Raw genomic sequence first — 72,089 nt, forward strand, 5'->3', positions numbered from 1 at the left:
ATGTAAGAATCGTTATAACATTTTTACAAATGAATGATGATTGAGGTATTGCGAATCATCGACATCCGTTCGAAACATCAAGTAATTTGTCAGGGTCAAGTGTTTTGAAAATAAATGTATACGCAAACGAGAAAAGTGGTGCGCATTTCAAGCGAGAAGCCCTGCGCGTATATTTTTTGTATCTCTCAAGCCCGTTCCTCGGCGGGTTTGAATTCGTCGCTCGGAGCAGAATCGTACGGAGCGAGTCGAGATCGCGTAAGGTCAATTCAACGAAGTCTTTTCTCACGGGCTGACCAGTGTCCATCTTCGTGGATCCTCGCATCCCTCCGGATCAGAAAACCAGAATTAAACCCCTTCCGATTTTTCGAAGATGACGCGTTTCCCTCGAGAGCATCCCCTACGTGGCACGGCTGCATCCCGCGGGAACAGAAACAGCCCGGGAGCTTGACCGTTGTCCATCGCCCCTGCGGCACCAGTGTAGCAGCATCTCTCGCTGTACCGGCCCGTGAGAATTAAAACGCGCCCAGAAACTGGTCCAGCGAAAGTGAATGAAAAATTTATACGCCCAGAGTGGAAAAGAGGAGGGGAGATACTTGCGGCGTGTGTACAAGAAGACGCGAATCAAAATTCTTCGTTTCACTTCGTACTCATCTTCTTTTGAATTCAGTTCTCACTTTGCAGAGACGTCTCGATTTTCATTCATCGGCGTATCGACACAGACGCGATTCGTGCCGTTAAATAGTCCTACTTTTCGCGTCTACGAAGTTTGCCGGTGGTTTCGCATTTACATCTTTTTAGAAAAGTTTATATCCGCTTGACGCTTTACAAGTTTTTCATCGAACAATTTCTACTTTATCTTTTTATTTTCAACTGTTTACTTCTTTTTTTCCAGCTTGTTTATTTTTATTTTCCACCGTTTCGAAACTTTTCACTCTACGATCGTTTCAGTTTTTGCATAATACCGTATAAGCCCTTGTGACGTGATGTTCAATGGTGTGTGAACCGGCTTAAAACTGCATCAGTGACGCTGCGAACTTTCGAACATTGTCCAAGTGACGAGGATCGGAGCTAAACATCATACCGGATATTTTTCCAACAGTTAAAATTTACGTATACCTTTCTAATTCTCTATCGTATATAAAGTATGGCTTAGAAACATGTATATCGATATCGATATCGATATTTAGACTGACTTTATTCTTTTGTGTATCAAAAAAAAAAAAAAACAGCAAAGATTAGTCAAAATTTTTAAAAAATTCCACACCTGTCGATAGCGGTTTTAATTTGTTCCGTGACCAAATATTTATTCCTTCTAGGGTTTCGCGTTCAAAGGATTAGAAATTGTTCAAATCAGCGTAACAACGCTCACGATATTCATCTGGTTCGAAAAAGCTTACAAAGTATGATCTGACTCTCCACCATTCAGAATTTAGCTACGCAATACTAACGTACAGTGGAACAAGTACCGGTTTCCAAAAATCGTCAACACGTACACATTCCATTAAACTTCTTAAGGTGGACTAATTTTTTAGGGTTTTTATCAGCTTTTGCACGTAGGTGGCGCGGCGCAAGTGCTTGAAAGGGCGGTAAAGTGTTGTCCGTGTAAGTGTTTCAGGTTTAGCAAACCCGTTGATCTCGGTCCGGGACGTCGCAGAAGCCCCCCACGTCGGCGTCGGCTCGTCGGCTCGTCGGCTCGTCGGAGTGCGCGTGTGGCGGTTGAAGGAAGACCCGGCAGCGACGGGATTGTTCAGGAGCCGCCGCGACCGCGAACCGGAAGTTTCAGTTTCCACGGAAGAAGCCAAGAAGCTTTTAATCTACTCAGCGTTGGACCGGAGCCAGGCACCTACCCAGTTCTGATCCACTTGCCTCTAACGACGCCCCGGGATTTCACTAGACGTCTATATAGCGGAGGATTGGTGAGAAATTTCGCTTTGATGTTGCTAGCTTTTCCGATCGTTCTACGCAGGCACTTTGAATGACGTGTGAAGAAGCGGGGTAATCAGAATCACAAGATGATTAGAAGGCTACTTTTGCTAACCGGTTCGTTTCATCTTTCACGAGGGCTCTAGGAGACTACGAAACCGTACGTTTTACGGCTTTGTGCAAACTGCGGGGAAAAATACGACGTGCGGAAACTCGTGAGTTCAGTTACGGTAAAATCTGTAACGAAAGATTTCCATTGTGTCACGATTGATGACATCGTAAAATGTTCGCAACGAATTCCGCAAAGAATTTCACAATTTCTGGGCCAATTAGTTTTCGAAAGTCGAAATGGATGAAAATAAACGAAAAATCGTCACATTTGCAGGTTTTAATGAGATAACGGATCGCCATTTGTGGCTGAAAGTTGTCATGTCTTCGGCTAAACCCGTTAGCATCGTGATCGTCAAACTGACTATGTTATATTCCCGGTACTTTTTGAGACATTCTACGTAACAAGGACTGAAATAACACAGCTGTTTGGAAATATAAATGGCGTTGTGGGATTATGATTTAGTACCAATATGTCCCAAGATTCCGGTATACATTTTCTGAATATACATTCTATCCGATACACCTTTCATTTCCAACGAAATATAAGACAGGCAGACAAAGCATATAGGAATGAAGAATCCATGATTTAAATTAGTGAAAAATGAAAAAGAAACGGAATAGCATAACCGTGAATAATGTGCACCATAATTTGCTCGAAACCACTTTTTCCACGATTTAATGCATCGAGCATGACTCGACTCGTGTTCAGGTAATGTATCTAATTTTTCATCCGAATTACACCGAAACATCTAAACATTTGCCTTTCAACTTTTCTTTCCATCTTTATTCAGTTCAATATTATTTTGGCACCCGCGAGAGGTTTCGGTGAACGAATAATGAACCCGTATAATTCGTTGCACTCGATGAGTAGTCTGATACAGCGTGAAAATCTAGGAAATTTTGATTTCAAAGGATTTCATGGCAACAACCTCGAGAAACTAATTGAAAATTTATTACCTCGCTTTTTATTTTCGTTCCAAATTATTGTCTCGTCATATCGAATACGCATTTGGCCTTGGTTTCAATCCCACAGCGGTAGAATTTAACGAGTAGTCATGAACCCTCGCACGTGTATTTCCATTACAGTATCACGTGACGATATGATCTCCGGGCTGAGCGGGGTGGAATCGAGGTATAAAACCAGTGCGGTAAATAAGGGTGACCGCGAGCGGGCACCGCCTAGTTTTTCGCTGAATGATTTAGCCGGTTATTTGACCCGCGGGGCTGCGAGGCTTCGTTGAAACTCGAGGTGCGCGCGCTGCCTGAGCTTCTGTTGCGGAGAAGAGGTATCAAAAAATCGCCAAGCCATGTCGCACCTGTTGATTGTTATTTTATTTGCCACTTTTTAACTGTCGAAACGTGCGGATATACGTGACAGGAAATTTGCAATTCGTCCAGCAATCTACGAATTCGAATAATCCTCTAGGAGATTCGTACGGATTGACACAGCCGAACCGAGGCTGAATCTCAACAATAACCTGGAATTGTAGGTGGAATAAGAACAGCTTAAATTATTCAGAGCTGAATCTATGAGAACAAGTCTCATTCACACTTTTTTCGCCTCAATTAAAAATTAAACACAGTATAGATACGGAGTCTAAGGCGATTCCGAATCTGCCTGGTCTCGACTGAAATTCATAAAATTTTTTAAACAATGTGAATATATTCTGAAATTTCACTAAAGTCTTGGACATTTTTCAAAAAAGGAAATACCAATTATCACGCCCTTGAATAATGGTCAATTTTCACCGCGCACAGGTTCTTAGAATGACTCGTGTATTAGACTGAAACAATCTTGATCCGATTCTCCCCGCAAACAAAAATATTACGCTTCAGACGAGACAATTTCGGTCACACTGCGGTGGAATTACGAATAATAACTTTTTTCTCAGTCAAACATAAATTATACCGTCACAAAGTTGAGCAATATTGCAAAAATCCAGTGAAAACTGTGTGCGCGTAGAGAAACACGCGTAGAATATGCACGAGATGAAAAACTTGACTCGCGAGAATCTTCGCCGAGTGGTTTTACGGTCAGGGAATCGAGTTGTCGTAAAATCCCAAAGCCGACCGGGCCCGATTAGCCAGAAGCTGTTTCAGCCGGACTAAAATCGTTGTTTTCTTTACCTCCGTTAGTCGGGTTCGACACAGAGACGCGCCGGAATACCTACACCGCATTTCGTTGTACCAACACGACACACGGGAGGCGAAAGGCGGGCGGGCCTAATGGCTACATTTGCTGCCACCAAAGTTGTCCGCGACACAATGGGTGGTGCTGGGTCGCCGGGTCGCCGCGCGGGTCACCGGGCCCCGAACGGAGGTGGGACTGGGACTCGGGCCCATCCGGCAGGTAGCCGGCGGGCCGCGTCGGTGCGTCGCTGGTCCGTCTCCTTACGGGAGCTTTAAGAGTCGTGCAAGGTGCGGGCAGCCGGATTTGAACCCACATCGCTGCCGCCTCCGGCTCTCGACGCGCTCGGGACTTCCCCTTTCCATTCCCCTTCCGGCGACCGCGGTTACTCTCTGAATTAGCCGTAATAAACCCTGTCCTCCCGCTTACCCCGGCGGTGGAAAGTTTGCCGGCCGGATGAAAACCCGCGCCAGGCGGAGCGGAGAGAGCTATCCAATATTGGCGACTTGCCGATTAATTTAAAAAATCTCATTACCCCGGACGGGTTCCCGCCGGTAAACATCTCCCCGGCTGTGTACGTGCGTCCAACTCGCTACCCGATTTATATCTCAGTCCTGAATTACCGATAAAAACTCCAATCAAATCTCGTGCCGGTTCTCCGACAGGCGGACGAGGCGATCAATTAGTTCCGATGACGCGGCGAGGCCCGGTTTCCAAATCTCTGGACCACGGGTATTCGGTAACAGATATTCTTCCATCTCGCTCGTTGGCTGCATTACGGTCCCGTGAGCATCCCCGGAAAATTTCACTGCAAGCTGTGTTGAGTGGATTGTATATTAATAATTATTCGGGTACGATTGAAAGCTTGAAACGGATGGACGGACGGGTTTACGGTTGAGTCAAAATTTTCTTCTAGCAAATACTCGGCGTTTGGAACTCCGTCAATACTGAAATGATGACGAACTGAAACAATGTTTCGAAGTGAAGTAGGCGTGTAACAACAATGTCGAATTTACACCATTGTTTAATTTTGATCGTCAAGTACGAATTTAATAACAATTTCGTAGCCGGCAGAGACGTGCGTTATGTCTCACGCTCAACGTTACGATCTAATGAAAATTCGTTTCCACCATCCATAGATAATTTTTATTGATTTTCTTGATCACGAATATTACGGAAAGCCGAATCTTGTTCAGGCTGTTCTCAGAGGAAATCACATCAATTCACGATCCATGGATCAATTTTGATCCATAAATTTGCTCAGAGACAAATGTACCGTAATTAAAAACCCTTTATACAAGGTTCATCGGTTGTGGCAAGAAAAATGTTTGATTTTCAGCCGGAGACAAGTCACAAGTCGTATTTCAATGCTAATTACGGTCTACCGACCGACCTTTCAAAATCCCCACAATAAGCGCATCCTGCCACAAGTAGGTATTCCAAAAACTCAGCACCACCATCCGCAAGGCGCACGTACCGTTCGATTCGACAAAGAGAGTCGACCCACGCAGAGCGATCAAAGGCGACGAGCCGCATAAATTGATCCCGTAGCGGTAACTAGCGGCGTTCGGTAGTCCAAAGTCTGCGGCAGGATATACCGTCGAATTATACTCACCGCCAAACGCGTCCCGCTCACCCAGAGCGATCGGGCCAACAAGCGCAACACAGCCCACGTAACGCTGCGGAGACAAACACCGCCGGAATTGATGGGGTCGATTGTCGAAGGGGGTACACACGATGTACGCACGTGTACGTCACGCACGCTGCCCGTAGCTCGTAGGTACATTAACGCACACAGTCCGCCGGCCTGCGGTGCCGCATGAAGTACCGGTTTCCTGCCGGGCGGCAGGGTGGGGGCAGGGAGACGCGGCATGTGTGCCGGAGTTTAATAATTCCGGGCCCTCCGGCCGAGCCAGCGGGGGACCGACGGGCCCCGAGCCTCGTGCCGGGCGTTACGGGGCACCGGCCCCCCACCGCGTTAAGCCCGGCTTCGTCGCACCCGTGGGTTCTTGCCTGTGTGTGCGTTGGTCGAGGGCGACGGGCGCCGAGGGTTTTTGGAAATTTCTGTTAGTCCGTGGAAGGACGGAACGACCCAAGAGCAACGGCGACGAGCTTTGCCAGCGCTCGATGGACGCTATCCACTTCTCTCTCTCTCTCTCTCTCTCTCTCTCCCCTCCTCTCCTCTCCGCGTACCCGCGCGGGTTAACGGAATTTCCGGACGGCTAAAGTCACCGTCCACCGCTCGCTTGCTCGCCTCGTTGCTCTTTTGTTTATCGTCTAACCGACGCTACGAACTGGTGGTCTTGAAACTTCTACGTTCACGACGGGAAGCGGAATATGTTTGGACTCCCCCTCCTCCCCCTCCTCCTCCGCCATTCCGCCGCTACCCTCGAAACGTATCCCGGAATAACGCCTCACTCTTATGTAGGTAGTGCTTGCGCTCACGATCGCTAGGGTTTTACCTATACGTGCTACTGCGCGTGTTTGTAAGGTTGAACGATGTTTTGCTTCCAAACTAGTTTCGTTTTCACTATTCTTTGACTAATTGTGCATTGTACTGCGATCAGGTATTATAACTGTACCTGTAACATTCGTCTCGTCGCCACCTTGCCTCTAAATTTATTTTTATACTCATTCCGTGGTATAATGTAGGCAATATGGGTAGTTCGCGTGGATGTTCCTGTCTTAATTTTGTCTTTTGAGACGGTTAAGCATTTATTTGTTTCTCGGAGGCCGGAGGGATGAGTAATTTTTATACTTTTCATTTTCATTACTCTTATTCTGAATACGTGTAACAAATATACTCGTTGACACAATTTTATACGGCTTATTTTTTAAAGGTATATTATACAAACCTAAAAATTCATCCAAAAATTGACTTCGCGTGGACGCATGCGGTACTAGGCATAGCTTGCAATCATTCAATAGCTAGTTAAAAATACGGAAAAATAAATTTTTCGAGAAGAACATGAAATTTTTCTCTTCGCGAGTGGTATAAGTTACGGTTTGAACGATGGAAATTCTTTGAAGAAGTCAATGATTATAAAGCTTTATTGTCAGAGGAACAAAAATTTAATTCCATTTTATGTACGAGTTGATCTATTTCGAGTGAGATGTAGGAAAACATATCGATTGCCCGCCTTCGAAATGGCTGTTTTGCGCCCTATATCAGAGAAATTGTATGGTTTCGCTATACTTACTGATACTAAATCAATCCCACTTAGAATTATGAATTAACGACGCAAACCACGCGTTGCAAAATTTACAGATTCGAGAGATTCCAAAAGAGTCGTTCAGAAAGGATTAGTAACAGACGGATACATATATTATGAATCGTGTGAGATCCTTTTTGGACATCGAACAAATCTGTCTGTTTAGAGAGATAGCGATAGATCCGGATCAATGACGCAGCCGCGAATCAGTGATAAATGACTGTCGCAATGAAGCGGGATGATGAATAAGACAGACGATAATTAAATAACAACGAAGGATACTTTACTTGAGTAAGGTGAGGCGATTCGATGAGTACCGCAAGAGATCTGTGTAACAACTGAGATTTGATCTCGGATTTGACAAAGGTGAGAGAATATATTTATGATACCTATAGGAGCTATCTGATACTGTATATACCTGAGACAGTGAGTAGATAATACCTGAAATACACAGCCGGACTGTTTCGGCCGGATTCTAGGTAGAGACAGGCAGATAAACACTGCGCGCGAGTGTGCGTACGTATGTATGAGGACAACTCGAAATGCCGATTGACATTAAAAGACATAAAGTTAGAAACTCAACAGCTTATCCGTTTCTCTCGCTTTTTTCATTTCCCTTTCTTTCTCCTAAGTCGTTCACGGGACTGTCTCTTCGACGCTTCCCGTTGAGTGGGGGAAAACCGATAGTCACCTTGGCAGTGTGGCTAGTTGGTTTAGGAGCGACACCAACGCGTCAGACCAATCACTGAAGTTCAATTAAAATTAGAAACATTACGAACCGGTGGAAATGTGTTCGGATATTGTGGGAATATTCGATTTCTAACGCTGCAGTCTAACCGCCCGGCAAAAAAAGATGCGAATTATTTTTCGTTCTATCGATTAACTTTAACATCGATGTAAATAAGGAAAATAAATCGTCTGCTGTGCTATGCTCGTCATTTTTCTCCTCTGCGAAGAACAGAAGTTCACGTCACCGTTTCAGTCTAGAGCATATCACCCTGCGATTCCATTGTGTCATCTATTCAAATGGAAATCAAAATTTGACAATAATCTTCGATATGCTGATCCGGGACTAGATCATTTAATCGGATTTGATCACGGCAGAACCAGGCTGTCAAGTCGATTCTCAAGATCAGATTATACAGTTATGTCAATTTCAGTGATGAGTTGAGAAATGAAAGTACGCTGTGAAAGTATAAACGATCCAAAAAACTAGTTCATTTTCGACCGTGCTATCTGTTTCATAAATCGGATCCTTTCACACAATATTGAATAAATTTTCATAAACAAGCACTTACAACTTGGTTCACGTTTATCGGAGCTCTGCAAATATCATCAGATGTGAGTATTACGATTCCATAGAAATTTGCAAGATTCAGTGTAGTGAGTAGATTTTTATAAACCGCGGTTTCGTTTCAAAGGAATTTCGAATTTCGTATCAACCCTCCAAGGGCCATGTAGTTTTTTATGGACGTTGCCGGCCAACACGGACGATCTCGTCCTTGACTCTTTTTCCCCCACTTATGGCATTTCAACAATTTCCAAAAAATTCTGGTAATCAGTTTCAGGTGCCTACTTGATATTCCGGTATCTTGCATTACGAAATTACCAATCAGTTTATTAGTAGAAATGGTTAACCAATGTAAAAATTCCCGGTACACCGATAAGCGAGAAAGTCAGGGTGGACGATTCTTCCATTCGTTTTCCTCTATCTGTACAATTCATCATTCCACGATGATACAATAATTACGGAACGTTCACGACGGCTGAACATCGATCGAGAAGACAAGAAAGAAAAAAAAAAGAAATATCGAAAAAAAATCACGACAGCGGATAATAAATCTTCGGATCGTTTCCCGCGGTCCGAAAAGCGTCGATCCAAGTGAAATTCACCCGCACTCGGGCACTCGTAATCAAAGTTCGTTTTTATTCACCCGCTGCCAAAGACGTACGTACGCGGGACACCTCTCTCCCTCTCCGTCTCTCTCTCCCTCGACTCGGAGCTCTTTGAAAGGCAGGCTCCGGTGGCAGGCAGAGCCCGAGATATTACGCTACCGCCGGGCGGCATGGGAGCGGTTGCAGCCTCGTCGGGGCAGAGGGTGGGGGGAGAGCCGATACTCTCCGGCTCTCCGGCTCTCTCGGTGCAGCAACGTGAGCGCCGACGGTGTCCCGTCGCCTCCGTCGCCGCTCGGCCCGACTCGGTTGCGCTCAGCGGCTGGCATAGTGGCGGCGTAGAGAGAGCCGCCCACCTCCCGCCTCCGCCTCCAGCCGCCGCCGCCGCTATCCATGCGCCAGTGTCCCACCGCGCGCCGAACAGTTTGCACTCAGAAGCGATCGACGCCCGCGCCGCTCTCCTTCTCTCTCTCAGCCTCTCTCGCTCTCTCGCTCTCTCCCGAGCGGTGAGCGCCGCCGCCTCGGGACGTACGGAACGCGTACGCCTCCGTCCCAGTCACTCGCGGCACTTTTGAAACGTGTTCACCGGCGCTGTCACCTGATCAGACGACTCACGCGGCTCCCTCGCGCCGCGTCGCAGCTCGAGAGTTCCCGTCTACCTCAGCGGGTTTCTTGGCTCCTCGGTTCGTCTCGGCTCTACCGGGTGCGGGATTTTCTACCATCGCTTGGCGGCAGCCGGGGTGTTGATACCGCTTTTTTCTCCGACCGCTACGAAACCTCGTAGCATTCGCGGTGTGTGAACTGTGTTGATTGGAAATTAAAAACAGAAAGTGCAGCTCGATACGTGCGCGAATAGTTGGTTGTGTGAACGTACCTTGTATCGCAGTGCCAAGCTGCGGGATAAGAAATACCGACGAACGCACGACCATGCAGAGTTTCCTTGGATTACGTACGCGACGCAGCATTACCGGAACTGCAGTTGTTGTATAGGTAATAATCCAATTTCAATTGTCAGGCATGCGAATAGCGAGATGAAGCCAGCCGGTGCCTGTTCATTTTTTCACTGTCCGCACTTTCTGCTCCAACTGTAAAAAACCACTGCATCCCCAAGCGTTAAATTGATCCTGAGACTCTCCGATAGCTCGATCTTCGGCAGTGGTCGTTAATCCCACCCAACGGATCCTTCGACGCCCTCTTCATCGAGCATTGAGATCGCAACGAGAAACGTCGTAATTGGTCTCTTCTTTTCCAAATACACGCGTATGTTCCTCGCATGTTTCACCTGCAGCAGCTCCCGGATATGCAGTACCCACGGCGACTCGGAGAGGCGAGGAGCTGGAGCTTGTTAGCAGGCCGCTAAACGGCTGGCGGATCATTAAAAATAGGCGAGTCGCGCCGTCTGGGGTTTGGGTAAGGCGCGAGAGCTCGTAGGAAATCCGGGGGATCGGGAATCGCTAACGGTCGTCGCGGAGGCCCAGGTCGCCGTGGGTCGTCGGGGTTCGCCACACCCGCCCGTTCGGGAATTCAGCTCACCGCGGGCAACGAATGCCGCCGGGATTCCTCGAAGCGTGCGAGATACCGAGTGCCGCGTCCTTTGTTCGAGACGGCCGCTTCCGACAAGCTTCTCTTTCGACTCCGCCGCCTTTTCCGCGTCTCTGTTTTGCCGAAATTTCCATATCCCCGATCGGATTTCGCCCCCGTAATTTCGAGCCACGTACAGGAATTCGGTCGGATTTTTTTTTTGGCACGTTATAACGCGCGCATCGAACGAGCTCGTTTTGTCGCGATGAGAATTCGAGGGTTAATTAAGACCTCTGGTCGCGCGTGGTTAGTGTCCGAGATCGGACGGCGTTCCCCAACTCGGCTGCTTGTTCATCTGTTTATATGTTTATCTATTCTGGCCAATCGCCTCGAGTCGGACCCTCGTTTCGTCCGGATTCAACTCGGACTGACGACGGCCTGGCGGCGAACACGAGCAGCGCAATAAACTCTACTTTCAAACGGTGGCAAACCGAGCTTGGTGTAATTACTGGTATATAGATGTATATAGGTGCGCGTACATACCGCGTTGCGCCGTCGAGAGAGACGAAGAGAGCGAGAGAGAGAGAGAAAGAGCGAGCGGCCCGTCGAGGAGTAATTGGGGGATAAGCGCGATTGGCCCAAGTGCAAGGGGTGCTGGGCAATTGGTCGTTCGGCGGGTATGCCATGTATATAGGGAGAGGGGGAGAGAAACGATCGGCCGGGTCAAATGCACCACGAATTAATCAAACCTTGGTGAAATTGGATGAGAGAAAAAAAAAAACAAAAAAAATAAAATAAACTAGCTTCACATACGTTTGTAGTTATAGTTCTTAGTTTTCAATTATTGTTAAAACCGACATGACATTCGTTTCCGTGCGAATGGAATAAACAAATTTGTAGGTATTTACTCAATTATGAAAGAAATATTCTCATCTCACGATATTTATAACAAACATTAGTTTGATTATACGAATGTAAATTTTACTCGGAGAACGAATACGTATGTAACGGTAGTGCCTACGGACGATTAACGATCAAGTCAATAAGAATAATTTATTCCTTTTTCGAAATATTTTCTTGATCAGAACCTTGACAATTTCTGAATCTATATGCAATTCGAACGATTCTCGAATTGAAATAACGGCTACGTTATAAACCTGATTTCGTAACTACGACCGATTACATGGAAGACAGGAAAAGAAGGGGTGACAAATGATTAACTATTCCGACTTTCTGGCCGTCGCAGTGGCTTCCGAACTGTGCCGTGCACATACGTTATCTCAGTAAGCACCTACATACATACGCAACGATACATGAGTCGCGAAAGTGTGCAGCACGGATTTGGCAATGCACACGTTATACGTATACCCGGGATGTGCGAACATTGCGGAACACGCGCCTGCACGTCGTATATTCCGTATCACTTACGCTACTCGGTGATCAATACTTTTGCTGTTTTCGTCACGTATAATGCTATACGCTCTGTTGTGTGGGCACAGCAGCAACGTGCGTATGCGTACCCAGGTACACACAGAACTACGCTGACTTTAATTTTTGTATATACGTATACCGGCAGCCCTCGCGGCACCGCCCGCAAATATTTTCAAATGCTTCTTGTGGCAAAACTATTAGACATAGCCATACGCTCTCGGGGACTTTTTTCCAGAGCTTATCGACACCTTGAAAACTCATAACCATACATACCTTTCCTCTATACGTAAGAGTTCGGTCAGCGTTCGGTTAAATGTCCGATCCCGTTACGATTTGGTTTAAAAATATCGTTATATCTTCAAAACCGTCGATCTGGATGTAACGAAATACATCCTAAAACCTGACCAGACATTATAGATATTCGTAGAATAAAATAGAATCAAAATCGGTTCGGTAGTCCCGGAGATATAAGCGAACGTACTGACAGACGGACAAAGAGAGAGAGAGAGAGAGAGAGAGAGAGATAGACGTCGAGTTTTATACCTATAGGTATATGGTATGCGGAGAGGATAAGATGCGTATGACGTACATATGTAGATACGCAAGCCGTATAACGTGGCCGGCGCGCAACACATGCGATTGCTTGGTTCCGGACGACCGTCCGTGACGGTCGCGTAGCAGCTTCAGTTTTCGTGCCCGAGTGATCAGCGGCGGAGAATTCCTCCTCGGATCCATCCGCGAACACGGTACAGAGCCTATAGCCGTTTCAGCGCGAAACAAAGAGCCAGCCGCCATCTGCGGACAAATAACACTTGAGCGGCGCGGCGCCCGTCTGTAATATTATAGCCTGTACAGCGACGCGTAGCCGCAAGATCCGTGGAACGGAGGCATAGAACGTCTATCCGAGCCGTCGTCGCGAAACCTGCACGACGACGATCAAGGAGGAGGAACGGGAATTATTTCTCCGACTCGCGCTGCCCGCTTCTTCACCTACGGAACAGGCGCGGCACGGCGCGGCACGGCGCGGCGGCTAACGAGGACGACGGCTCGGTATCCTGCGAGTGAAATTCAAGACCTCGCGCACCTCCAAATTAGTCCCGGGCTTCCTTATCGCGTCCGACCGCTGCGCTCGGCTCGGTCTTCGCCTCGCTCACTCGACCTCCTTAATTCTCCGGTCGACCTCACGCTTCGTGCTCCTCCTGCTGCATCGCATCTAGCGCCGAGCCGATGCGACGCGCCGTCCGTTAAGGGGGGCACCAACACACACGCGCACACAAACGCACGAGTCTCTTACGGCGTCGTAAATAACGCCGAATATAAACGAGAGAGAGAGGGATGATCGGTTCTTCGAGGATTCAGCGACTTTCGTTGCAACTTCCGTTAATCTGCGGACGCAGTGTTCCCCTCCCAATAGTTGGTAAAATGTGGAAAAGCAATAAAATTCACCGTAGGTGTAAACGTCCGGGTAATTTAAATGTGGAGTAATAAGTAGTCTGAATTTATTTCTACAAATTCAAAATTTATTTAAAATTTCACAAATTTACGTGGCCGAATATCAACTCTTAAGCCGGTGAAGAATCCAAGTCAAATTGTTAATTGGTGTAAAAACCGCAATTATCACACAATTATTACTTACCGATTTGTAATTTTTCAGAGTTACGTTCCACTCGTATTCAACTCGCATTTTACGGATCAGGATATTGCATCAATGTTTTCAATTCCCGGTGTGATGCAATCGACTATGCAACTGAAGCTGGCAATGAGAACATGTTACACTTGTGCATATTTTGAACGATCCTGTAAATTCTGCCGTACACGATGTTATAACACGAAGCGAAGAGATTGTGTCGAGACAATTGGGAATATCCGCATATGACAATAAAAAATGCCAGCACAAACGTTTACGTTTGATCATTAAGATTATAGCACTTGATTAAACAAAGAGAAAAAGATACGACGATTTGTTCAATAATTTGCCTCGTACTTTTGAATCGGCATCAATTACATTTCATTCGACTAAAGAGTATTTCCAACTGGCCGATACTGCAAGAAAATCCTCCCTTATCCTGAGAAGTGAAGTAAAAACGTTTCAAATCCAGCGCCATTCTTGCAAACGCGAGAAACGGGGTAGCACTTTCCCATCTCCTGTAACAACGAGACTGAAGCTCCGTACCTCAATTCCGTATACGTATACGTACATTGTACGTTATACGTCGTATACGTATCGGCGCAGCGATTATCGGCCGCTGCTCTCCCAGTCGGAGTCCCTCCGGGTGGTTTTGCGCCAGAGAGCCGGGAGCGGTATTTAAACGCGGAGAGATTCCCCCCTCGCACCCCCGGTTCGATACCCACGCTGCACGAGGAGGCGACCCGCGATTACGTATTGCGGACACGCGCCCCGGCCTCTCCGTGCCGACGAGGGCAGCCGACAGGAAGCGCCTAGCGTGACAGTGGCCGCGCAATGTGTCCCGTCCTCGTCCCGTGCGGGAAGAGAGTAGGAGGAGGTCGTGTATGCAATGCGCGAGATAGTAAGAAGCGTGTGGGCGAGCAGTGGAGCACCGCCGTCTGCGCCGCGACGCTGCGGAGTTACTCGAGTCCTTTTAGGTGTGTGGGTGCAGCGCGGTAGGTTGGACGGTTGCTCGGTTAGTCGGTGTTACGTGACTCTGGCTCGGCTTCCCCGGCGCCCCCGCCGCCTCCGCCGGCTGGAAAGGTCGCCTATTTAATGACTCGGGAACTCCGGCGCGACCGTGCATCAGAGCGCGAACTGCGCACCGGTCGTCCTTACGAGCGCACGCTGCGCTATATACACGGAGTGACGGGCGTATGCCTGCCGTAACGTACGCTGCATCCTCCGAGGAATAAACAACTAGGTATCTCCGCAGGCCTGACGAACTAGTGACGATGAGAATAGAGAAATAGCCGTCAAGGAGAGGTCGCTTTGACGATGGACGCCTGGGAGTGGAAAACGGAGAGATTATACCTTCAAGGGAGGTTTCACGCGCTCCGCGCGCCTTGACCGTAAGCACATACGTGCGAGAGAGGAAGGTTCATTTTTATGTCGTTATATTTCATTACCTTCTTCGGCACTGCTGACTTCGCCTCCCTTCACACGACGTACCAGGCCTCGTCCTTTCGTTCGGGTTTTCGGCGGTCGTCAACGTGGGGGGTCAAATGACGCGTGACTCCTCGGGTTGCCGCTTGCGCGCACCCTGCGTTCTTCGAACTCTGTGTCGTTGCATGGGGACGAGGCGGGGTAAAGGACCCCAATTTGTGACCCGGCAGAATCCGTTTCCCGATTTTCTACACTTCGAGCCCCAAACTTTTCCCGCAGAGAAGAGTATCTGGGTGTCACACTCGGAATTGCACTTATTCAGCTGATACGAATTTTGCCCTTTGCTTTCGACGAACTTGTCGCGACTTCTTTGCTGGATTCCAAGGTGGCAGATGTTGAATGGTTCGTGATCAGCACGTGCCTCAGGGCTTGCATTTGCGGTAGAAGATCATTATATAGATAGGCAGGTATCTGTTTTTGTGACACCTTTCTCTCGGAGCTACGGAAAACAGAAGATCTGCGTTTCTAATTTATTGACGAAATTGACGTTCACGTAAGAAAACATCGAAACAAAAATATCGATATTTTGCAGTTGTGTGATGACTTTTCACCTGGTGTTGAGTTTCCAGAACATGCAGTGTATTGCTCAATTATGGTTTAACGAAATTTCAGACAACCTCAAAGTGGAACCGTAAACTAGCGTTTCTCGAGAGAAAACATTTTTCAACCTACAACCACATCTCAAAAGTCTCAATTCTTAGGACTTTGTCAATGAATAGATGGATTTCTTGACCAATCGGCCATCGTAAACAAGAACAACCACAAATCAAACTATGACCGTTTCGGTCGGAGTTTTAAACGAAAATTGGATGGGGTCCGACAGACAGACCTCTGAGTGGCAAGTACGTCTCGAAAAATAGGTATTGCATGCGATTTGAATACTTGATGATACCGGAGAATCAAAGAAAGAAGAAACCTGCGAGAAACTGGAACTCGTTTCGTATCATACCTATGCCTTTGTGCAATGCTCTAGCGTATGCAATCAGCAGTACTGTACATGCACCGCATTGCGTGTGGTACACCCGCAAACTCTACCGTCGCGACACCTCCTCGCGACGCTATTATCGTCGTTATCGGTTTTTGTTTGCGCGATTCTGTCGTCAGGAAAACGCCAAAGCCTTCGTGCGCGGCCTTATCTCGCGACCGTATCGACTCGGGCCGCCGCAACGCCAGTGTAAGTATCGGCAGGCGAGAACGGCCGTCACGGTTGACTAGCGGACCGAAATCTAGTTCGCGGTACAAGTTTAGACTATTTTCCCCCCCCGTGACCAAAAATCCGTAGTTCGCTCCCGAAAGCTACACGTTGCCGAAACACTTTGCCCGTATTCACGGAACCATACGCCGCTCGAGTGAACCAGTCACCGATCTTCAACCTTTTTCCCATTATGTTTCAGACTCCGAGATCGGAAAGGCGAGGAACGCGAGGCTATTCCTTCTGACATTACGAAGCTGCAACCTGATTCTATCGTCAGTGATTCAACGCGACGCTCTACGATGGCTTCGGTGATGATGGGTCTGCGACGAAGAGTGCCCGTGAACAACGGTTGCTCGACAACGAACGGCGGCATATCCTCGGCCTCAACATCCTCCAACAAGCGCTCGAGGACGGAGAACAACAACAGTCCGTCCCATGGGAATCTGAACTCGTTAACGGGCGGGCAGGGCGAACCTCCGGCGAAGAAGTCGCGCTCGACGGGTTCCGGATCGACGAGGAACTCTGCTCCCGGGGCCTCCGAGGCCTTGGGGACCAAGAGCCGTGGCGGCTCGGGGCGTGGAGGGTCCGTCTCGAAGAGCGAGGGCCCCTCGAAGGCCGCGGGCCAATCGGGCCCCGCGAATTGGCCCGTGCCCAGATCGAGCTTCTCGTCTGTAGCGGCGCTGCCTCTGGCCACGGGACAGCCGACGATGAGCGGCGGCGGTAATTCCTCCTCGTCTTCTCTCGGCGCCGGAAGCGCCATTCCGTACATGACACCGTCGGTGACGCCGTCCGTTGCTACGTTCGTTGGCAACGCGACGAATTTGAACAAAAACACCGCAGTGTCGTATCTCGATATCTCGAACATGACGAGCGCCGGCGGTGGCAGCATCGGATCAACGGCCAACGCGGCATTCGCCAGTCCAAACAACGCTCACTCGCCGGCCAAGAACGCGAGCGGCATATTCAGGGTCGGTATAGGCAAGGAAGGGCCCGCTAAGAAGTTCCAGAACGATACCATGTTCAACGCCTATCAGCCTTGGGTCATCAAGACCTACGGCGATCTCGCAAAGACCAAAACTATCACGATTAAAAAGTACGCCAGGATTCTTCGCACTCTCAGAGGCGAGGAGGCCAACAGCGCGGAAAACAGCAAGTTCAGGTTCTGGGTCAAGAGCAAGGGCTTTCACATCGGACAGCCCGATGGATACGATGCCAAACCTGCCGACAGGATCGTTGGCAGACACGCCGTCACCAGTCCGGGACTTGATCCACCTCTCTACGTTCCCACCCAGCCACCTCATAACAAGGTAAGTTTCATCTTTTTGCGTCAAGCCTTAAGCGCACGTTTTTGTAGACGTACGTCAAGTTTTCATCGATTACTCGTCAAACTTCCGATCTCGAAGAAATAGTTCACTCTGATTTTTAGCCGTAGTTTCACCACTTGGTGCTGTTCGTCAATTTTTGGAAGTTGGTATCGGTGGAAACTCGAGTATTTGCGATTGAGCCTGATGAAAGATGAAAACCTTAGACACACAATTTGCAATCACTCTAGGTAGGTGAATTACAGGAAGAAATTGTGATCAGTTTATCTGCAATTTCGTTCCGTTCGGAAGAATGACCCGATGGAACAGGTTTGACCGTCGCCTCAAACTGCTCTTCAGGTACCGCTCGATGTATTTTAAGCGTTAAATTTTATTCCAGCTGAATTGAAAGTGAACGATAATTGATAATATTAAATTAATTTTACGAACACTCGGAAGTGAAGGAAAACTGTTTCAGACCACTTTAGTACCTCTTTTAGCGAAGCGTTTTGGGTAATTGTACGTCAGTGGAATACTCTCTGTATTATCCACTTCACTTTTGCATCATCCTTAAGAATTGACAAACATGTTGTCGAACAACTGTTCAACAACTTTGCCTTCGCGATTCCGAATCCGTACTTCCCACATCGAGTCCGAATTTGCAAATTTCCATTTCGCCGACACACCTCGCAAACCGTCGCTCCATATCCACGAGGAGACGATGTTCCAGGGCTTGGGGATATAAAATATTTTCGGCTACCCGATACTCATTTTTCACGGTTGACCGTTGCGCAACGGGGATGCGAGGAGATAACGACGCGCCGCTCGCATTCTGCTGCCGTTGCCGCTGATACGCGTTGGTTAAAAAAGCCCCGCGGCATATTGCTCTCTTCGTTTCTCTCACTGGGTGGCAGCCAGAAGCGTGGGGTCTGGGGCTAGTCATTAGTCACTTGCCGAAGCAGAGGCACAGACAGGCTCCGCCGATGCTCGTCTTCCTTCCTTCTCCTCTCTCTCTCTCTCTCTCTCTCTCTCTCTCTCTCTCTCTCTCTCTCTCTCTCTCTCTCTCTCTAGCTCTCTTCTCCCTCCCGCTGCACGGAAATTCTACCGATCGTGTTCGCCTCTCTCGGCGCTAAGCCTCTCGCCCGTCTATCTTGATTGAGAGGGAGTTCTCCGGACGGGCCCGGTGAGTATGGAGAGAAACGAACCGACGCCAGGGCCTCCGGCCCGACAGAGACCGACTCTGGTTGTCATTGATCGTCCGCCGACTGCAACTCGCCGCTAAAGGTCCCGTGCAGGCCGTCGACGCCTCTGCCACGTCGCCTCGTTCCTCCGAGCTGCTTTTCCACTCGGTCCCTCGGTCCGTGCTTCGACTGAGATATATATTATCGCTGCTCATCGTCAGAGTTTTCTTAGATCGTAAACGCGGGAGTCTAATTGCGTAGGACTCAATTCCGATAAGACCGCATTATTTTTTAGCCGATTCGTGACGTGCCTGCAGAAATTGTTGAGAAAAAATAAACGATCCACGGCTGTTCCGTAATTGAAAAACTTGTTTGTCGAAACTAATTCGGACTCGAGTTCGTGTACGTATTACGTAACATTCGACATTGTTATAGATATTTTCACTTGTGGTGTAATTGTGTTTTGTACAATATTTACGGAAAGTTTGAAGAATAAACTCCACAGTAGAGAAACAGCAGCTTATGCAATAATAATGTCAAGTGAATTTTAGAAGTCGTACGACACAAGCATTTTTTTCTCAAAGTATCACATCTCATGATTGTCGTTCAGAAATTTTGTCAAAAATGAAAAAACCTTTGAAAATCAAAAATTTGCATTTTGTTTCGTTGCGAAGGTCATTTTTGATAAATTTTATCTTCGCGATTTCTTTGAAACATTTCAATCAATTTTGTGGTGGCAAAATTTCACTGTCAAAGTATTACTACGAAGAGTAAAAGAATACCTAAATTTTAACCCAACTCAAGCTAATGCAATCTAATCTGACCTAATTTTCAACTTACTTGTTTCATTCCTTATACCGGATACAGTAGATTTCTAGTAATCTTATTTCGCCTCTAGAGTTCCCCTTTTTGAAACTAATTCCGGCCCGCAACCGAACCATGGAGCTGAACGAATAACCGATGAAACTGTATTTTTATAATTTTATTTTCTTGTTTTATAAACATTTTTCGATTCATACTTCGGTGTTAACGATCAGCGCATACTCGATACGTCGACAAATAAAGGAAGTACATAATGAAAAAAATGCGGTTAGCTGCAGAGAGAACGAATCCTCACAGCGCAATTTCCGTTCGACATCGAATCGAACTCCGACCTAACCAGCGACTGACAGGCAGACAAGCCTCAGCCAGACAGACGGACCTTTCTTCCGCGTAATTGTGAATAATTAGGAAAAATCTAATTACAACTGCAGCGGCAACTCGTCAACCAGACTCTCGATGGGAGGCAAAGTAATTACGAAATAATTGCGGGAATCTGGGACACAAGAATTCGCTCGGGTTGCAGACACCCGGCTGGCCTCAGCTTCGCTCGCTTTAACTTTTAACTTCATTCAATATACATCTGCAACGCCTCGGAGTTTCGCGGTATCCCGTTGCGCAGGCTTGCAGCCAACCTCTGCAGGTATAACATATTTAGGTTTTGAATTTAGTCCGTACCTAATTCTTATTGCATATTTTATACTGGAAAAAATGATTACAAAAATATAATTTAACAGCGCAGCTCATCTCGCCGCTGATATAACAGTCATACCTTCAGGTTCGTTACGAGCAGGAGAAACCGGAAAGGGTCTCGGAATTTTATTGAAAACCGCGGTTTATATCAGATGGAGTGTAAGTCAAATTGTAAACAAGGTTCTGACAATCGCCGCGCATGGGGGAATATTCACTCTCTCGTTCGAACAAAGTGTGGGACTTGGACTTTTTATTTATGTATTTTTCAACTAATCACCAATTTCAAGTTAGTAACGTTAATGTACCTTATGAAAGATTGGACGAATAATGAGGTATAATTTTGTAACTTTAAGCGTAACTTTGACGGAGTCGAGTTTTTCTTTGCAAAATATGCAGATGTATGTTTGCCGAATTTTAGAACAATTCTGCTGTTGCAAAATAACGAGCTTTTTTTGAAATTTGCACAGTTACGAGGTTTTACATTTATTACTGTACTTCGACTCCGTGGCGAGAGATGAGAATGTAAGAATTCGCAAGTATCCGAAGTACGAATCTACTCTAAATGTTCAAATCTGGTTGAGGCCGCGTTTTGAGTCGGCCGGAGTCGATCCTCTCGGTGGGAAGACGGGTTGTAGGAGCGTACGTTTGTCGGAGAGTGGGCTCCGAGTCTTTCGAGGCTTGGTCGCTAACCGTCGCTAACCATCGCTAACCCCAATATCCGCGTCGAAGGGACCCTTCGGTTCCCGCACTTCTCTCTCTCTCTCTCTCTCTCTCTCTTGGTTCTCCCGCCCCACGCCCTCGATGATTATCGCCAGGCCGCCCCGATAATGAAAGCACACGCGTTTGCTGGTGTTGGTTTCGCCCGGGGTGAGGAGGCCAGAGCTACGGAAAAAAAGGAAAGAGCTGGGGTGGCGATACACGGGTTTTCAGCTCGGCTGAGTCACGCACTCAACGGAGAGCCCGGGACTCCGCAGGGGGAGAAAAATAGAGACCGAGGATTTCGAGCCGCGGTAATTCGAGCGAGACACACATGTGCGTACGAACCGGGCTGTCGGCTCTGCCTTCATTACATGCCTGCTGCACAGCCAGGAATCGCGAGTCTGGCTGAGATTTTGAATACAGAAAAAAGTCCCGTGTTTCCATTCGATTTTTTATCGACCGCGTATAGCGAAATTTCAACGCACTTTTCACCGATGTTCTCGCCGATGTCTCTCGTTACAAGCTCTATTCATCGCGGGGCTTTCCATGGGACAGGATCCCGAGAAATAGTATACCTTCGGTACCTTGATTGGTCGGTTTCATACCGAGCATCGTGGGCGAAACTTTGTCTGGTCCTTCGGTCGCGACATTCAAGGGGTACGGAGCTTTGAAGCTCAACAATATACGAAGAGCTGCCCTTTAACGAGCTGCCTCTCGCAACGCAGGTATCCAATTAGTCAACGTTACCGGCGTCACGTTCTTCAGTTTGCTTACCGTCGGTATTATGTTATAAGCCGAGGTCATCCAAACCGATCGTCCGCAGTAATCGCCGTGAAATCTGTCGCTCGTATATCTTCGTCTATTTTAAACAAGGGAGGTTGGAAAATTTCACCCGCATAATTTTTCCACAACTTTGATAAAAATCAATCCATTTTGCAGGGTCGATGGCTCTTGATAATTAAACGATAGAATACAACGAGGAAAGGGTTTTCAGGAAAGACGATGGAAGGCATTTTTATACTGTCGTCTGTCCGTCTCTTTCGCAAGTACATTCCGGAACAACTGGACCGACTTACGCCCGGTTTCTTTTCAACGACTTGAAATAATTTTCTCCTTCCCGCAAAGGTTTTAGTTCAGGTTTCATGACGCTACGACTTCCTGGAGCGGAGTAATGGACCTTCAAGCTGACCGGAGCGAGGCGCGTAGCCTGCCGGGGCGTAGCCCCGTATTCTATTAATATTCTCAAAACCGTCAGACTCTACTACCTCTCAACCCAACCTCGGATACGCGATTTACGCATAGCGAGTATACGTACAAATTTTTTTTTTCGAGACTATACAGTTTTTTGAAAATAACCTTTGGGACTTGTTCGAGTGTATCCTCAAATTACGTTCCTGTAACGTAACGGAAAATCGACGTATAATTATTACAACGCATTTCAACGAATGGTCGAGATACTTTGATAGGTATAAAATCATCCCGAGCAATCTCAAATTGTAAATTGTGATTTATTTAAATAATTCTAATTCATTTCTTAAAACTTGCAGTTCGAAATTCGAACACACCAGTGCGGCGAAAACCGTTCCGCAATCTCTTTAACCCTTTCCAATCGCGCCGCACAGCTGTGCTGTAGATAAAACCGCAATGTATCACAACACCGGGATACGTACGTTTAGATACACGCTTGCACCGCGTCCTGCAGCCGGAGCTTTTCCGAAACGGGTACGATCCGAAAGTTTGAATTGTGAGTGTAACTCGCACCTGCACTAGCTTTAAATTTATTCCTGTATAGAGTTTCCGCCTTCTCCATAATTAGGATGATGTATTTGAAACGATTATTTATCCAGCTACCAATTATCCATGAGTCACTTTCTACTACAGTTACTGGTTTGCTTGAATTCTTCGGTTAATAGTTACCTAAAAGCGAATCTCGAGGATTTGAGCCTGCGGGGACTCTAACGCGATTATACGCGAAATTTGCAACCCGTGCCGGGGGTGGCGTGTAATTGCACCTTGGCCTTCGCTAATTAAAAATCCGTTTAACCGGTCATAACTAAACTTCGGCGGTCCGGAATGCGCGAGGAAATTGCGGCGAGGTTGAGAGGCGGAGAAGATCGCCTATCCTTGTACCAGGAGTCAACGAGAGGAGATAAGCCTTGCTCCTTCGCTCTGCCTCAACTCGCTATCCAATAGCACTTCTCTTTTCCTTTCTCTTCCTCCTTTTTCATCCTATTATTTGCAGTATTTTTGTTTGTTTGTCTTTTACGAACAACGGCTTGTACCTCTCTAAATACTCCGTTATACGACGTAACGTGGAAGAAGAAAGTACATATATAAAAACCAAATCTTTTTACACAATTTCTCGTATATTCAAGTCGCTGCATATCGAATAACGAGTCACGTGAAGGTTGAAAAATTAATTGCAGTACATTTTTTTGTTCCGTTAAACACACGTGAAAGATTATATATGATAATGATCGATTTTTGTTACAAAATCATTTGCGAATTACGAAAAACTTTTGGTACCTAACTGTTACGATAATTACTTCGCGTGAGCAAAGGTGATGATAATATTTGTAACAATAAGCAACGACGAGCACCGCTTGTTAGTTGAAGTCGTATAACTCGATCGAAGAAGGCGCACCGTGCAACTTGATCTCCGTTCATTATCGTACCGTGCTGGAAAACTGCCAGGGATTGATTGATTCAAGATAAGATATTAAAGTGTGTATTGCGATACTCTCGGCCGAGAAATCCTTTCGTTCTACCGCGATGCTTTGCCACTCGTTATACGTGGCGGGGAATGAGACGACGGTTATCGAATGATTATTCGCGATCATAAGAACCCCTGCTGCTTTATCTGAGATCGAAAAAATCATCACTTACAGAGCGATTACTGTATAGCCGCATCACCGCGCAAATTTTCTCACAATTAAAGTATTGTCATTTTATACGATTATCATGTTGCCTTTTGTACTTGAATTCGAAATCATCTTTCACCAGAAGTACGGATAAATCTTGATTTCATTTGCAAAAAAATAATAAAGCACTGGATTTTTGAGTGATGAAATACAAGAATTCCTTTTCTGCCAAATTCAGTTTCAAACTTAATCAAAATGAATTTTTATCACCGCTTAAATTGGGACGCATTTCAAAAAACGATGCAACGGGTAGTCAGTATTAATTGATAATATAATTGGGTAAATTTATACCGTAAGTTATAATCATACGATAACAAAGTCTGCAAGATTAATCGCTGTTCAAGTTTCAAAAAATTTACAGAACAATTGTAAAATATATTTGAAACGATCTTTCCGCATAGGCCTCAGTTTAGGGTAGGGAATTGCGGTTAATCGATTAATCGGTTCGTCAATCCTTTCGATAAATCGTTTTCTTCGATTAATCAATTAACCGCGCAGCCCTACTTTAGGGCAATCCTATATTTCCATACTCGAGGCAAGACTAAGAGGAAATCATGCTACACTAGTTCTCCAAATAGTATTTCTTTTTACCGACAACGGTAATTGGACATAGCTGCCGCCAATTTTCTCTCCCCTTTTCGCCGGTCGTGGACCAACGACGGTATTTCGAGAGCGTCCCGGACACGGGCATTAATTCCTTGAAAATTCGAGGGCGGGTACGGTCTCACGCACATCGGAGTGTCCCGCGGGGTTTCGCGCGGGATCGAGGCCGGGACCGGGACCGGGACCTCTCATCATCGTCCGTCCCTCTCGCCCCGCGTTTCCGAAAGAGGCGTGCGTGCGCTCGGCTCGTCGGCCCGAGGGCAATTAGTATTTTGCCGCCAAGGGAGAAGCGACCGGGGGAAAGAGGAGAGCCGGCTCCCAGCTCCGGCTTCGGCTCCGGGCCCCCGACCCGTCACCCTCGGCTTTGGCAGCGCTCGGAGCGCGCGCGCGTGTATAAAAAGCGCCTCGGAGAGTGGCAGCGAAACGGACCGAGACGGAGCGGGATAAAGAGGGCGAGAGCGAGAGAGAGAAAACCGGGACTTTTTGTCCTGCGGCCGCGGCCGCCGACGACCGACAAAAATAGACGCCCCCTCGCCCTCTCGAGTCCCCTTCCTTCCGCCTCCTTCTCCTCCTCTCCCCCAACAAGTTTCATCTCTCTTTGCATCTTCTCGGCGGCGACGTTCACCGTCCCGTACGAGCTGGTTGTTAGAGGGTGGATGAAGGGAGAGATAAGTCCGATAGCGCACGCCCTGCCCGACGATCTCTATCTCTCGGCGTATGTGTGCGGCCTACGGGAAAGGTGTAGCTAGCTAGTAAAGGGTATGCGGGGTTCTCGCCTGCATCTTTCTCCGGTTATGTATTATGATGGAGCGGGACGGATTCTTCTCGGTGGCCTTAGAAAACCTTCTGTACCTTATTTATACTTTACGGTGCATGCGGCCAGGTGCGGGCTACCAATATCGAACGATTCGTTCCGCGGAGGCTGGGCTCGATCAGGTTAGGAAAATAGGATTGGCGATACAAGATGATGACAAACGAATAAGTAAAGACGATCGGTTAGTAAAAAGTAAAGAAAACTATGTACGGGCAGCAGACTTACGAGGGCGAGATTTTGGGGTATAGCTGAAGAGAGAGAGGAAAGAATGGTAAAAAAACAAAAACAACTTGACTAAAAGTTAATTACTCTATCGATTTTGCGGTGGTTTTGATAAACTCGTTGCGGAAGAGCCAGGAGAAGAAATTACTTGTGGCACCCGGCAACACCATCTGTCTCCACCATTTTCACCGAGCTGAGTTAAGTCCTGTTCCGGCTGTCTGTGTAATACCGGTCTCAAATCATTCCCGATAGACTTGTAGAAAGAGCAAACGATTCAGTTTAACTGAACTGAGATTCTGAGAAAACTTTTGCATGCTTACGGTTATGCAGTTGTGGTGCAGGTGCAATGGCGAGAATATTTGCAATTTTTTACGCCTTCGATAAATTAACATCAATTTTTCACTCGCGTACATCTTTTGTGGCAGTGCAGCTGGATTAAACGACATTTCAAAAATTACTTTATAGAGAGTCCTTTTCAAATATCGTAATTCGGACTGAGACCGTCGTATATATGACTGATCCACGAATCTTCTTGGCCAGTTTTTTAGGGTAACAATTTTTATTCGGCTGATATTTCGATGTGTGTGGTGTATACCAAAGATATGTAAATCCTCCAATTTTTGGGTCACCCTTTATATTGTTCGAGACATTCGTTGATCTTTTTCGAATTGCACTTTTGACTTCGAATTTTCAGCACTTTCTGCCGCCGATTTCCTAACATGAAACCCATTTGGGGTAGATCCTCCAGAAGCGACAAAAAAAAACCTTTTTTTTTATTTCTTGAGTCAGGTAAGCGATAGCCCAGGAAATATTTTGTTTTAATTTGTTCGCGGATCAATACATATACTCGTATATATATATTCTAAGGTAAACAAAGTTTTTGGCAGTGATTTTGGTAACCCATATACGTTTTGCTAAAAAAACCTATGCTTTTCAACGTACAAGCGCGACTTGACAGAGAAATGCTGTAAGTTAATTGGAATACAATAATCCGGTGATACTTCGATCTAAAGTCTGGTTAAAATTCATCGATGCCGGTGATAAACGTAGCAAGGAAATGAAAACTGGTAAATCGCCAGTCCCGCAACTCCTAAAGAAGTCAGGCGAAGTCGATTTCGAAGTTTGAGTGGGTGCCGGCCCTCGAATTCCGTAAACACGAAAATTTCGTTCCGGCAAGGGCAAAGCTGCAGAGGTTGAAGCGAAGCGAAGCGGGGGTCGCGCACGGAGGCGGTAATCAGATTACGGTGGGCGGATAGCGTCTGCGTCATAGAGTGAAAATTTATCGGTTGCATCGTAGATAAAGCGAGCGCGAGACAGAGTCCCGCGCAGCGGCAGAGAACCGGCCCCGAGCGAACACGTGCTCCCGTATATCCCGACGTGAAAACACAGGTGCCCATCGCCCCCGTTGCAGCGACCAGCTGCCTTGCATCCGGGGTCACCGTTACTGGGGCGGCGATCGCGAGGCCCGCGCCGGTCGGTCGGGCGGTCGTTTAGCGGCGACCGCAGCAGCCGCTCGCGAATGCCGCCTAATGAGCGACGCACACACGCGACGCCAGCGCCGGTCGGCTGCTGCCCGCCTGCCCGAGCCTGGGGACACGACACTCGGCCCACTCAGCGCCCCTGGCCGACACAGCTGCAGGCGGGTGAGTCGGTGAGCGAGACCTCGCGTGGCCTCTCGGCCCGCCACCGCCGGCTATCGATGAGTCGAATTACCACATGCCCCTGGCCTCTCGCCACGTTCGTCGGCCCGACGCCTGCCTCCCTCCCATCCTCTCACTCTCGCTCCCTCTCTCTCTCTCTCTTCGTTCTATCTCCCTCTCGCCGTTCGCCTCGCGGAGCCGCGTCTTTCAGGCTATGTGCCGAGGCCGCCTTCGGCGGCCGATCGAGTGGCTGTGGATAATATAACGCGGCACGTCGATCGCGGCTACGTGACGACACTGTGCGTCGCGACGCCGCTTATTGCTTTATTTGTGAATTATGGATGTGGGTGTATGTGTTTTACCACGTTCGGGTGCGTCGAATTTGCCCGGACGGAATGATTAGCCGAAATCGAACGGTGGACAAAGTTTCCACATCGTTATGGAAATGACCATTTTTTTAATATTCTCAACTTCTTGAATATCCTGTGAAATATTGAGTTGTGACTCTGTGGGACTTGATCTTAGGTAGTGTGTGAATGTGTCTTCGGACTTTTTGTTCTGAAATAATGACGTGCAATCGCTACGCGATGCAAAAAGATTTTTCGGGATCTTAACGACGTTACATAATTACCACATATCCGTAGTTTCAGTTCGTACGTAAAGTTTTTAAGAATAACCTCAATTTTTTGGTGAAAACCATGTATGCATGCCACCCCTTAGAATAGCCCCTAGAATTTTGGTATGTAACCAATTCTTTTGATACTGTAAAGTATGTATGTTCCGTTGTGTTATTGAGAAACGATTCGACGATCCATCGTCTAAATCTCGCGTTTGTCGTTACCCTTGGTTATGAAAAAGTGACTCACCCTGTAGCCGAGAGGCGAGAAAGTAGAAAATCTGTCGTTGATTAGTAATTTCCTGTTCTTCCGGAATCGGTGGATGCAGGCTATATCGTTTCTACGCCAGTTTGCCTCTGCGGATTTCTGGTCCGAAATTTCTGAAAATTGGAATATCGAGAGGTAACGTTACGGTGCATTTAGAGAAATTGGAAGATCCGATGATAAAATCTGTGATTTGGAATGCAGTTTTTACATCGTTTGCGTTATTTTTAGTAATCGCTCGTAACTACCGTATGTATTACATGTGTGAAATTTCGGTTTTGCCGTTGCAATGGCGTTTCTGCTTTAGATTTAATTTACTTTCTGATTAATTCAGATCACCTTACCATACGTTTACCCTGAACGTTATCAATTGTAAGACAGAATTTTATTTCCGATGAGAATTGCAAAATCGTGAAACGTAAGTAGCGGGCACTGGTTGGAAGTTCTGTACGAAAAGTTGCTAAGATTCGAAAATAACGGTCTTTAAAAAGCCTGATTCCGTACCCTCGCCTCTCAGTCTAGGATGACGCAGCGTTGTAAACCTAGACACGCTCTCTTTGAACACAGTCGGCGGCTTTGAAATGCTCCGCGATTACGAAACTCGCGGAAGCCGTGCGGGCGCTGCATCTCTTGACTCCTATTTATCCCTCTCTCTCTATCTCTCTCTCTCCCTCTCCAACTCTCTCTGTTTCGCGTCCGTACTTGTACTCGGTTAATTTTCAGCAGTGAAAAAGGAAGAGATAGCCAAAGAGTGAGAGAGAGAGGGGGGGAAAGTGAGAACGGAGCGACCGGGTCGCAGCGCCACCATCGAACGCAAAAGAGAGAAGCGAAGAGGCAAAGAGGGAGCGAAACTGAGAGTACCAGCGTGTAGCGAGGGGATGAATCCAATTACACGCAAACCTCGCACCTACGGCCCATTACGTCGCGCTATCCGCGTCTCTCTCGGATCCGTAACGACGCGAGCGTCGGCCTCCGTTTCACTTGTGGATTTGCGGTGAACGCGGCTCTCTCAGCCGGCTCGCTGGCTCGCCTTCTTCCGTCTCGCTCGCGGCGCGCCGTCTCCGTCCCTCCGATACCGGGTCGGCGGCGTCGCGTCTGTGTGACCGCGCACACAGAGATCAGAGCCGTCGGGTTGCTGCCGCGGCTATATTTCAGCCGGTCGGAGCGGCCGCGGGAGCCTCGCGACCCTTCAATTACGGCTGAAAGTTTAGGTCCGCCTCCGTTTTTAGATCTAAAAGGCATGCGCGCGCCTTTCGACGCTCCGTATACAACGACCCGCGCGGACCGAGAGCCTCTGGAAGCGAGGAGAGCAACCGCGACGCCGCCACCAACGCGCTTGCCTCTCGGTTAATAATAATAATGATGGTGTGTGTGTCTGCGACTAGCGGAACACCCGGCAGGCGAGGCGACACATTGAGATAACGGTAACGAGCACCGAGAGTCGGCGTCTACGGTACCGCGGTGACGGAAACGAAGAAGAAAGTCTAATTCGACGAAGAGATGGCAAATTCGCTGCGTCGAGGTAGGCTATCGGCGCCGCTTTCTGGTCCCTGCTTTTTCACTCCCGGCCGACTACGTCGAGAATGTACGCGAGCCCACCCAGAGAGATCCGAAATCGCGGGCGCTCACGCCTCACGCCTCGCGCCTCACGCCTCGCGCCTCCTTTCCCTAATTCTCCCCCTCGTTTTTGATCTCTTTTCATCACCCCCGTCGATCGATACGCGGGGAAATCCTGATTCGGGACAGCCACGTGCACCGGTGGTTCATGGAACGCGAACAACGGCTGCCGCTTCATTGTCCTCGGGCCCCCGCCGACCTCTGGGATCAATGGAAATCCTCCTGCAGACTCCCGCCGCGCGACGAGCCGCCGACGTATTCACCAATCCTGCTTGACTCACCGACGGGACCATCAGACCCCGGAAAACGCGCTCTGCGCCCTCTGCGTCGCCTCCCAAATGGCCCGCATCCGCATGGCCGTGCAACGCCGACACCTCACAATAAGCACCTCGTGCTAATGTTCCCGGCCTTTCCCTCCTTTCGATCGACGCCCTGTCGGTCCCGAGACAAACCCGGCTCGCCTTGGCTCCGGCCGACGACGAGTGTCACCGTAGTTTGTCGCTCTTTCCTTCTCTCCGCGATCTGGTGAGACTTTCTGACCGTGACGAAATTCTGCACACTCGCTCAGATTGGAGAGCTCGAAAACGGTCCGTTATTGGTTATCTCTTACTTCATCTGTATCTTTGATATTTTTTACTTCCATCTGCGCGTCAAGTTCAACCAAGGATGGTCGGTCATGCTCCGACCGAAACTTTTTGATAAAGTATTAATATTTTTGGCAATTGACCGTCACACCCAAGAATTCTTTCTTTCAAAGTTAATTACCTATGTGAGATATTTATACGTGTGTATAACTCACGCTATGATCAAGGGAGATAATAACAGGATATTTTTCGGAGACTATGCAGTGGTTATTTTATATTATGTTACGTGCATTAATCGTTATCGATAAGCCTCTATCCTGCAGGCTGCGGATACCATCGACTATCGTATGTAAATATTAAATTCAGAACAGGGAAACGTTAAAATGAGTCAGAAAGAGAAAGTCGTCTACTAGACTTCCAGATGTCGTTTCGTTGTTTGTGAAGTTTTTCCGCAACACCCACCATCCACCCCAATAAACGCATCGGAAAAACTAACTGATGTGAGAAAACAGGATTACAGCTCACGACACGCCTTGACTCCGTCAATTTTACGAATGTCATCACCATCTGAGGAGAATCAAACTGCACATTCAAATTCGACTTCAGCCTAGCTAAGTGATTATAATAAAGTCTGCGACGAAAGTACCCAGTTTTCCACGTCCACCGTCTGCGTCACCGGCGTTGCGTCAAGTAAACTGAAATCTGACGTGCCTGTACACCGACTAGGGTAGTCGAGCATGCCGAACGACGGAGGCCCCTTTCCATCCCCTTTTTCCCCTGCAGGCTGACTGTGACCTGCCATCAACGGCGGGTGGAAACCCGAGACGCGCTACATAACAGAAACTTCTTTGAGCCTGAGGGTGAGCAGGCAAGATGCACCAGCGTCATCTCAAAACCTTCGAAGGACTCGGAGTCGCGGTCCTCGCGCAGTGTGTGGCACCTGGCTAAATATGCAGAGGTATGCGCGTCCTGGAGGCCGCGATTCGCTCGGTCGATGTGAAATTTCTAACCCTTTCGTGAAAGTCGACTCGGTATGTGACGAGAATCGAACACGGTATGAAGTAACCGTTTCTAGGTTAATTTTCAGACGAGTTTGCGATTTAAAAATTTCATACTACACGTGACTTTTTCAAATTTTATAAGGAAAACCATCGAATTGGCTAAGATATCGATTAAATGTAATTTTTTCATACATGATGCCGGAAAATGAATCACTCGCGGGTCTGTTTTTGTGTCAATTCTAATTTTTCAGGCATCGGCTAAACCTCTCTGTCCCTCTGTCACACTTTGTCATGTTTTTGAGACGGACAATCTTTGCAAAAGACGATGCAAGTAGACGTTATACGCGAAACATGCCCCTTCCACGTAAACTGACAATGAGTGTTCGAATTTCACTTAATACAAAACTTTTCACACCAGAATATTAATGACTATAATTAATTTCACTAAATTCTACGTTCCTGAGATAGACGTAAAGAACAGTAAACGAGCGTAGCAGATGCAAAAGATGCATGCATAACCGTTATAAGCAGACCAACTTTTCATCCGAGAACAAAGCGGAAGTCCTAATGCTGTGCAAGAACCGTCCTTCGTTAGGAATATTTTTCAGATCCCTCTTCCTGCTTTATAAATTTCCGGTGTCCTTGGTGGAAAGTAGCTAAACGTTGTTCAAAAGGAATGCTAAAAAAGAATGAGAGAGTAAGAATGTATATCAAGTTCGTCAATTCTTTGATAAAACTCCGCAAATCGATCCTCGAGGAATGTGAGGTAGAATCGCGAGACTGCACAGCATGCCGGCCGGATATACGCAGCACGTACCGCCGAAGCACAGCCGACGCTACGCGGCGCATGTAGCAACCCAGAGTCCGTGCGACCTTCCTTTTTCCGAGAAAGCCCACCACTCCGACCAACGTCGTCGCCCACGGATATTTTATCCCCCGGAAATTCGAAGCTCCTCGTCGGTTGTAACAGGGGGTCGGCGTCGCGTCGCGACTATCTCTGCTCCTTCCAACCCCCGCGATCATGCATAGGCATATATACCGTGGTGGTGCGATACCATCCGTATATGTATATACGCATATCCAGGCAGAACCCGAAGCCCGCGGTGATCGTCCGACCGCCAGCTGCCTTCCGAGGAACCAACGAGGCTTGGCACCGGCTGAGCTCTCCCTCTCCCTCTCCCTCTCCCTCCCCCCCGTTCCTCCCTCGGAGTCCGACCGCGCCATGCGTGGAATCTCTCCGAGAGATTCTCTCGCTCCCTCTGCCTCCCTGCCGTCCCACCGCCGACGAGCCGGATGCCGAAGTCTTGTCAAAGGTGTAATGACGCCGGGACAATTATTGTCCCACTCGACGCCGGCTGTCCCGGCCCGCTTCGGCTCGAGTCGACTCGAGTCGGTTCGCCGCCTCGCCGCAGGCCGTGAGTGTCCCGTACGGGACTCAAGGCGACGAAGCCGCCCGTGAACGGACTAGTCGAGTCAGATATGAATCTTCTGCGGCAGCCCGGTCACGCCGAGACGATGGCGGGGATACAGAGAGCGGGATGCGCGCCGACGATAATTTATTCAGTTTGGGCCTCGCGCTCGTCCGCGGCGCATCACTTGAGACCCGGGTTTCCGGGCTCGAGGATACGCGCCTCACTCGACATCGAAATCGTATTCGTCGCGGATAACGGACGAAATACTTGCAGCGAAATGATGCATCGAGCGCCTTTGCCTTATGCCAGAGTGGCGATCGAATTACTCACGCTGGATGAAAATAAGGCACGCTCGCGTTATTGGAAAAATATGTCGGCCAGAGTGGAAAACTCGAGACTGACAACTTTTTTTTTTTTTTAGGTCTTCGGTAAACGAGAGGATTTTATATTCCTAGGGTTGTTTATCAGGTTTTTAGATTCTTAATTTCAGGCTTCAATCAGTCGATATGTATTCTAAAGAGCTAGACACGGGACTTGATTGTATCTCAGGCGGATATTTGAAACACTGCAGTTAGTACTCTGTATTTGACCAATGTTTCAATAATCTTGACAATTGATCACTGTGCAGTCTTACATGAAGAATTTATTTTGAAGATCGTAAAACTGATCGAGCCGAAGTTCTTCTGTCAAAAACGAATAAAACACGAAGTCTGACCTCACTTTTCGGTGAAAGGAAACGTAGTAAAAAGTGGAAATCCAGGAGGGAGAGAAGAAGAAATGGTGAAGGTGCAGAAGGAAAAGAAAAAGGCGAGAAATTGATGCAAAAAACTGTCGCAACCGTCTCTCCTGCGGAGAGTTATAATCGACTTCAGTTATTGCCGATCACTTTGAAGGCCCATTTTATTGGCTCCTCGAGAAAAGAGATCGATATGTCCGACGGTATCCCGTCTATGTATCTATAACTTGCCGCGAGAAGGCTTTAAACAATAAACATTGGAATCTTGGATCGATAAAATTGTTGATTCAGATAACATCGCATAAACAAACGAGGCTGGCTGTGAGGTTAGGGTACGGCTTATGATTGCTCACGGACTGCATTTCACTTGGACCTCAGTTCAGAGATTTCTGGTCGTAGTTATTCGACATCCAGTGATTTTTCAACAATTTCTTGAAATATATTAATAACTGTACTGTAACAGTAATAACTGTTCTTTATTTCATATATTTCATTTTTCAGTCGCCATTTTCATTGTCAATTCTTCAGTTTTTCAACGTTGATCATGAATTCTCAATTAGATAACGATAAGAGAGTAAATTCGTAAAGTTTTTATGCAGATGTTATTACACTCTTCATTTCCTCGATGTCACTAAAGAGAGCTGAACGAAATTCCCCTCGAATTTCAAATTAGTAAGATTAGTAAAAAAAACACACAAATTCGATGATTTCAAAATTGTTAGGTATTGCGAGATAACGATCTTTCTTAAACGAGCACTGTTACATATCAACGTTACAAACTTCAGCCTTCCATTCGTCGGCGTTTCGATTCGGAATCTACGTCCACCGGATTTCATCGCAATCTAGAAAACAAGCGCTCCCTGACCATGGGCTGAAAAACGGTTTTCGAATCACTGGCGATCATCGGCAACCCATCTCATTGGTATTATTCACATCGAGGACGGATGGCCGCGGTGCAGGGTAAAAATAAACAAGTGCGTTACGTGCCGGGGCCCTAAACTAATATACAAGGAAAGTCTAAACAAATCGATCCTCCGGGGATGATCCGTACCCGAGTCTTAAGCCTCTTTGTTCCGTCGCTAAAGACCAAACACGGTCCTTATCTCTCACTCGCTCCCTCTCCCTCTTTCTCTCTCTCTCTCTCTCTCTCTCCCTCCCTCTCTCTGTCTCCCTCGCCTTTTCTGGCCCACTCCACCACGCCGCTAGCCGCAACTCCTCGCTCTCGAGTCTCGGCCGGCCGGCTGGTGTACCGCAGCACTCAACGGAGGCCGGTCGTTTATCTAAATGGCTACTGGGTGGCCTGTCTAACTCCGTTTGGTCCCGGCGAACGAAAGTTACGCCCGCGTCGCATGTAGCGTGAAAACGAACTGAACGGGTGTGCAGCGTCGCGTCGATTGGGAGACTTCGAAGGACTTTATCCTGCCTAATAAAGATTTCTACACTTTTTTTTATTCTTTGATGTACTCTAGAAAATTGTAATTTAGGTATAATCAACGATATCTCGCGTAGTTGTTCGTCACGTTAATTAGCTGCAACTAAAGAACTTCGTCTATCTGATTCTATACATTGGACGATTGTTGAGAAAAATTTTGTCTCGATTTTCATCCACTTCCTAATTGTCCGTCGAAACCTTTCGATGTCTTTTTAACCCTCTTTTACTTTATGCTGATAATCACATAGGTGTGTAATTGTGTATATATCATAATTTAGACGTTATAATTGTAGATATAAAATTGAGTTTGTATAGAGATAGCTGCAGAGATGGCTGTTGTTTGTGACAATGTTGTGATATTATTGTTAGAGTAGCCATCCAGAATGAAACTATGATAATTCCTGTAGTAGTAGATCCAATTATTTGGATAAAGTCGCAAAGATTTCGATACTGTAGTAAATTATTTTCAATGTTCACGTTCTTTTTAAAAAGCAAAACAATTTGAAACACTCAAACCATTGAGTTATACATGATCGGATTAAATGCATTACATATAGGGGATTCCACGTCAAATCGAACGAAAAAACGTGATTTTCTCCCCGACCACTTTTGACATTTTCGCCCTTTTACTGACTTGAAGTTCGTATTGAAAGCATCAAATCTGAATTTTTTCAGATTTTCCTGACCAAGCATTGTCTTACCACAGCTAGTCGAAACATAAGCTTTTGACAATTTCTCTTCAAGTCAACAAAGCTTGAAATTCAGATGACATATGGAAAAGGTTACAAAGTTTCGCATATTTGTATCAAATTTCTAAATATAATTTTGTGCGATTTTTTGTGCCCCGTTAAAGCATAGTTGTTATGAAAAATCTTCGAAAATCTTCCGTGACAAAATAGTGCCCTAATCGAGTGGCTGAATTTTTTACAAAGCATGTCTTTTTCAATACAAAAGATTGTTTACAAGTTTCGTAGTGAGCGGAAAAGTAGTTCAAAAGTTACAAGTAACAGTCCACATGGAACTGTGAAATTTCTCATCCATACGTACTAAAATGCGGCGATATGAACGGTGAAAGTTACACAATCGGTATTACGATAGGCAACACATTATTGAATTCTTACCTTGGATGAATATGCTTCAAAAATATTGTCCAGCAGTACGGAACGCACATATCGTGTCACAAATCGTAATAAATGATAGACTGAAGTGAACTCCTCAAGAAAAAGCCGTCAACTGTTATAAACAACACGCGTAACAATTGAAGATCGGGCTCGAGTGCACAGCAGCGCCACGCGTAGGGTGAGCGAATAGCTCGCCGCGCCGCGAACTTTGAACCGAATTCTCGCCACTGTGTGAATATTTGCTGTTGATATATCTTTCGAACGACTGCACCGCCCACGATGAAGTTTTCAGACAACCCTTCGCATTGAAGAAGGCACGCTGTGTATAAATTGTAGCCCATTCGATTGGAGCACTTTTCAGTTTCGAATAATTTGCGCGCATATTGTATCAAAGCTATACTAAAACGGGGTATGAAAAATCCGAAAAAATACTCTCGAGCAGTTCACAAGCGAACCTAAAATTTTTTCAATGTCGTCCAGATTTTAGGCTATGTAGGCGCGAAAAATTAAAACATTGTTCAAATCAATTTATTGAATGAGTTGTCGTGAAGAAATCATGTATCGAAAATATCTGAAAAGATTCAAAGTTCGTCTTTTCAATATCTACTTTGCCTGTGTGAAAGGGTAATCAGATTAAGTTGCTGCCGACCTAATCGAATAATGAAGTGGCGCATTAGACCTCCTATATTGTATAGATGGGTGAAAAGTTTCAGCAAGTGAAAATTAGACGGGTAAATAAACGTCGGAATGCATCGTGACAGATTTAATTTGTAGAATCGTAAAAATTTCCCTTATCGCCAAAGGATTAAAGCGTGGCTTCTTTTGTTAGATGATCATTGTACGTGACTAAGGCTGGGTGCTATCTCAGAAATGTTCGAATATCTCACGATATGAACGGTGAAAGTTACACAATCGGTATTACGATACGCGACACATCGTTGAATTCTTACCTTGGATGAATATGCTTCAAAACCTTGTCCTGCAGTACGGAACGCACATATCGTGTCAAGAATCGTAATAAATGATAGACTGAAGTGAACTCCTCAAAAAAAAGCCGTCAACTGTTATAAACAACACGCGCAACAATTGAAGATCGGGCTCGAGTGCGCAGCAGCGCCACGCACAGGGTCAGCAAATAACTTGCAGCGCCGCGAACTTTGAACCGAATTCTCGCCACTGTGTGAATATTTGCTGTTGATATATCTTCCGAACCACTGCACTGCTCACTATGAAGATTTTAGACAACCTTTCGCATTGAAGAAGGCACGCTGTGTATAAATTATAGCCCATTCGATTGGGGCACTTTTCAGTTACGAATAATTTGCGCACATTTTGTATCAAAGCTATACTGAAACGGGGTATGAAAAATCCCATAAAATACTCTGGAGAAGTTCACAAGCGAATCTAAAATTTTTGGGAAGGAAGTTTTTTCATATGTCGACCAGGTTTTAAACTATGTAGGCGCGAGAAATCAAAACATTGCCGAAATCAATTTATTGGATGAGTTGTGAAGAAATCATCTGTCGAAAAAATCTGAAAAAATTCGAAGTTCATCATTTCAATACGTACTTTGACTGTGAAAGGGCAATCAGATTAAAATCCGTCAGGGAAACCGACCATTGGATTCAACGTGGAATACCCCATTTTCATATTTATTATTGGCGAAATTTTACTGATCACAGAAGTTTCTTACAAAGGTCCAGTTTTCACGTATGCAAAATCTGTATGATTGCTCTGCAAGAGACCCTGGATTTGGAATGAGAATAGCGATTCAGTAAGGAAGCGGATCTCAGTTTGCGCCTCGGTCGCGATGGCTCTGTAATTTTCCCCTTCGCACACACACACACACATACACACTGACATATCTGCCTCCGTCGGCTTGTCGGTTGCAGGGCGCGGGCCGATCGACGCCTAACAACGAATCGATAAGCGGCCTTCCCGCCCCCCGCCACCGTTCTTGTACACAACTACGCTGCCTATGACTTCGCCGCCTCGACGAAGATCCGGAGCCGTGCAGGATGAGATACGACGACGTCGGTGTCGCGCTATTTAGACGAGTCGACTCGTCGACGGAAGGCAAACGCCTGAATACCCGCTGCACCGTCGTCGACGTATATCTCGACGTTTGTACAGCGGTGATGGCGAGTCGGCCAGAATCAGCAACGGGGGAATTTTCGGTACCTTCAACCTGCGGGCGAACAGCTGCGTACAAAATAACGACGACGCTTGGTTTTCGTTTGTTTAAACCGCAGATTTTTACAGGTGTGCCTCTTACGCGTCCGTTGATACCGCGACGCCCCCGCATCGCATCGTCACGTCATCGATCAAGTATAGTTTCAGACGTATAAGACGAGCCCCGCCCAATCATCGACGATTTTCAAATGCGATACTTGCGTGACTGTCGCGCAGGCGAGGTGTAATATCTAATTTTTTGCGAAAATAAGCAGGGATTTCGAAATGGTATTCATAGGTAGGGACGCGAGTGGAATCCTTCGAATTACCAATCTTAGTTCGTGGAAGAAACGGTCTTTGACGTAACGGTGTCGCGTGTATGTCAATAGGTAATAATTAGACATGAAACCCGACGCAGAGTACGAATTTTATTTAAACAAATCCCAAGGTCGTCGATTTTCTTTCTTTTGCCTTTTTTTATAACGTGAGTTTAAAGTCGGCGAAAAACATTTATTTTATACAATTCAATTTCAAAGATCTAAACTAGGAAAATGTAGATGTTGATTTTTACGACTTTAAAGTGGATTCCGTATCCACAAATATGTGAGAATATCCAGAATCATTTCTGACGATTGGAAGATGTTGTTTTTATCAGTATGGATAGGATGTTGACAATTTTAGTAAAATACTATGTACATTTGAAAATAAGGTTAAGGTAGATATTGTTATTTCGAAATAATGCAAGTTTTCATTTGTATGATCTTGAGTTTTTCGTATGATTGACGATTTGAGGGAAAAAAATCGTTATAAATTGCGAAATTGTATTCGGTTTGCGAACGTGATTTGAAAATTCCTGCGATATCCCGATGAACAATTCTTCGTGTGGAATCGCCTCCCAGACCTTCAATTATAATCCTCTATTCTCTTCTATCCCTTCTCTCTCACACTCCCTCTCTCTCTCTCTCTCTCTCTCTCTCTCTCTCTCTCTCGTCGCAAGCTGTGGAACTCGCTTCCACTTAACGTGAGGAATTTGCGAACAATGCAGCTGGGCTTAAGAAGGCCGCCGTGCACGGCTTCTTCTTTAGTTCCTGCGGTATAAGAACGAACTGCCCGTAGCCTGTCGTCGTTGCCTCTGTTTTTTTTAAACTTGACTTTTTATCTTAATTTCGGTTCGACTCCCAGGTGAATATTGTAACCCAAGCACCGTCATCTTACCGTAGCAATTATTAAATCTATGTAGATAATTGGGCTCAAGTTGTTACGTTACTGCTTGCGGTATCAAGTTACCGTTAGAAATAATCTTCGGCTGGATCCATTCTTCGTTTTGCAACAATATCTGTAATAAACGCGAGACTCAGTCTCGGGATTTTGAACAAACCATACACGTGTAGCCCACGAGGCTGAAGCTAGGAACCAGAATTAGACGTCAAAGGTTCTAATGGTCATTCGAACAAGGCAGTAAATTCCGGAAATCAAAAGTTTGTGAAACACCTTGAACCCCCAATACTTGTACAGAAATATGAAGATAAAAGTGAACTGCATTTTTCCAATTTCAAAAAGTTTTAAGGGTTTGGCTGCTAGCTTCAGCTTGATACGTAGATTCTATTCGCATCCGTTTTTTTTTTTTCGTGCTGCAAAATTTATTAGGTTCCGAATATTTTGATCCCCCGCAGCGGTACGTGATTTGACAAAGAGAAATTGCGAAAATTTATGTGAAAACGGCAGTTGTGATCAATCGTATCTGCGGAATCATTTACTTGGAAATTAAATGAATGATTTCGATTTATTATCATTGATTCCGACTGATTTATATAATAGGATAAAATAGGAAAAAATTATATTTTAACGAGTTTTAACCATTCCGAATTTTCCGCAAGACTTACATGAAGTTCCAACGTTTGTTTAACGATTTCCTGACGGCCGTCACGTTATTTCAAGTGACTCGCAAGGATTTCCAATGATTTCAGTCACCCATCTCGATTCATTCCCGGTAACTTGAAAAGTTTTTCAGTAATTCAAAATCCCCTGATTCGAATTTCGATTTCCAACGGTTAAACGTTTGATTTCCTCGACTAGACGTAGCTGCGAACACTGCGTTTCCCCCTCCGGAAACTGGTTCCGCATTTGGAGTTTCACGGCGTCTGCGGCCACCCGGTACGACGTCGAGGCGTTCGGGGACACCTCCGTGGAAAGGCCGACACTTCCCCCCTTTCCTTTCTGCCCGTCGCGACGCCCCCGTTTCACTTGCCAGCGCGGTGCGCAGCTTTGACGGCCCGTTTGCCGACGAGAGGTCGCGGCCACTAAGCCTCGCGTATACCGGGTGTCGCCGTATGGTTTTCATCGAGCAATGCATCCAGGATATTGTGCTTAACAATCTCCATATCGTATAATTGTTAATTTTTATTTGCAGTGAAAACGGGACGAGTCGGGAGGCTGTAGACTTTATACTGAATTTCAATTTCTCATGTTAATAAGTAGGTACCTAAGTTTGGTAAATTTTTTTTTTCAACTCCTCTTGTTCTGCAAACTGTTCATGTAGAGAGGGGAAAAAACAGGATTTGGCCAATTATCGAGGTGACGTAGTCACGAGGATTTATTCACACGGTATTGACGGGGTTTGTTTGTATTACAGACAACCGGAACGTGTTGTTAATCGAATTCAAATTGTTAGGATCTCGATTCGCAGCGTTGATTTTGGAGGAAACATTTATTTGAAATTAATTAATTAATTACTATGTCCTGAATAAAATTCAGTTTCATACTAGATCTTTAAAAGTTTAATTTTATCGATTTGTTTCCGCTTTTCTTGCAGCGGTATTGATCGACTTTCCCTTTCTTGTATCACCGTTGCTTATGCCGCTGTATGAGTATTTGGCGTTGTATCCTGCTTTTTAGAATCTTGTGATCAGGACTGTGTCATAATTGTTAGGTTGGAATTCCCATTACTCATGAATGAAATCGACGGAAACGATGCTTCTGTATAAGAAAAACTTGTTCGCAGGGGAAATTCGTTGGTCAGAAAAAGTCAAGGAAATATGTTCGTTTCGAAAATCAGGGAATAACGCATATCTTGTGTAAATTTTTATTTTCAAACTTCACGAATGTATAATGTCAGAAAAGATCGATCGAATATTATATTATTATATTTAATGCGGAGACGGCAGAGAATCACAACCGAGTAAATTTAACATTCTTTGAATGTCCAGTGCTTGCAAATCGTCTTCCTGTTTTCTGTGAATTGAGTTTTTGCATGACGAACGATTTGGTAAATCTGTCAAATTCAATGGCTTGTAAGATTTATTATAATTATTAGTTTTGACGAAATTGAGCGAATGAGATCTGATTAATTTGTACAGTTTCTCTGTTTTATACACTTATAAAAATTGCATTTATTTTCCATGCAAAACTCTGTCATCCACAAAATCAGGAAAGAATATTTTTGCCACGGAGAAGGTGAGTTAAAAAAACACAAGGAATACTCGGATCGTATGGAAGTTTGCCGGTTATTTCCACAGGCCTCTTTTCACGGGTCCGTTGTATCCAGAATCTGTCGACCCACGTAACGCGAAACTGCGCGTCTTCCATCTACACCAAGAAAGGAATCACGTGGCACGTATTCTCCGTGGAACGTGTCTCAGCCAGTGACGCAAGAATACTCTAATAGGTATTCCCATAGCGTCGACGGGCCCGCCTGTGAACATCGCATATTGTTCGGGTGACCCGGTAGCGAGACGTGTGAGGCTGAAATTAGTGACGTCAACGTAACGAAACGTTAAAAAGAGGCAGCAATGTTTTGCACACAAATTAAAAATAATTTAAAAGTTGTTTAATTTGCAAACTACGAGTTTGTCGGTGCTGCGCGTAACACAGAGTCTACCGCAATTTCAGACAATCCTTTAACGAGATTGTCAGAATCTTGCAGCCACCCGGGTACTATTTTTTTCTTACAACGAATAGGCCTGGGCCACGTGACGCGACGCCGTCGCAGGTTCCTTAAATCCTGAAACCGCGTCGCGTGACGTCGAGAGACATCGACGGGATGATAAACACACGCCGACGCGTCCAAGCGTGAAAAATCGCGGGCAACCGATAGAGCCGGGAATCCGTCGCGACGTCGGCGTCCCCGGAATACCAGCGGCTGTGGTATAATACGTATCTCGATTCGATCTCTCGAACAGCCGGCGCGGCACGCGATGTTAAGCCGAGCGTCATCGTGTGGGTGTAAAGAGGTGCGACGTACTCGAGGACTGATCGATGATAATTTTTTCTCCTTTTTCCCCTCCCTCTTTTTTCGCGGACGCGTAGCGAAATTGTCCCGTGACTCGCGACGTCGTTGTTGGCTTCGTTGCGCAATTCACGCCGCCGCGCCGCCGCCTCCGATCCTCGAGTTTGCAGCCTTTTAGCCTTCGCGCACGGTCACTGATCGTTGCGTAACGCTAGACGCGAGTCGAGCCGCGACTCGTCCTATGTACATACTTATACATCCGCAGAATGCCGCTTTGGCACACCACGGCAGAAAAGCACCGACCGCGATCTACGCTCCAGACGGAGCGCGGCTTTGTCGGCTGGTCTGACCACAACTCCCCTTCACCCCCCCCCCCTCCCCCCCTTCGCCCCCTTCACCCCATCCCACATCGCTCTCTAACCGAATCGCGGTCTCCACGAGTTAAAGTTCCACCCTTCAACAGGTGTTTTACTGAAATACAATATATACGCGCAGGCGCAATTGAACAACTACCGAGTCGAGTTTGCGAAGTTGTTTCCAACAATTTACCTACCTCTCTTGATTTCCTACTCGCACCTTGCATCGATACGGTACCTCTATGCGGTGCACTGCTGCACCCTGTACTCGTTATATCGTCCCTGTTGCATGTATGCGCATTGTGTACAGGCACCAAAGGATATGCGAGCATCTATGTAAACGGCTTGGCTGAAGGGCCCTTGCTGTTATTTTACAGGCGTGTAATATGACGTGGATAATTGCTGTGAAGAGATTGAGGCTGTTCCAGATGTAGACGTACATGCGCGTTTCCTTGTGTAAATTCGTAACCGGTTAGGTGATAATTGTATTATGGTTTACGGTCGCATCATTGCGGAACCTTAACTGCACGTCGTGAATTTTGTTTTTCGCGGTTTTAGGTACAAAGAATGGGATATATCATGGAGTTTGCTAGAACCTACGGAGAAACACTGTAATCTGCACTGCGATACGTCACGCGAAGACTAAGGAAAGAGAAATCTTGAAAACTTTCCAAAGATCCAAAAATTTTTATTATTCGGGATTCACGCACGATATTTGTAACAAACATGGAACAGTCGGGAGAAAAACAGCATTTCAGTTATGGAAAAGCTGATCAAACATAGAAAATTCTTTCGATTTGATTTTTTTTAACTAGTAATGCAGTGCAGTTTGGTACGACGTTCATCACTGTAGTTTCATTTCGACACTAAAAACACTAAAGTTATTTGTGTATCGCGTTTTGGTCAGAGCGTGCAGAGGATTTTTCGTTCAGAGCTCCGTTCGTGTTATTAAACTGGACTACGTATTGTGTTGAATACTTTTCCTTTAAAACTATTTTTTAGAATCGATTCATGTCAAGCTGGTATTATGGAAAAACAATTTGTTCTCCGAGTTAATATTCACAAAACGGAGACGGCCAGAAATTTATCTTCGTGAACTCTCCTTTAAGTTTTACGTCAGCAATTACTTCCGCCTAAAATTTACTGACAAGTTGGCTTCTCATAATCAAGTATGAGATTAATTACGTTTTTAAAGCGATGGTCATGATAATCAAAAGAGAAAAAGTTTTAGCTCTTTGTGCCCTTTCGTTCCAAATTGAACCCGTAAAGTTCGAAGTGTGTACGAAGACACCCGTTTATTATGAAATTGACCCAATTTGACGTATGGGAAAAAATTGAGATTAAAAATTTTGTACCATTTGTGAGTCTTCAAAATGTGTGCAGACTTATTTAAAAGACTAATTATGTAAAGGGCTGTTTATTTCCTTAATCGTAAAATATGAGGTGAAACTTTGTCAATTGTGAACTTGCAAAGTGGCATATTGCATATTGTTGCGAATTACGTATTACGTATCGTATAAAATAGAAACAAGTACAAAAGCCTGTTTGCGCTTACAAATCGGGCCAACGGTGTGGAAAATTTACATCTCCGCATCCCTTTTGTGCGAAGGGTCAGAACGAGAGAGATTGATAGAGAGGGAAAACGGATTTTCATTAATTCGAATGGATTTTGTTAAGCTGTTGTTATCTCGAACGTCATTGCCAGTCGAGTGCTTGAAGTACAGTCGGCTATTTTTAAACCATTTACGTCACACTATTGTTCGCTCGTGCGTTTTCATTTCTCAACCAATCGTATTCATCGCCGGTTGGACAAGGTCGGACATGAAGGATGTCACCTGCAGCAGGGCCGTGAGCTATGCGGTTGAAATTATAAACTTTTTTAATCGCACCTATTCGAGCCCCTTTCGAGTTCCCGTATCGTACTAATGAAGAATCACGTCACGTCTCAACCGTCAGCCTGATCACTCGAACTCTTACGAGCGTCTGTTTTGACGTTGCAAAAAAAAAAAAAAAAAAAAAAAATTCTACACATGGTGACAAACATTCTGTTTGCAATAATAATTGAAGCTTTTTCGCCCTCCGAACGGGGTTCGGAGGATTCCTGTATTACTGACGTACCGGCTTTTCTCGGGAAGTTTCAACCACCCGAAATCAGCTCCATTGCTCAACGGGTGTTGACGTTGCTGACGGTACGCGACGGTCCGTCGGTAAAGCAGGAAACCCAACCCCTAGTTTAGTACCCGAGCTTAACGTCGCCGGCGCTTTTGTACCGCGAGCTTCTCTACGGAGCGCGGCTTCGCGTTTTGATTCGCGAGGTAGCCGCCTGATGTCGGTACGGTATCGTTGCGGTATCGCCGATCACGGTACCTACATTATATGATACGTATTACCACTCAAATATCCCGCGAAAAACAGCCCGGGAATTGAAATTTCCGGTTCGTGTCCTCGTAGCTTTCCTAGCGTTGCTCTCTCGGTGGAAATATTTTTATCAATTTTACAACTGTACATTTTGGTGAAAAATAAGATGATACGAACTTGTTTAACGATGTATTATTTTCTTTGATTCGCAGGCCTTGAATGGGGCTGAAGGTACGGTACCGCCTGGACGAGTTTACAAGAAGGTAGCGATCGTCGAGAATTTCTTCGACATCATTCACGCAGTGCACGTCGACCTGGAGGGTCGTCCTGGAAAACATGCTGGCCAAAAGCGCACGTACCGGACGGTGAGTCCTTTTCCCTCGTTACAGACACATTCGACCGTCCCTTGCGCGTAGGCTGCTGGATCTTTGTACCTATTCTAGGACGTGGAAACGCTATACGTTGTAAAACTTGCGTAGGTCGCAACAGTCCGTACGGTAACTCAATCAATGGAATGAATTTACCAGTATACGCGTACCTTATACTTAACCAGCTCATACATCGTGATTATGCGAGTATTGTATAGCAGCTTGGAAATGATTTTCTCGCCATTTTGAAGCTTGCGGTTTGCTTCATTTGTAGGATCGAACCGTTCCTAAGACCGAGTTAACAAAAGGCTTCCATATTATACCGAGACTTGTTATTGCCTGAAAGATTCATATCGACTGTCGAAAAAAGAAGAGTTGTACGTTGTAATTTACGGGGAATCCAGCAACAATTTCGTTCAATGCTACACTGTTACAAATCACTCTTTTCTTTCTTACAATTCAACATTTCATCCTTGAGTTAAAAATTCGTGAAACTTGGTCTGTTATTAGTTGCACGATTCGGAATTTTTTTTACGTTGTACAAGGATGAAAAGCATACCTTGGAATTTTGATGGGTGCATATTCTCGGTAGCAGGCAGGACGCTTAGAACGATTATCGGCTAGACGGAGTTTCAAATAATTGATACGTGCCGAGTAGGCCAACAGATGTATCTTGCTCTAAATTTTTCTGCATTCGAATTGTTTCAACATTTTTTTCCATGCACGGTATGTCGGGTATTTCCGCGAGTATGGTTCCTTTCTTTCTACGAAGATATTCCATCCGGCGTTAACAGATTTCGCGGCAAAAGTTTCATTCTCTTTGTTATCTCAGTGCTAGGAAATACGAAGTGAAGTTTGTATCATGAAGTTAACTAAATATTTTTATTTCATCACTATTCTACAACTTCTGAATTGTAAAACGTCCAATAAATCAAAGCTCACTTATCCTACACACTCGCAGCCCGCGAGAACTAATTCAAAAGTCGTAAAAGAGTGACTGGGTTTTCACTGTTTCACTACGCTATAACGTTATGAACTTCAGCATCGTAACAAAACAAGATATTCTATACGTAGGATGAGAAAATGCAGAGACTTTTCTAACTTGTTTTACAGAAGTAAAACAAATAGTTAGGCCTTAGAGTCTTCGGTGAGGTATATTTAGCCACTTTCAAGGGAGAGATTCTAGTAGGTTTATTTCTGGGAACAGTTTTCGTCTAATTTGATCGCACGCGTTTCAACTATTTGCCAATTCACGTATCAGTAGCTTTAAAATTATTTCCATACAAGTTTTTATTTCAAGTGAAAGCTGTATGAGACTCCTGACCTATCCTAACGGAAGCAGGGTCGAGACTATTACTGAAAAAGTAAGCATTACACTCATCAAAAACTCACCAGAAGTTTCCCCACAAGCAAACTCCCAAATCATCGCTAATATATAATATACTTCGGAGAAGTTTACACGTACCTAAGTATATTCATGCCGCAGTCGCAGACGTTCCGCAGATATTTACAGACTCCCGAAGGAGAACTTGCGAGAGACGGTGAATCGGTGTATCAAGCCATTCATGCATTGAACACCGAGCAGTCCTTGAAGCGTCGATATACGTCGAGCGACGGTGCATTTCTCATTTTACGGAAGTTGTACGTAGGTACGTTCGTGTAAAGCGTATTCGAGCAACGGTAGATTCACGCAAACATTCTCGTCTCTCTCCTTTCCACCAATCGCAGCATCCGTCCGTCTCTCTCAAGCGGTCGTTTTCCTTTCCCTCTCTATATCGCGCCCTCTAATGTGGGCGATGTGTCTGTCTCTTTCTTTATCCTCCTCCTCTCCCTCTCTATCTCCCTCCCTCCCGTCCTCTCTCTCTCTCTTTCTCTTGCTCGCGGGCCGCGATCTGCTTGTGATTCAAAACCTGAGGACACTTGTTGCATTGCGCCCGCTTACACGCTCGCACACTTGAACGACGAAGCTGTGAAACTATTTTGCTTCGAGATTCTCTCTCTTTCTATCCTTTCCTCCTCGTCGCCCCCGCAGGAGACTTCTGAATCCCCGTAACGTACACTCGATTATTCTCGATTTCCGATCTTCAATCCCTCCGGAGACAAGCCGGCTGCGTAAACTTGGACGTTGAACTTGCAGCCGCGTTATCTGTCTTGTACCGCTCGAATGGAGTTGTCGTCAAACGTGATTCGGAGGTGCCATTGCCGTACGAGCATTACGCTATTCAGGTACGGAACAAGTTCTCCAAGTTATCGATACGCTAACTTTTTACTCGTTGGAACCAACTCTCATGTTCAACTACACGTACACACACTTTGAATCTGTCGGTACGAACCGGTTACCAATTATATGCATATTCGCTGACTGTAGTAACTTGTACCGACGATTGGTCCAGGAAATAACGACACTCGTGACTCTCAAATCGAACACAATTTACCCACATGTAATTATGTAACATTCTCTCTCGTCGTATGACTTGGTTTTTACGGTATTATTAGTATTCTTTGGTTTTTTGAACATTCTGCGTCATCCAGTGACAGAAATAGGTTTGTTTGATTCGAAATTGATGGAGAACGATGGGGTTGAGGATCGGCCGAAATTTCATGATCTTTTCAGATTTTCTAAACCGCTTAATTTTGTGCTAAAAGGTGAAACGAAGGTCGTGACGTGAAAAAATTTCTCATTAACAGAAGAGAGCTCTTTCTTGTTTGCAAGTGTGTACGATGTCGATAAAATTGGATCAGAAAATTCTGTGCTTTTGGATATAGAAGAGGTATTTTAGACGGTTGCAAGGAAACTATGCATAAAGAATCGTATAGAAATAATCAATTGAGCTTAAAGTTACTCGATTCTCACGTCGTAAAACTCGTAATTGGATATGGTCAAAATTGGAGAATTTGAATTTTGAAAATTCAGTATATCGCGACAAATGATCAAAGAAAAAATCCACACCAATTTCGTAGGTTCGAAAAATGATGGAAATCTTTTTGCATACGCCGTTTACAGCGCAGCGACTTTGAACATAGCAGAAGTGTTACGACAACCATCCTAAAAGTACCATGAAATTCGGAGGAAAAGTTGAATTTATCAGTGGGAGAACCGCCGCGCTGCCAAGTTGGAAGAATTCAGAGCTCGGATATTTCACTGTAACGTTGCTCTTCGCGAGTCGTAAAATTCTCCCCTGCGGAATGTGCAGAGCTTCCGTACGCACGGTATAAGGTTACGACGTAGATCGAATGTAGACTCCGTTACACCGGGATTCGATTCCTGAATGGTATCTCATTCCGGGGAGCTTGGCTGAGCGACCGGCAGGTTGTAGGTACGTACGTCCGTCTCGGTCTCCCGGAGGAAACTCCTAACCGAATCTATTGTCGCGAGTTTTACCGCGGCAAGAGAAGACACGGTAAACACATTTCAGAAATGCGCGAGTCTTGCGAATACAGCGAGAGGCGTACACCGTCGGTTTCCAGGGCTCCAAGGGTCTTCGGTCTTATCTTTTCTCGTCCTCTGATCAAGTTATGCGGGAGCTCTCACGTACCCCTGAAAAAAATGTTTCCTACCAAACGGTAAAGAACGCTGCAGCCTACGGGGAAAATAACTGCGAGGTGGAGAGAGACATCAAAGTGATTTTCTCCCCGTGGTTTCGCAACACGCGTGTATAATAACGGGGGCGGGTTTTCATGCGGTTAAGAAATTTCAAGAACGTGACGGATCAAAGATGCTGCAGCGTCTTTCTCACGACGCTGTATACACGGTAGCAAGTCACTTTTTCGCGGAAACGTCTCATATACGCATTTCTTTATTTATTTCTTTCACGATCACTTACATGATCAAAATACTCGAATCAGCGGATGACCGGTCGGAATGGTTAAAAGGCTGTCGATTCGAGTGGTTTTTTTTCGCGGATCGAAGGCCGGACAGCCGTGGCTATCCTCCGCGTCATCTCGTCTTTATCTAGCATTAAGGTCGCGGTCGATCGCCGCTGAGCGAATACGAAGGACTGTTTACGAGGGTCGCCCCCGTTCTCTTCTTGTTTCAGATCACCGAAACTTACGCGTTTCTGCCCCGCGAAGCTGTGACCAGATTTCTCCTCGGATGTACGGAGTGCCAACGACGCCCCAGGACGCCGAGCCCGACAAATCTCTCCGCCCAGTCGCAGACGACGCCCTTGGCGACGTCCGCGACGCCACCGAGTCCGACGCCCGCCACCGCCCTATCAGCGTCTCCGGTCCAGACGAGCCAAAGACCCAGGGAAGCGAGCCACGCCCCGGAAGGGAAAAGTCTATTCAATTACAGGCACCCGAAGCACCCGAAGGACAAGCCGGAGCAGGATACGAGCGCTGCTGGGAGGACCGGCGTCAAGGACAAGGAGGAGAAGTACAATCCGCTGAGTATCTCGAACCTCCTCAAGAAGGATCCTCCGGTCGTCGGGTTCCCCACCGCTACCACGATCACGACCACGACCACGTCGACGGAGAGCCTCGCCGAGTCCCGGCGAACCCCGGAGTCCGACAGAGCGAGTTCCCGGAGCTCGGCGTCCTCGAAGAGGCGGCGGATGCTTCCGGAGGGTCGGACGCCGTCCCCGCCGCCCTCGGCGCCCTTGGCGCGACCTTGGAGTCCTAGTATCGACCCGAAGGACACCCCCATCGACTACAGCCTGCCCATCACCACCACCTACTTGAAGCACCAGCAGAGGCTACTCGCCGAGAAGACCAAGCTCGCCTCGAAGACGGTCGAAGGACCGGCCGAGGACGACGCTCAGGTAGCGAATAACGTCGACACCGAAGCGCTGGAGAGGGAGAGGTTCTCCCCGGCTGCCGGGCTCATCGACACCAACCTCAACCTCCTCGCCACCATTCAACATCTTCACTGCCAGGTGATGCTTGCTCTTACCGAGAGGCTCAGACCCGCCGTTGTCCCTTCCTCCCTCGCCCTGCCGCAGGCGTCCTCCATACTCGCATCCTCGATGCTGCATCCCGGGATCTCGATTCCTTCTATCATAAACCAAAATCATTCCTGAGTTTGCCTTCAAGTCACACCCTACGGTTAATTCGACGGAGAGGTTCTGAATTAGTGTATTCCGGTACCTGCTTCGGATCGTTTCCTTTTTTTCTTTGTAAATTTCAGGACAGAAGGTTTCTCCCTTTAGCGAGTTTCTCGATCGTATCTTTCATCATAGGTTGAATTTCGCATCTGGTATAGTGCAACAATTATATGCACAACGTGTCAAGTTTTAATTTACTTCTAAAAATCTCACACCGCAAGGAAGTGTTAATAATTGTAACTCTTTTCTAGTACCTACCGAGAAGTATAGGTTTTAATTCCCGTGGCATTTGTTATATCCGTGTTCACGATCATTAGGAAAAACTATAAGGGCTTGAGTCTGGAGTTTTTAACTTTCGTAGAAGAGGAGCTATTGTTTCTCTACCGTACGCTTAATTTACGTTGTCAATTCTATCTGTCTCTCTAGGAGGTAACCCAAATCCCATTTGACACAGTTTTTTGGTACTATCATCAATTCGCATCTTGGTCGCGACGCAATTCGAGCCACGTGAAATGATATGGTAGTAATATGATAATTTCTCATTCTCACACGTTGATGGGCATTAAAATGCAGTGGAACCGGTTAATAGGTGTTCGTCGTTCAATGATATCGTCGACACAAGTGTAGTATTCCTGTTTTTAGTTTATAATGAAAATATTCTCCACGTACAGAAAGTTACGACGAATGATCTGCGTTACTAGGGTAGGTCGTAAGTTATCAAGCGTCTCAAGCAAGGTTTTGAATATCACTGAAAAACTCTTAGACACTCGAATGGGTTTCGAAAGCTTCTTGTCCGCACAGTTCACTAACTGCAAAAGTTGAGAGATCCGGAAAAAGCCCACGCGCGAAATATTGAATGGAGGGGATACGGTTTTATTCGTGAAATAGAAGAAAACAAGATAGTGAAACCAAAAAAAAAAAAAAAAGCAAACGAAACAAAAAAGAAAAAAATTATTGAATGTATAAAATACTAGTTTTCTGAATCTTTAATAATAATTATATTCTCGTTACGTTTAGTGAGAAAGCATGCTGGTTTTCAACTCCATCTCTATACATATAATATACTTATGTCGTCGTATCTACCTATATATTTCGATGTGTTATAGGACAGACCTTATTTTAGGGCTGAATTAATTCTTTCAAATACTACGTATAATACGCCTCAAAAATAACGAAAAAAATTACAAAAAAACAAAAAACAATCTTCATTCTTGTCGTGTCTCTTTGCTAGAGGAAGTAGCTTATCTGTATATTATATGACATATAATACCAGCCTTAATTAACAATAATAATTAACAATAGTATAGCCATAGAGATTGTAACTAAAATTGCGATAAAAGTTTATTCGCGATGTTGTCTATATAATATATATGTTAGAGAGTTTAGATTTGGCAAACGTTAAACGTGAAAAAATGTCTTTAAATTATATATAAATGTAATATTATAGTAAAAACCCTATGCAAAGCACACACCTTTCAATTTTGTAAATATAACACTGTTGTAACATAGTGTGGATTTCTAAGGTTATATAATATGTTATTATATTACTATTATCACGATTATTATTGCTATTATTATTATTATTTTTATTATTATTACTATTATTATTATTAATATTATTATTATTATTATTATTGTATTTGAAATGCACACCGATAAAAAATGGAAAAACACATACATGAAATATAAAATATGCTACGTATAGTGCTGTTCTGAATTGTTTAGATAGTATGGTTTTCCTTTGCCTTACGATTAAGAGTAAAGTATCTATGTGCTCGAAAGTTGTACAGCTCGCGATTGGACTTTGTTGGTCTTGTCATTTTGTTTTACGAAAATTTACGATACGAAGAGATAAAGGTACTCGATAGATGTTCATAAGTCAGGTCTATGTACCGAAAAACCGGAAAGCAGCAAAGCGAAGAAAAATCTTGCGCACTTACTCGGATCTGTCAAGATCTCCGTTGCAAGTGAAAAAGAAAAATGATTTAGGATCGGAATGATAACGCACAAGATTTCTCCTTACATCTAACTTTAAGGTGGGGTGATAGCCATACGCTTTGTAGAGAAGAACAAAGTAATTGGCGTTCAGTGAGAAGGAAGCCAGAGCGAATATCTTGAAACTCCGAATGAAAGGAAGAAAAGGAAAGGAGAAGGATGAAAAAAAATAAAATAAAAAAAATTCGAACGATGCGGGGCGCGCATTCAGACGCGTTACGTCTGTTTTCGGTCATTGGTATACCTTCGCATTCATACATCTACAATATGTGTGTGTGTGTATAACGTGTACGTATAGATCGGTTTCTTACAAATCGTCAAATGGACCTGATGATCCGAACTCTGATCCGACACGCAGAATCCAGCATCTAGAATCCCGAGACTAACTCCATATACCTTGGCGCACTTTACCCATTGCTTTTCCCTCGCTCTCGCCGTTCGTTCCACGCCGGTTGTTCGCCGTTCGTTCCGCCGTTCCTCCTCCGCCGCCGCCTCGTCCGTTCGTCCGTCGACCCCCTCGCGAGTCCTCCGCACGCCTACTTCCACCCCCGTTCACCGTCCGCCCCTGCAACCGCCATCCACCTACTGCCCCTTAGTCAGCCCTCAGGAAAACTCTGCCCCATCCCCGACGCTTCCAATAAGGCTGCCACCCAACCCCGCCGCCACCCTTACAGCCAGAGGCCTCGCTTCGCCCTCACCATTGTTGTTATCGATTCCTCCTCTACCGTGATGCGTGTTTTTCGTGGATTTTTCGTGGTTTCTCGATATATACTTTCGCTCGGTCGAGCGCCGGAGGACGGCGTCCGGAAATGCCTATTGCGGGATACCCGATGCGTTTGGTCGGTGAAAAATCGCTTATTTTTAATCTAGAACGACGTGTTGTACGGGAAAAGAGGATTAGTCGCCCCTTTTAACCGCGTATGCCGTTGAAAATAATTTGTCTACATGTTTCGATGGGAAAGTTTACCCACCCTCAGTTCAACCTTCAGCCTTAGTTATCATTCGAACTAGCCACGGCGGCACTAACATTATGGCCATAAATGGTGAAGAGATGTTTTGAGATCCACCGTGAACACTAATTTTCAAATAACAAAATGTACCAAGCATTCGAACTCGGATTTTAGTCGTGGATCGAGTAATTGAAGAGATCAAAAGTCAGTACAGTAAATTGAGAATTGCACGAAGGTGGCCTCGAACGGTGCATGATCTACGCACCTACACCCCACTCATAGGCAAGTTCGCAAATGACCGCGTCGCCGATGTGGAACGCGTTACACATACGCCATGAAATCGCGGTCGGTCAATCAGCGGTCCTTTTTAGGGGGTGAATGTAGGTTCTATACTTTCAATCGTCCATCCAATTACGCTGCTCCCGTCCAATTGCCTCCAGGCATCCGTTCGACGTCGCGGGAGGATAGCTGGCGAGGGTCGCAAGTCCGTTGAACGTCAATTTGCTATTTTCACTGTGGGGACCGAATCTGACTCTGGTACACCCCTTCGCACCGCAAGATGGGTATGTGAATTATTGTTTGGGGAATACGTCGGGTTTCATTGTCTTGGCCTACTTTCATCGTTTCTCAGTGACTTTGGGTAATTATTTAAATCACGTCGCTATATTCACGGTTACTTGATTGTTTATTTGGGAAGCAAGCATCCGCTGCTTGCCGTAACTCTTTTCATTCGATCTAACCGAGAAAAATGACTTCGCACGTCATACACTACGCTAAACTCGTGTGTGTTTTTAGTTTTTTATTCACTTTACGAGAAATTAATGCCGGTACGTGTCATTCGTTCATTTTTGGTCTGCCGCGTCCCATCGTTTCGCTCTTTTGATATACCAACAATTTTTTTCCACCGCAAGTTAACGTTCCTCGTTTTTTGGAAATCTCTGCGACCTGCCAAAAATAATTTTGGGTTTCGGACAGTGGGTCTAATCGCGGAACGGTTAAATGATTGATGAATCACGACACGACGTAACGAATGCCGCCTAGCGACCGTGGGTTTATAAACGTGTTTCGCAAACCGAAATTCGTGTTACCGCGGCGTAACACGTTCGTTCCGATTTCCACGATCCGGTCCCTCAAATATACATCACCGGCAGTCGTGGTTGGCACACGGTGAAACCCTTTTCGCGTGAGGTCGTATGATTAGATTTTCCTTGGTCGATCGTAGAAAAATACACTTCTGCCTCCTAAGCAGAGAGCTTTTTCTCGGACCGCATCCCTGGGAAACGGATTCGGGGACGCCTCGTGCTCCGACTCGGGTTGAAAAGCTTATTCGTTCTTTCTGCCCGCTGCTGCGGAGAAAGCAGAAGAATTCTTGTTCTTCGGGCGACATCTAGCCCTGCCCCCCTCGCTTCCCCGGCGAACCTCGACCCGTTCCACCCTCGAGAATAGCGCTAGCTCCAGAATGTAAGGGATGATTTCGGAGATAGCTGGAGGGTCGTCGAGTCCTTGGGTGTGGGGGACGGAACGGGGATGGGGATCGTGAGCCTGGGGAAAACCGGGGACGGAGGTGAGTCTGCGAAGTCTCAGAGGGTGAGTTTGGCGCCAAGGTGTCGCTTCGCTATGTAGCGATCCGCCGGGTGGTACGACGGCTATATACCCATCCGCCGCTCTTGCCTTCCATTTAATTTTTGAATAGGAGAAAAAAAGACTTGCCGCAAAATATAGCGGGTTACGCCTCGTCCAATTTACCTTCCCTCCTCTTTCTCTCTCTCTCTCTCTCTTTCTCTCGCGGTATCGGATTTCGTCAATTTTTCGTTATTTCGTGCTTGCATTGCCTTTCCCACGAATATTGAATAACTCATGTACCTAGTTTTAATACTTGCGGAAGCAAAACTGGCGATAGTATATCGGACTACACTTCATTATTTACGTATTTCCACGAGACCATTTCTTGAAGGAATACTTTCGAGAAAGCTCGATGTTCCGTCAAGTCCGTAAAAATGAAATTACAGCACAGCCATTGAAATGTTTGATCTGTCTCCAATCTGGTATCGTTTGGAGTCATACTTTCAAAAAATGAGGTATCCCTCTACCGAATTGTTTCATACGTATGTTTCATGTCTCATTGTCAGCTGATCAATCCGTTAATTAATCTGTTCCAATTTAATTGCTCCCCTCTCCTTCTTACTCAAAAAGTTATTCACCGTAGTATTGGTTAGAAACCGATTCGTTCAACTGGTATGCAAATCACGACGTACGTTAAACCACGTGAAAAGTAACTCTGATATTTTGAAGGAACCGATAATCGATTCGAACATTATTAAAAAAATACATAAATAATATCTCGACTTTTACAGCACAGATTTTCGAGTAAAATATTATATCAAATGATAAATGGGAGCGAAAACTTTGTCATTAGCTTTGGAATTAGTACGAAGGATGCCCAAAGAGCGAAAGGAACGGAAAGCCAGTGACGTTGGATTGAATCCCGAGTAAATTACGCACCGTAGATTCTTGAAGGTAAGGATCTCGCGGAAGGTGTTCTTATATTTTCAGGCCTACGTACGTTCACGCACAAACACACGCACGGACACTCACAATACCTGTAGCGATGAATGAGAGAGGCTGTTGAGAAGTATGCAAATCACGGTATCCGAACGGGATTGGAGACGTGTTATTTCTAGCGTAAACACAGGTATAGATCCGCAGTCGGGCTGCCGCGATATAAAATGTACCATTATGTATCAGGGCATGTATTTACGACCAATAACGGCGTTTAATTCCATACCATTTTGAGCGTTTTAAAGCATTTTTCTTTTATTACATCATATTTATGGTTCGGGCCACCAGTCTTCTCGCGCCATCGCGGTGGGGATGGATTCTTTTCGCTCGATGGAAAAACATGAAAATCTTCGTACGGCTCGAAAACTCCCGAAAAGAGGGGAAAAGAGAGAGAGAGAGAGAGAGAGAAAGAGAGGAAGGCCGTGAACGAAATAGGGTTACTAATTTCCAAATAACGAAGGGATTAATTGTTCGGCAAATTTCGCAAGAAGGGCGCGTTTGTTTTATCTTGACTCTTCTAAACGTCGTAACATAATTTGAACATCGTTCACCGTTTCAATATTTGACACTCCGACTTCTGGAGAATACAAATCTCGTATATGTATCGTGTACGCGTAGCGTTTTTAGGGTCTCAAGCATTGGCGTTGATAATTTTTGATTAGATATTATCAGATTGAAACGTTTGGATACCGTTCAACAACCTCGCTTGATATTGCGATGTTGTTACTCAATTTTGACGAACTGTAAAACCGCGTGTTGCATTCATTTGTAAACATATTCCGGAGGATTTACAAAAGCGCGGAATGCAAACTGATTGATATTCGATGAAAAAGCCTGTACTACGAAATGCGGATAGAATTGAACAGGTCTGTTTGAAATTCCCGTTTTCAGTAAATTCGTGTAACTTGAAATATTACTGATATCATAGAACTACGCGTAGGGCGAGTCGAGTCGTTTAATCGTGTCCATGGAATAATGGGTTCATTACAGGTTATAGCGGAGCATTGGTGAGGGTGAAAGTCAGGGTGGGTGATTTATCATTCGAAAGTGTTACGATGCGTTTGTCTTTTTTGGATACGGGAAATCCCGGGTGGGCTGTCGAGGGGTCGGCTGCAACAGACGCTACGTTTCGATAACCGTCTGACGAATGGCGTGGATTTTTTTCAGATAACTTGAACTAGGTGTTCTTCGATGTAACCAGCGAATATGAATCACAACGGTCGATGGCCAGATGCCAGAAGCGTGAAAAAAATTGCTTTACTACCCCGAAAGAAGCGTTTTTAAATATTCATACTTGCGGTTTTACGTTTCATATCTCTTTTCCCGCCCGACCAACAACACTGCTCGCCTATTTCTATTCAAACGTAGATAGATATCCACATGGACCTTGCACGCGTACGACAGACATACTCTTATTCCAGAAGAGCGATTACTTGCATGCGATAATTTATTACGCCTCCTCGGCAGACGTCATTCCGCCACGAGGAAAACTCCTCAGAAACGCTGAATGATGATCCGCTTGCGTTTCACGCGACTTCCCTTGCTCTGGTGCTTTCCAAGAGGTCGTGATAGCATGACAGGCGGATCCGCATCTTTAGGCGCGATGCACGTTGCAAGACTGATGAACGACTGAAAGCAACATAACTGCCTGTGAAAATTGTGTCTCTCTTTTAATACCGCATGCTGTTGATCATAATTATGTCTCAAATCGTGTTCAAGACGTCCGGAAGTTGACGGCACGATACGGCCCACTGATCATAACGATAACGACGAATAATGAAATCGAATAAATGAATCAGCTCGTATTAGACTCTCGAGGAAGTGTTATCAACAATTTACAATTTCATTCTTTAATTGTTGCACAAAAAAGTAAAAGAATTGTGAATTGTGTTTCTGAACATCTCTGAGTTCCCGTTGCATCTGGTTACAGCTCTTGATTGCTATCGATATTAGCTTCAAATATTAGAAATCAATTCTGTATGTCGTACCAAATATACACTTTGATGCGGTTTCCTTTCAGAAAGAATTACGGCCACGCACCGCATAAGCTAACGTGAAAAAGATAGTAGAAGAGAAATAAATCCCCTGCGGCAAGTTGAGAGTCTCCAGATAATGCTCGTGTATTCCATTCAGGCGGGTCTTCGTTTGTACCCTGCTAGACGTAACGCTACAACGACTTGTTATTTGATCGAGGACAAATCGAGATTAATAGCACTTCTTCACTGACAATGAGCAAAATTTCTGCGTCGCTGGGATTTTGCTTGAACGGACCGTTACGTTGATAATTTTTAGCGTCTCGAGGAAGTTGAGCTATCGAGAAGTGCAATAATTAGGGATCAGCCGATGGAATATGGCCTGCCAATTACGAACGGTCACACAACGATTCACACCCGATCATCAATAAGTGGAAGAATATATTTCGACGCGATTAGCTAACTGTACTTGTTGCGACAGAGTGGTTGTATTTAAGTCTGAACGTGAGTGAGAATTCTATACTCGGATAATACAATCTGCAACTGACAAGGCTACCGAAGCTGAGAATCTGTCGACCGTCGATTCGACTGTGCCAGACAAGGTACGTCATCGGCAGCTTTCGTGTGGCTCAAGATCGTAATCAGGTTGAAACGTGAGTGTTTAAGTCCATCCGTCAAAGGCCTTCGGCGTGCGTACAGTTACACTTAACTTTCAGGATTTTGTGCTGTTTGGAAGTTGAAATAAGGAGAATCTGGCAAACAGATGGGGAGACGCAGAATTTATTCACGTTATAGATTTATAGGTCGTTGCGTACACCGCCGAAGCTTCTATAACGTCGAGATGAGGAAGTCGAATTGGTACGCGGAAAGTTTTCTGTGTTATTCTTTGACAAGCCCCAGCAGATAGGCGACTGAAACTACATTCTGTGTTGTGAAATATTCGAAATTTAGCTTCGGTGGCCAATCTACTGGCGTTTACCACCGAGTTTCACAAAAAATTTCTGGTATGTAACGCGTCGCCTGCGTCGTCGTTATCTGCATTTCCCAAGAATTATCCTTGCTTTGAAAGATACGTTTTTAATTGGAGAGGAGTAAAGACAGCTCGACTCGAGAAGCTGCGTCGTTGCTTCAGCAAGATCCGTTCAAGGAGCATTGCAGCTGCGGCGAGGCGTTTCGAGTTTCCGATGTCAAAAGGGAACCGATAACGACGCCTCGACGACGCCGAGCTCAGGACCCAGAGCTCGCGTCAGGAAACCATATTCGAGAACGGAAGCCCCCCAATGCTCGTCGTCTACTCAGCGTACGTCTTAACTGGACACCAGTCGCACGTTCGTTTCCAAAGCTGCAAACTAATTCAGTGGCTTATTTTTTTTTTTTTTTTTATCGTCGGACAGTTATTTTCTGAGAAAAGTTGTTTGCTAATCTTTAATTTATACAACCCAGGATCTGCGGTGATCTTAAAAATTTGAGAAAAACGTTACGGAACTTTATCACCGTGTTCAAGAAATTTTGTCGCACTTTGGCATTTGTACTCAATGCCACTTTCTAAACTCTATGATTTTTGGCGAAATCGGAATTGGTTAAGAATTTCTTAAATGTCTACAAAATTATGAATCTTGGGAATAACTTTGGACATAAAGGTGATCGTTTTTTTTCCATAACTATCATCGTGTAGTTGCAGATGGCCAATGGATAATAACGAGTCTCGAAAAGTCGAAACTTTCGTTGGAATACAAATGGTTTTTGGTTGTCGGTGGTGTAGAAATGACGCTTATACGAATAATAACGACAACATGACTGACAACGAATCATTATTTGTCTGTTTTATATTAAACCTTGGTTTGATTGAAGGTTGTGATGATTCCACGCTGTTAATTTCACAAGATAAATGTGTAATCCTGCGCATATTCGATTTTAACACAACATGCGAAACGTTGTAGGTATATTACGAGGACGAGCGAAAGGTGTATCATCTTTGAATTAACACCTCGAAGAGATCAGAGCTTGACTAATCGAAAGAGCCGCACCGAGCGAAGGTGGCTTAAAACCTCCGATTCCTTTCAAATTCTCGGGAGGCAGGCATTTGTTGACTAATTAGCGGGGTAGAAGAGTGCGTCGCGAAGCGTCGACACGGGGTGTCGCGTGAGTCCGGTACCATTTTTCTGGGACAGATATCCCGGTAACAGACCCGTCCTTGGGCGCCGATTCCCCTCGCGCGACCGCGTGGCGTCCGTCTAGGTGTGCGTGAGACTCGCACGTACAAATACCCCGCCGGCAAAGCACCCTCGCGAACATTCGCCCCCATACCCCGAAAGCCCCGAACCCTCTAACCCCGTCCAACCTCGTAGGTGGGTGCGCCCCGCTGGCGCCTGAATCATCCAGCCCGAGGCCGTCCGAGTGGGCGGCGGGTGGTGGGTCGGGGGTGGCTGACTGAGCCACGGTTTTCGTGGGTGGGCGAATGGCTCGGCGGTCGGGGGGCGGCGGAGTTCTGGGGGTGGAACGCCGGGAATGGGGGGGGGGGGGAGGAATTCGAGCGCGAGGCACCCACCCTACCCCAGCCCATTCCATTCCATCCCCCGTCGGGTTGAAGCAACCCGGGGCTTTCGAGGGTGAGTGGAAAGGGGCGGGTGGCGGGATGAGGAGGAGGAGGTGGAGGGGGGAAGTTGAGGGAGAGAACGGAGGGACAGAGACGGTAACGCGGTGTAAGGCTTCACTAATTATTTTTTGTCGGTCGTCCGACAGGGGTGCGCCTGCCGGGAGTGACTGAAATTAAATGAATGAGTACCTACGCCCGGGGGGTGCGCCGCCCGCTATGCCAAGGAAAATTAGGGGGAGGAAGGGTGCATCCGTTATACAGGATTACGTGTATCTACGGAATTGTCACGTTTTTTTTTTTTTTTTTGCCCAGGTGGAGAGCTAGATTGTTGGGATTAGCTACGACAGTGGTAAGTCACTACGAACAACCATTGTTCACTTTCTTCTGCACTAGGTACAAAGGAAATATACTTACGGTCCCTGAAACACACCCTAATCTCGTGCCGAAAACGTGGGTGTGGATATTAGCTTATTGTTTTCACAAATCGAATTTAAGATCTGTTCCCATTTCAAATTGTGCTCTCTTCTTTTTTTTATCCAACAATTAATCACGTCTGAAAGTGTGTTTAAAGAAATTCACGAAGCATCATTTTATGACCCATGTTTACAGTCTTTACTGACATATTGCTCACTGTTAACTCCAGCCTCAATGCCACACTACACCATTTGAGAACCTTCCGAGTAGCTCTGCGTTGCGGGACAGTTACTGTTGAATCATTTGCAATTACTCGGACAAAGAAGAAAAATATATTGCTACAGGTCTACAAAATGTGCCTAGATGACAGTGGTTTAAGAAAAGTCGATTCGGGATTTCTACCCAGCCGTAAGCAACGGAATCATCTACACTTAAATACGGTTTATAACCGGTATATGTACTGATTGCATGGTCCCGAGATTTGTTTGTTCGATTTCCAGTGCTCGACCCTTATTTGCAAATGGAAACTTGAAGAGTATTTTGATATTTCGTTGTATTTGCATCAGTCGCTTAACGGATCATTGATCAGGAATTATCAATGGGGATGTATTCCTGCCTGCGTGAATGGAATGCTGGTTATTTCAAAAGGTTTATCGATTATCTAACTAATATTTTAGATCAACACTTGTTACTTGATTATTTGGCGAAGTGATTGTAACAAAATCTCCGTACAGGGCCAACTCTGATTGAGATTGACCTAATTCCCAAATTTTCTACCCTGTCATGGTGTGTTTGTCTCGTGCTATTATATTTCATTTAAAGCGTCTCTCGTCGCAGGCCTGTAAGCACCCTCCTGAATGGATACAAAAGCGATATTTTAAGAAGCCTGAATACTTGTTTTGATAGAACGCCAGAAAGAAACGGAGATAAATAAAAATAAAAACTTGCAGCTACCTTGCTTTACACCAAATGTGGCCACTTTGAAAATCCCCTCGTATACTTCAAGCCTCTGACGCATGTAATGGTCCCCTTAAATAGACAAATGAATATGGGATATGCTCTCTCGTACGTAGAAGCAAGTGCTTTTATGCGTACGTGTAACATCTACGATGTGAATTACGAAGCGTTTCGCCTCTCGACTCTGGCAGAGGCACCTTGCTCGGAGTTTGGAGTAGAAATTGAGTTATTGGTATCGGCTGTTAGAGGATATTCAAATACGCTTTCTGGGAGCAGTGCCAGTCTACCATCTTGGGCGGATACCGTACATTTCGAAGACGGTTCGAAGAGGTACCTCGACGTCCTTCCGTCCTTCCTACGTACAGCGTCATCGCAATTCACGTGCGTTTTTAACAGTGATTAACACCGCCAATTCAACGTACGACTCGTTTGACGCGGCAGCTTAACAAACCTCTGTATGCAACACGTGCGTCACTTCGTCGTGCGTTTTGCTCTTCAACAAAATCAACCGAGCGCGCATCTTAAGCACCCCAGGCTTTGCAACGCCTCTGCTGACTCCGGGTAAAGGGATCGAGGGACGGAGGGTAGGAAAAAATCGGGGTAAATGACGGGAGATAACGAGGGGTCGAGGCTGCTATTTCTACGCAGATCCGAGGTCGTACCGAGTCCTCGGTCCGGCTTTCCGCTGCATTATCGCCTCCGCTGGTTCATGTCTCGCTTCGAGCGCGCCTCGAATAGCTTGACAAAAAGTTGTACGAGGTGAATTTCGCCAGGGTGGTAAGTCGCTCAATGAAACTGGTAGAATTGTCACTGCGGGAGATTGGGTCAACAAAAGTTTAAAACGCTCGCCATTTACTCGCTTCGCTTGTTGCGCGCGTCAAGAATTACGACTTTGATACCGCTTCACGTGTTGTGTGGTGAAAAATCGAAGTATATTCACACTCTGAATCAATTTCAGTAACATTGTTCGAAAATTTATTCCAGTATAAAATTTTCGTATTTTGAAACCTGATCGATGATACAACGTCATCGTTGCACTGTCCGATAGTCACGAAAATCGAATTGAAGTATCAGAAACCGATTACATATGTGAATAAAAAAAGTACAAGGATTTTATTAGTATGTTGAGATTGTATAATATGTTGAAATTTGGTGTGTCAAATTAGTGGTCGGTTGAACAATTATTACCTATTTATCACTCATTGTTAGACCTGTCACCTTAGCGCTTCGATACTCATGGTATCAGAATTGTTACAAACTTCTTTGAACTTTTCCAGGTCTTCCGACCAAAAGTACATTTTTTTTTTATTACGCCAACAAATATCGTATTGAATGAGAAACTCCTGGATGATTGTACGGTTATTTAGATCATAAAAGCGAAGTTCAGAATGCCTTGAATATACGAGAAACACTGCGCAGCTATTATGCATAGTTGAGCTATCGTTAAAAAAATATCGATGTTACGTACTTGCAAATTTCAGATTCCTAGTTAAATTCCTTGACTTTTTGCAAATTCTTTGAAAGCAAATTGTAAATCAATGGAATTCAAATGACTGAAATATTCCTTGAAACAAAAAGGAATCAACGGAAATAGCTGAAATCATTGGAAATAATCGCGAGTCACTTGAAATCAGGGCACGACAATGCTGAAGAAATATAAATCTTTCAATAAATGGAAAATTCAGATTTGACTTCACGAAAATTCTACCGACTTTTCTATATCATCTGCTTTTGTTGCTTGTCAGTTTACTCAGTAATTCCAATTGTTTTTCAACTCTAGGTAATTTTCAGCGATTTGTTGCGATTACCTGTGATTCTACCCAATCCAAAAACCGTTGAAAATCAATAAAAACCATTTGACAGGTAAAAAGTAAATAAAAACTGTCAAAAAATCAATGTTAACGAATCGTAACCGATCATTTGATTTCCGAATGTCTAATTACCGTCACAAATGAAGTACGATAACCGTATAACCGTAATTTCCGATTGGAATACTTGCATGCGACTACTCCATCGGGATTTCGGCAAGCAATTGTTGGTTTTCGCCGTGTATCTTGCGGCACCTAACACGCCCACTGCACGTGGCCGTTTTTCCAATTGCCAACGAATGTCCCGGCGTGAGTAACGCGACGAGAGGAAGGGATTGAGACCCGTGAGAAACTTGTAAGACATGAGATGCGATACGGCGACATTCGCATAACGAACCCGTGGCAAGTCCCCTTGAAGATAGAACTTATAATAGCGGGACGTTTATACGAAGGCCCCGGTAAGAGGCGCTGTAAAATTATATCAGCGAGCACACACACGTTCCACCCTTGGTCTCCGCGTCGCACCGGGAGTTTTGGGTCGCGCAGGGGTGAAAGTCGGGTGAAGTTGGATCGGCCGGGTTGGAACTAGCCGACGCGGGTCGGGCGTGACTGGGGATAAACGCAATGTATCTCCGCGCCTACGCAAATAGAAGCGAGGTGCCACATGGCGAATAAGGGTATATCCTTCCGCCGGGAAATAGAGAGAGGGAGGGAAACGGGGGGGGCTGCGTATGTTTTGAAACACAGGCGCACAGAGGATACGGTGGCGCCCCTAAGCGTATTCATAGAATTGGGGTAGGATTGCGGGAATTAAATTCGCCTGATTATTGTTAGCGTGCGAGTGAAGATGCCTCTTTTGGGGCGAGTCGACGTGTTATTAAGAGATTAATGTCACCGATACACACTTCGGTCTTTCGACGTTTGGCACGGCCGTCGCTGATTTTCACCGGGCGTATCCGCGTCTCGCTAAAAGTGTACGCACCTCGGTTCGCTGTGGCCCCGATTTTTCCCCGTACTCAAACTCACGCTTCGGCGTTGAGGCTCTATTGCGAATAGAGACTGAACGAGACGCTGAATTGCCGCTGCTGATCCTTCGGCAAGCGAATAGTACAGCGGAGCAAGACGAAGCAGCGGATGATTTACCGTCTGTGGACTTATTTTATTACTTTTTCTTCTTCGTACCGACGTTAGGCATGGGACTATTTATCGGGATTCTTCAATTTTTAGCGTTCGAATTTACTTCAGAGGTGGAACGCACTTGGACATTGAAAATTACAGGAGGTGAAGCCTTTTTTCCTTCTTGCCTTTTCGGAAGTACGTTAAGTCTATCAAATGGATTTTGATGAAATTTCGTATAGGGTTTTATTTTGGGTCGGTTATCCGTCATAGAAATCACATTTTTCATACTTTAGTTATTTATAACAATTGCAAAATCGATCTTTTTGTACAAGAAGCGATTAATTTATGTGTATTAACTATGCCGAAGTCTCAAAAGTTCATAAGTACGACTTGTACTGCTTTACTTGCAAAAAAAAAAACAAAATGAAACGAAGTGGCTCTCTCTGAGTGCCACTGCCCTGCAAAGGGTTTAGCGGTCAAGTCACTGAAATTCCAAACTATTCTGACCGTATCAACAACATCCACATAAATTTTCAGTTATAAAAGTTTTGACGATGTAACAATATTTGACTTCGGAAATAGATCTGACGTTAGATTTTAACACGTTTATTGAAATTCTTTTTACATCAATAATTTGCACAAATAACTGTCATATAATTTGATAGTTGTTCATCATATTGGTGAAAATTGAAATGCAAATTCGGTTCTTCCTACGATTTACTGAGTGGTGGCTGTGGAATTATTTCAAATTCACATGAAAAATGTGACAAATTGGAAGGCAAAGCGTTTACACAATCGGTCTAGAATCCTTACAGTTAGCTTAACGAATGATGAGCTCGTACAATTTGTAGAGAATTTATTTCACAAACAAAGTCAGCATGATTTCATCAAAACTGAACACGCGACATGTATGTATGTGAAACTTAAGAAATGGTATAGCAATGTGATATTTTTAAAGTTATTGAGAATGCGTTTTATTTCGGTTAAAATGATCAATATGTTTCCGGATTTGCTTAAAAGTTAATGTTTCAATTTTCAACGATTCCAGATGATCTTCGACAGCCTTCTTTTTTGAATTTTCTGAAAACGTTCTTCACCCATTACGCACAATCCTTTTATAATCGTAGTACGATTTTATCTTAACGAGAAACTATTCGCATAGAATTAGCGAGGATTAGGAAAAGGAGGATTTGAAAAGAAGTATTACCATAGAAATCGATACTCGAATCGAAATGAGTTTTTCATTCTGTTGACATCGACTGAAATGTGTCATACCTGTAACGGTTGAGTATGTCATTGTCACGTGGTTAATTATCTGCGATGCTTTTTACCCGGCCACGAGTACGGGCTTTGTTCCCGATCAGCGGATCCAAGGCAATACGTAACCATGCTGATTACAATTGTTGGCAGATTGACAAAAGCGGAGATTTATTGTTTCTTGTTTACGTATTTCGTTGTTATACCCTCGCGTTCTTGGCTCGTCCGCTTTCCAACGTATCCACGGATTTAATGAAAACCAAAAGAATTTTCGCCACCGTCCCTGCAGTGTATTCAGGACTCGCGGAACTCAATTACTTACTTGGCTACCTCGTGTTCCCCGTAACCGATTGCTCGCTAAATGCCAAACGTGGGTCGCGAGCACGCGTGATATGTGAATTCTGGGATAACCCCATCGCCGTATCAGACGACGTCGTCCTCGAGGTGCTCTGCGTCCTCGCACCCCCGGCAGTAAACCAGGGGAGAAGATATTTGCTCGGGGTGATGGTATAAGACGGTGACGCGCGCTCTCTGCTCGTTCGTTCGTTCCTTCGTTCGTTCGTTTGTCCGTCAGGAAGCGGAACGAGCAGGGAACGAGCGAAGGAGGGCCAAGGCTTGGCGAAACCAGGGCGGAGAACTCGGGGGGTGGAGGATGGAACTGGGTGAAACGGGCTCAATCCGAGGGGCTGAGGATACGACGGAGAAAAAGAACCGGAGGGAGAGCAAGGGCGGAAACCGAGGGAAACTACGGAGACGACGACGCCGGGGTGAGGAGGAAAGGCTTCGGAGTAGCCAGGGGCCGACCGGCAGGGCCGTCATGTAATTGCAGTCTCAACATTCTTGGGTGTGATCGTCCAATTATTATTATTTCGTCAGAACTGAGACATTTTCAAAGAACATTTTGCATCTCCTCTTTCTTCCGATTCTCCGAAATGTATTATTCTTTAACGTTCAAGTTAGAAGAATCGAAGCATAGTTCGTTTTCTCCTACATCGAGAAATAGGTAACCCTAACCACATATTTAAAGTGAAAAGTATCGACAATATGAGCAAAAAAAAAAAAAGTATCAATCTTTACGAAACAATTCCCTCCGACGTGTTACCGCATTTGGAAAGTTTAAAAAAATTTTCGCGACCATCGCTCGAGGAGAGATTATTTCTTTTTCACGAGGAGAGGTTCTTTGACGAAAATATATACGGGGGTGGAAGTATACGGTATGGCGGTAATATTTCGTACCCAAGGCTTTTCAAGCAAAGAAATTTAGCGTGTCGGTATGCCTTTTGGATACGAAATTTGGAATTTCGTCGCGCTATGCGTCCCTGCGAGGCGGCGTAAGGTGCCTTGGCGGTCCGGGGGAGGAGGGCAGGAAGGGGGTGAGTTACCGAGGACGTGCAGGATTCGACCCTTCGCTCCTTCCATTCCTCGCCTCACCCTTTCCCCGCCCTCATATTCCCTCTCGCCCGACGCAAGGTCCTTTCCTATATACGCGACAGACACATTACCTAGTGTATTACGCCGCTTCCAGACCGGGTCAGGCAGGCGCCCAAGCTGAATTTTACATCGCAAGGGATGTCACGAAATTGACGGAGGACTCACGCAGAAGCTCACGTTTCACTGCAGAGTCGAAAGATTCCAAACACGGCTATAACCGTGTCTCTGAAAATTCACACGCAATTCCGGTCTGATACAGAATTGCGAAAGGATAAGGAAGAGGAGATGAAAATTAGTCACTGTCCGCACGGTCAGCTTTATTGTTAGACAATTATAAAATATCTCTCCACGGATTCTTGTGGATACTTTTTTGCCTTACAAGACGCAGCGAACGCAGCTCCGCTTTTGCGACAGTTTTACACCGTGAGAAAAATTTCTGTTCGTACTTCCGTAGATTCCGAATTTGTGTCAATCTACGGTTAAGCACTGCAAGTTGGATCACCAGGTTTAAAATCCTGAATCATCCCAATTTACCTGATAATTCCAGATATCCTACTCTCCCCTAACACCGTCTAACGCCAAGTTTTCGAATTGACCTCAAAAATACATCAACAGCAGTCCAAACCGGTCTATTTCAACTATTCCACGAGCAAATCGCTAAACTGCTGACCACGGTACAGGTGCCCTGCGGAATATCCTAGTTACTTTTAACCCGCGGAGGGATCGATTTTAATCGCATATGGGTACCGATTAATAATAAAGGTATATTCACAGCGTTCGCAGAGGTCTGCAGCAGCAGAAGCAGCAGCAGCAGCAGCAGTGCCCTGTCAGCTCCCATCACGGTAGGTATAACCCGAGCACCGTGTTTGCTAGGACTCCGGTTCCCTCCCCCCTCGGCTCGCCGCGAACCCCAACACAGACGCGGACGACTGTTCGCCTAAACGCATCGCCGCCACACCGCTGCCCGAGTGAGTGCGGAGGGAACGCGGGGGGTTGACAGCAAATCGATTGAACGGTATAATTTATACCACCCCCTAGCTCTGAATAGTCACCAACGAGTATCACCCGCCCGTTTCCGCACCCCTAGCGCAAGGCCTCCTCGAAACCCGGCAGTGGGAACTACGGGGGGCCCCGTGTAGGTGATTCCGCACGGTGTCGAGTGTGCGTTGCGGGGGCCGCAACTGGGTGCGGCCCCTCTTCAACGACATGCGGGGACCGTATAACGCCTCGGCCACGGTAAACTACCCAGGAACAACTTTTCTGCCCGATGAATATTTCACTCGGCGATTGTTAAAAAATGAGCCTTCCCTCTGGTTAAAGTTCGTTACGTACGTTATGCGGGCACGTATGTTTCTGCTTGCAATATGCGCACCTTGTCGGTAAATAATTAGAAAGGAAAGAAGCCGCTTTACGCGAACTCAGGGGTTGGTCTCACCTCTCATGTCTCGTGTGGGTTTTTGTCGAACAACTTCGCGCATTGGGCTATATTTGAACGATCTGTTCGATATTATTTTCCTCGCCATTTGGCAGAAGAGATATTTTAACCCAACAACTGGTTGACTCGGACTGATCGTAAGTAATCGACTTTACGAAGACATTAGATGACGCTTCTTTCCTCGAGGCGCGGGGCTCAATTTATAGTCGACAGGCCAGACAATAGACGGGTAAAAATATCGGGTTTTCAACACGAGATGAAAAATTTCATTCACCGAATTTCGAAAGATACAAAGGTCAAGTAGAGAAAAGTCAATATGTAAAAACGTAGAGACGATATGCGATACACGATACAACACAAAATTCTGCCGATTTTTTATTGTGGATTTCTTTCTGCGTTTTCAATTTTCTACACATCGAACTTCAGATTTTGAAAATCGATGAAACAAGTTTTTCTATCTTTGAAAATTCGATGTCGTGTCCCTTCCATTCTGTCGTGTCTACGTTTTGACCCACACCCAGACAAACTTATACAAAACGGAAATAAGATTTCATTAAGTTAACTTGTAGATTACATTGGTTGTTGAATCATAAACGTCGCAGACTCTTGGGTAAATGGCTGAACGCGTGTAGACAGGTCTTCACCAAGGCGATTGCTGAAAAGTTGAAAATTTCGCCCCCTTCTTCCGTCACTCAACATCTTCTGACGCTGACTGACACACTTCTCACATCGTGATTCCATTTGTTCGTTTCCATTGTCAAGGGTTTTCTTTTTTATGTTCCCATTTGTATTACAGAAATTATACTTCTCGATAATGTGATAGGGCGTGTAACTCGAGGAGGTACGTTTGAATTAGGCGTTGAATATAATCCGTCAACTGTACGGTATACGATCTGATGTAATTATTTCCCATCATTTAGGCAAAGGAAAAAAATTTGAAACAATTTGGAGTGTTTTTTTTTTAATTTATCTACCATCCACGTTTCGCGTCGTCATTGTGATAGCCGCGTCAGTAGGTTTATAGATATGCGCAAAATAAGTCCTCGTTACATACAACGGGTCACGCAAAACTTGAATTTTTCCACGATGTCTCGAAAACTGTATAATATTTGTACCAGTCCAATAAAATTGATGTTTTTTTCAATTCTACAAAATGTTTGTTTGCCATTTTTCTATCTGCACGCGAAAATTTCACGAATTGGTATTGAAAATTTTTGAAGACGAGGGGAAGGAAACTAACGATCGGATAAAAATTCAACTTTCAGGAATATTGTAATTTATAATGTTTGTTGTAGTTAACTGACATTTGCTGATATTTTATATGCATCTATATATGCACAGGGAATGCGAGAAGTAAATATCGAAGATGTAGGCTTAAACATTCTCGAATTACATGCATATCTTGAAAAAAAGTGCAAGTCTTATACGGGTATACGTATAATAGTTTTCGACCCGTATTATCCTTCGATTCGTTTTCCACGGTACATGCCATGTCCGTGTAAAATTGTTTCGGCCAAGGAAAAGAAAAGAAGAGAAAAACGCTAATGCTGTATCGCACGAATTGGGGAAAAACATAAAAACGTGAATGCGGATCGAGGGTCGGCCGCAATCATTAAAATCGTGTCGACAATTGCGTGGGCAAAAGGGTTCATCTCATTTTCATATAACGAACCAAGTCCCGTTGCGGTGTAAATATTGTCCGGCCGGTCGAAGTTTGACGACTAGCTCACACCGAGCCCGGGCTTGATTGCGGCTTATTTATTAATACGGTGCGTCGACGCGGCGCTTTTTAATTACCCGTTCGTCAATTAAAACCCGTTTGAATTGTTTGATACGGGTAGGTCGGTATACGTAAACGTATAATGTCAGTGGTTTCAGCTCGGTGAGAGCTGGCAATTAATGAACGAGTAATCGTTGCTTTATGGCTCGCGACAAATTCGATTGAAATACAACCCCGTGTTCCTAGCAGCCGTCGCGTCGGCGAAAAGGGTTGAGTTTGCCGGATCACTTGTGATTCAGCAACGCTTCTTGGCGGAACGGCCCGGCCGGTCAGCCGCGGTCCTGATTTACGTGGGAACGCGGCTGTCGGTGATCCGAGTAAATCCGCCTCTCCGCAAAGGTTCGACGGATGCACGGACTGACGCAGCAGGTGAATCCGAACCGGTTTTCAGCTACGAATATTAATTCCAGAGTAATAAATTGTTGCACAGCTCCCGTTTACGGAGCGGGAATTCATCCGTAAAAATAATGGGTCGAAAATAATTTTTTTTTTTTTTTTTTTTTTTTCGTACAACTGAACGCACACGCCGCGAGCGGATCAAACGCATTCCGCGTTACGGATGCTTCGTGATCACCTCCGTGGTTTTGGAATCCCGCTGTCAAACTGCCGGGTGCAAAACACCCTTTGACAGATTGCAAAAATTCTCTGCCATACGCAGCCTGCTGCACCGGGTCTGGATTAACTTGACTCATATAATTCTAGCAGTAAATGTTCAATTTTATGCGTAGAAACCGACACGGATATAAAACTGATTCTATACGCTCCAGCTGTTTGTTGTAGGTTTTCTGGAATACATTGATCGAAGTATTAAGGAGGTTGGTGAGTCGAAATTCAACACTTTTTCGATAATTTCATCATAACATGGTCCAGTATTAAGAATTTAACACTGATTAATATATTGCATGCGGGAAACGTACTTTTAGGTGTTTTGTAGCCTGTCACTGCAGCGCGGGTCATGTAAAATTACGTATTTACTACATTTTTGCGGAAAGGCGGGTATTGTATAAACTCTGGTTAAATTCACGAAAAAATGCCCGCTACAGGCGTGAGCCTGCGGCCAAATATACTCGCATACGATGTGTTAAGAGGGG

The 72,089-nt window shown here is 45.5% G+C and overlaps 1 protein-coding gene across 5 annotated transcripts; it reads left to right on the forward strand.

The window, feature by feature from the left end:
• The first annotated feature begins 1,752 nt into the window (after window positions 1–1,752).
• On the forward strand, window positions 1,753–52,326 carry LOC107227859. 5 transcript variants are annotated; one of them, XM_046734372.1, is made up of 5 exons: window positions 11,060–11,684; window positions 11,979–12,071; window positions 16,726–17,833; window positions 45,527–45,679; window positions 49,720–52,326. In XM_046734372.1, the coding sequence occupies exons 2-5, from the start codon at window positions 12,001–12,003 to the stop codon at window positions 50,698–50,700; spliced, it is 2,313 nt and encodes a 770-aa protein (XP_046590328.1). In that variant the 5' UTR covers window positions 11,060–11,684; window positions 11,979–12,000; the 3' UTR covers window positions 50,701–52,326. The 5 variants fall into 5 exon arrangements, with proteins under 5 accessions (XP_046590332.1, XP_046590330.1, XP_046590328.1 ...); XM_046734373.1 differs by having other exon boundaries at window positions 11,983–12,071; XM_046734376.1 differs by lacking the exons at window positions 11,060–11,684; window positions 11,979–12,071 and adding an exon at window positions 1,753–1,916 and having other exon boundaries at window positions 49,720–52,324.
• Window positions 52,327–72,089: the final 19,763 nt, after the last annotated feature.

The sequence above is a fragment of the Neodiprion lecontei genome, chromosome 3, assembly GCF_021901455.1.
Source record: "Neodiprion lecontei isolate iyNeoLeco1 chromosome 3, iyNeoLeco1.1, whole genome shotgun sequence".
NCBI classification, from domain to species: Eukaryota; Metazoa; Arthropoda; class Insecta; order Hymenoptera; family Diprionidae; genus Neodiprion; species Neodiprion lecontei.

Bases quoted from the DNA above. Each gene is read 5' to 3' on its own strand.
- LOC107227859 (XM_046734372.1), top strand. From the start codon at position 12,001: ATGATTAACTATTCCGACTTTCTGGCCGTCGCAGTGGCTTCCGAACTG. The intron at 12,072-16,725 runs GTAAGCACCTAC...ATTATGTTTCAG, and splicing joins CGTGCACATACGTTATCTCA to ACTCCGAGATCGGAAAGGCG. The intron at 45,680-49,719 runs GTGAGTCCTTTT...TTCTTGTTTCAG, and splicing joins AAAAGCGCACGTACCGGACG to ATCACCGAAACTTACGCGTT.